The sequence below is a fragment of the Drosophila willistoni genome, assembly GCF_018902025.1.
Source record: "Drosophila willistoni isolate 14030-0811.24 chromosome XR unlocalized genomic scaffold, UCI_dwil_1.1 Seg143, whole genome shotgun sequence".
Taxonomy (NCBI): domain Eukaryota; kingdom Metazoa; phylum Arthropoda; class Insecta; order Diptera; family Drosophilidae; genus Drosophila; species Drosophila willistoni.
This window is the reverse complement of record NW_025814056.1, coordinates 1,414,592-1,486,680: the sequence shown is the minus strand read 5'-3', so window position 1 is coordinate 1,486,680 and position 72,089 is coordinate 1,414,592. Positions and strand designations below refer to the sequence as shown.

The 72,089-nt window shown below is 37.5% G+C and overlaps 1 protein-coding gene across 1 annotated transcript; it reads right to left on the bottom strand.

Annotated features, from left to right (window-relative positions):
- Window positions 1–43,279: 43,279 nt before the first annotated feature.
- Window positions 43,280–44,769, bottom strand: LOC6646508 (odorant receptor 67c). The gene is made up of 4 exons (XM_002069046.3): window positions 43,947–44,769; window positions 43,680–43,878; window positions 43,470–43,625; window positions 43,280–43,415 (listed from the first exon to the last, which is right to left on the bottom strand). The coding sequence occupies exons 1-4, from the start codon at window positions 44,753–44,755 to the stop codon at window positions 43,356–43,358; spliced, it is 1,224 nt and encodes a 407-aa protein (XP_002069082.1). The 5' UTR covers window positions 44,756–44,769; the 3' UTR covers window positions 43,280–43,355.
- Between the last annotated feature and the right edge of the window lie 27,320 nt (window positions 44,770–72,089).

Genomic DNA, 72,089 nt, shown 5'->3' with positions numbered 1-72,089 from the left:
TGATATCGGTGGGTACTTAAGCGAGCACCGTTAAGAAATTACCTCTACTGATCATGAAAGCATAGATTTAAATCATAATTTTGACTTCAACGTTGCGCTTAGAAGTGTTCTGCATTGAGCTTAAATTAAAATGAACAAATGTCCGACAAGTTTTGCTGTATTTTGATACGCATGTGGAAAATTTACGAGCCCTCGCAGTAGACGCAAAATATCTCCTGGAACTTTAGCAATTTATGAGGAGTACTTTAATTTACCATTGATTAGAGACGAAAATTGGGCACCAAGCAATATCTGCACACAATGCAATAACAATTTGCAGAATTCGTCAAAAAGGTTGCGTGCAAAAATGGGTTTCGGCATTCCAATGATTTGGATAGATCCACAAGGTCATCATACGGGTAACTGCTCGCAAAACTAAAGAAGAGTTCTATGCTTTATAAAAGTGGTAAGGCAACTGAAATTGTCGCAAAGGCAAGCAATCTGTTTAGCACATCATTTACGATCCGTTAACATTTTGTCTAAGGATGTGAAAGTGTACGGATATCGGAAGAGACAAGAAGAGCTTTTGGACTTTTTCGAAATAAACGGCAATAATACGTTTGCATACTGCAAAAATATCGTTGGGCTAATGGAACATATGAATTGCGAGTACAAACCAGAGGAATGGCGATTGTTTATTGATGCATCCAAAAATAGTTTGAAGGCAGTACTGCTAAATGTGGATAACACGAAAAATCCAGTTCCCATTGCTTTTAGTTCCAACACGAAGGAAACCAACGATTCAATGAAACTAATTTTGGATTGTGTTCAATATAAAAAGCATCAATGGAAGATATGTGCTGACCTAAAAATTGTTGCTCTACTCACTAGCTTGCAAGCGGGTTATACAAAAAACATGTTCTTCATTTATCATTGGGATACCAGATATCGCGGTAACCAATATGATAAGCGAGATTGGAAGGCTCGGACAGAATACAATATAAATGTTGCAAATGTAATCCATACCCCACTGGTACCACCTAATAAAATTTTACTGCCACCACTGCACATAAATTTGGGAATTGTGAATCGGGATGGTAAAGCGTTTCAAAGCTTGACACAAATAGTTCCAAGATTGAGCGTGGCAAAAATAAAATATGACCAAAAATTTCATTCTAGGTGTATTAAATGGTCCAGCTATAAGAAAGCTAATAAAATATAGTGAATTTTGCGAGCTTCTAAGACCAAAAGAAAAGATGGCGTGGAACTGCGTTAAAGCTGCTTGGGAGTGCGCCGTATTGAAGGCTGGCAAGGGAATGTGGATCAAATGTTAGAGTCCTTTAAAGACATGGGTGTAAATATTCTCCCAAAATTTGTAGCCTTTTCAATTCTAAGAAACTTTGCTAAAGTGTGTAAAAAAAATAAACATTTTAGAAGTTAGGAGCAAATGAAACAAATACCATTTTCAAAAAAATGGCAACTTTGATAAAAAACTTCCGCAAACAATTTTGTATGAAACCATCGTGATAACTTAACAAACTAATGATGCAGTTCGATTTGCAAGACCCAAAATAGAGTAAAACCATCGAATTTTGCCAAGTCTTTTTTTTTTTTTTTTAAACTATCACAGGGTAAGCGTTTATATCGTTTTTATACCATACACCATAGGGTGAAATGGTATATTGAAGTCGCCATACAGTTTGTATATGATCAGCATCAACAGCCGAGTCGATCTAGCCATGTCCGCCTGTTCGTCTGTTCGTATGAACCCGTAGATCTCGGAGACTATAAGAGATAGAGCCACCAAATTTGGTATGTAGACTCGTTTAGTATGTAAAGGGATCAAGTTATTTCAAGCGTTTATCTCAAAAGCTTTTCTAGCTAAAGACACCATATTTGGTATGTATAAAGATTTTGCCACGCCCCTTATTATACCCTTGCAAAAAGGGTATATTAATTTTGGTCAAAAGTGTGCAACGCATAGAAGGAAGCATCTCCGACCATATAAAGTATATATATTCTTGATCAGCACGACGAGACGAGTTCAAATAGCCATGTCCGTCCGTCCGTCCGTCCGTCCGTCCGTCTGGATCAACGCAAACTCCTCCTAGACCGTTGAAGCTACAGAGCTGAAATTTTGCATGTAGGCTTGTATATACTGCAGGCGTTGTATATCTCGGATTCAGCCGGATCGGATCACTATATCATATAGCTCCCATACAAATGGCAAAGTCACGAACAGTGACTTTTCTTAATAACTTCATTATTTTTTGAGCTATTGTCGTGAAATTTAATATTGGTGAGTTAATTTCACATATAAACGACTACGCCAAATTTGATCAAGATCGGGTGACTATATCATATAGCTCCCATAGGAACGATCTTTCGAAAACAGTGACTTTTATCAATAACTTCGTTACTTTTAATGCGATTGCTTTCAAATTAATTGTTTGTCAGTTTAATATATCTGGTAATGACTGTGCCAAATTTGATAAGGATCGGGTAACTATATCATATAGCTCCCATAGGAACAATCGGTGGAAAACAGTGACTTTGATCAATACCTTCGTTATTTCCTATGCTAAGATTGTAGGCCGTTCTTTCGCAAACATTAGCCTTTTTAGCTTAAACGTTTTTTATCACTTTGATGGCTATAGGTAAGGAAAGAGTTACCAAAAATGTTGCAAGGGTATACAAACTTTGACGCGGTCGAAGTTAGCCCCGGCCCTCTGGTTTTTTTTTATACACGTTTTTCCATATGGCCGGAGTTGGCCGTTGGCTGGTGGGGGCGCTAGGGTGCTCGTATGCTTGAGTGAGCGAGATACTAAGATATGCTTGTAAAAAGCATGTGAAAATGCATTTGTTTAATAAATTTGAAATATTTGTGTTACTGGTGCATGGTATACCTAAGTCGGTGAGACGACTTACTAACTTTATTATACATTTGCAGAGGGTATTATAAAATTAATCAGATGTTTGCAACGCACAGAAGGAGATGTTTCTGACCCCATAAAACATATATATTCTTGATCAGCATGAAAAGCTGCGTCCATATAGCCATGTCCGTCTGTCCGCCCGTGCGTATGCGTTTTACTCAGCCATCTTAAGAGCTATCAGGCTGACATTTTTTTCTGTGCTTTTTATTATCTGGAGCAGATCAAGTATGGAAACTATTAGGATCGGACCACTATATCATATGGCTCTAGAGGAAACATTTTCATAAAAATTGGAGTATCCCCATGAAATTATATGACTAATGTGATAGTATTGGATATAAAACATCAGATCCCGAAATTTCAATCCGATCGGATAAATAGAACTCAAGTTAAAGTCAATATAAATCGGTTCAAACGCTGCCGGCAGCGCTGCTTGCTGCCTACAACGTCATCATCAAATCAACAGAGCACATGCATACACACACAGACGCAACGCTACATACGCTGTATGTATGTGTGACGTGCTTTGCTTAGGGAATGATGGAAGAAGAAGAAAAAATTGTAGTTAAAAAAAGAGTGTTTTGTTTATGTATTAATAAATTGAGTTGCAGGGAAAGAAATTTCAAAATGTAAAAATATTGTCAAGGACTGCAAGGGTATATAAACTTCGGCATAGCCGAAGTTAGCTTCTTTGATATTTTTTTTTATGTTAAATTTACTTTAAAAAATACAAAACGAATTTTTTTGTATTTTATGGATTAGCGTTTTGATAATAATCCATTCAGTTTAAAAAAATAGAATTTTGCCAAAGACAGACACAGAATAAAACAAATTCGTTGTTCGAAATTGAAAATATTTCTTCACCTGGTGCATGGTATACCGAAGTCGAACCTTTTTTTTAAGTTGGAAACTCATATATTTTGCAGGGCATGAGTGTGAAAGAAAAAGAATTAGCTTGGCAGTTCGTGCCCTGTACGCCATATACAATATTAAAAGAGAGCAAAAGAGGCAAGAAATAATTTACTCATATGTTATGAATAAGAGTAATATAAAAACGGAATTTTTTTAAATTTAAACTTCAATTTTTGGTTAATCTGTCTTTTTTAAGATGGTTTTCCTTGCCAATTTCTAACCGTCTTCAAATCGTTTGCTGATCTTTTCTCGTGGTAATGTTGAAAACGGTGTTGCAAATGATAAAAAACATGGCACTTTTGAAAATATGCCTCGCCGGAATCCGACAAAAACAAGCGCAATGGACGATAGCATGAGTGGATCCATTTTCAAGTTCATTTCAAATCAGGGCTCAAATAGAGCGGAGTTAGTGTGTCTTCTGGTCTAAGAAGGCGACGTCTGTAGCTACGAATAAAAGTTCAATGTGTTGGATTGATGCAAGGTACACCAAGAAGACGGTAAAACACGGGGACTCTTCCGTTATCGTTTGGGCTGGTTTCACGTCATCTGGAGTAGACCATTTGGTAATAAATACGCCGACAGTTTACCGCTTCCAGCATGATAATGGATCCGAAGCCAATAGAAAATATGTTGGTGATATTTAAGCCAGCAAACAAAAAGAATTTGTCGGAATTCTTTAAGAATGGTGTAAAATCACTCCAAATTAGCGTAGACGTCTTGTGGCCACAATGCCAAAAAGTTACCTCTCTTGATTTTAAAGTAAGTTCTTAAAAGGAAAGAAAAGTTCCGACGAAATATTGATTTTATTTTATTTCATGTTCTGAATTATGTGAGCAGGACATTTATGAAATACTTAAACATTGACACTTTAAAAAAAAATGAAACATGAACGATTAAATGAAAATTATTCATAATATGTTTTCACGTATCGCCCCACTTAATTAAATCACAATTTAACATACTTTAAAATGGCATTAAACACTTCCATCTTTGAAGTTTTTGAAAAAATTGGCCATATCAATTTCGAACTTAAGATTTTAATGCCGACTGAAAAATACTAACTTGATAATCAAAACATACATTTTTCAAATTGTTTATTAAATTCTGGTTAATTTAGTTTTAATGCGAAGCAAATAAAGCCGAAACATTTTCAAAAACTTTGAAAATTGACCATATACTTTTGGGCTCTTAAGGAAAAATCTAAGGTCTACTGAAACTAATTATAAGACATACTTTGGGATTATTAGAGAGAATAATATAATTAGAAGAAGCATATATAAAGACCGGTCACAGTGGCTTCCTAGCTCTGCAACGCTCTCAGTAAATATAAGTTAACTCAAGACCATCTTTCTGATCGGAAACAGAGTCCGACGATCCCAATTCGAGGTGGTATTCTTTTTTATGTTTATTATTTTATAGAACTGTTAAGGACGAAAAACGGTTTGAATGGACTTATGAATAGAGATCTATAAATGAACCTTCAATTAGTGGCCATCACCAGGTAGACACTCAGTTCCTAGCGTCGACGATCTGAACTTATGGAGACAGACTTCAGAGCCAAAGGAAACGTCTTTGGCCGTATTTATATACTCAGTAGATTGTTTACCGTTTTAAAAAAAATGTACAATCATTAATTTACGTTTGCTAGCGAATTCATCCTGGCAATTACGAATTCTGCAATTGGTTCTAACAACTCTATGTATCCAACGATACTGGTAAATCATATGATGCAAAAGAGATGCGTAAAAATTCTCCAATTGGACTGAATCAAAATGGTTCAACTTATTGCAAGAACCCGAAGCGAAGTCAATTTACTTTGATAGTTAAGGAGGAAAAGTCTACCGAAAAACTCCAACGTAATGGCAGGGTACTCTACGCTGCACTAAACCCAAACTGCAAAATGGCCTATCCGGAAGTGTATTGTTATGAAAGTAGGTACATACAGTTACCTCCAGACTCTGAAGTTGATGATGATGAGAGTGACAATAATGAGATCATTCAAAAGCCAAAACCTGGTATCCCTTACAAGGACTATTCTTCCGAAAATCTAGTCCATGAGATTGCCAACAAAACTGGAAAAGAAGAATTTAAGATGACTGCAAAGACTGTAATTGTCGACGATCTGAACTTATGGAGACAGACTTCAGAGCCAAAGGAAACGTCTTTGGCCGTATTTATATACTCAGTACATTGTTTACCGTTTTAAAAAAAATTACAATCATTAGCACTAATGGAAATGAGGAATCTGCAAGCTTGCGCGAAAGCAAAAGAAAATAAAAAGCTCTCACATTTCCAAGACATACTACCATGTTTCTATGTCAATCATATTACCATTTAACATGGGTGCTTGTTAAATAGGTCGTATTTAAAGCGGCTACTTCATTTTAATGCGGAAAAATGATTGAAAATTAAACCACGTGGAAGAGAGATAGATGGGTAGAGGTTATAATTTTCCTATTTTTGTTTGGCGCTTATACCGCAAATAGAAATTAAAATGGTATTTAAAGTGAGAGAATATCATCCTATGAGTGCATGGATTAAAAAGAAGAATTATAATAATTTAGCTGTTGCTCCAACAAGAAAATGTAACTAAATGCGGCAACCGATGAGTCGGCCCTGTATTTATACGATTTTCCAGCAAATTTAGCGATGGGTCTTGATAAGAGTTAACATGGATTTGCTATCGATAACAAATACCCGAATACTATCGCACATATGACATAGCGTCATATGAAGCACATCACTTTAAACTAGCGGCCGGCACACATACAATCACAAATGAGGCTTTTGCATTTGTGTCTGTAGCAACTAGAGATGGGCATGGGCCGGGCCGTGCTTATTTCAAAAAATTACGTGCTGGGTCGGTGAGCCCCTTACGAAAAATTACCGTGTTTTACCGTGCCAAAGTTTAGATGCACGGTAGGTACTAGAGATGGGCGTCGGGATCGGGATTTTCGGGAATCCCGCGGGACCAGACTTTATGGGAATTGGGCGGGATGGGAAAGATTTTCAAAAAACCGGGACGGGATGGGAAAAGATGTCGATCCCGAAATTGCCGCAGGTCCCGGAAAAACTATCGGGACCCAAAAACTCCTCGGGACCCAAAAATAAAATGTTCGATAAAACTTTCAGTATTTATCGATATTACTCACTGACTGCAATTTATTAGTAAGACGAAATATTACTCGTGCAATATTGTGCAATATTGCAATATATCGTCCATTATTGCAAATGCTGGCTAGGCAAACTTTAAATGTCCCGACATCCTCTGCAACTAGCGAAAGAGTTTTTTCTACTTCAAGTAGAATTTTGGATGACAGAAGAACTCGGCTTATTGGAGACAATTTTAAAAAAATATTGTTTTTAAATAAAAATATGGATATATAACATAAGAGTTTATTGGAAAAACAAATATATAAATAAAGTAATATGCAAATATGAAAAAAAAAATTCGGGAAAATGTCGGGACCCGCGGTCGGGACTGAAAATTTTTCGGGATAACCGGGATGGGAAAAGCAAATTTGATTTCGGGACGGGATGGGACGGGAAGCATTTTCTTTCCCGATCCCATCTCTAGTAGGTACGCAAAGCACGGTACAGAAAGAACCAATGTCAAGATTTTCAATTGAAATTTGCCGTCCACTTAGTTGGCTTATTTTTGAATCCCCCTTTAAGGAAAAAGGGAGCAAGTAAGGGCAACAGTAAAAGCCATGATACTACATATACAAAGTAAGCATAGCGTACAGCAGTCTCATGAAAATCAAGCTTTCGCAACAAGTGCTAATGCGTTTTCCACATTTATGCACTTAAATTGTTTAAAAAAAAAAGGTTAAATTTTTTTTGATTAAAAGCCCCGGTGCCGTGTCAGCGCGTGCCGTGCCTCTAAAAAAAATTCCGTCTTGGGCCTCAATTTTTAACAGCCGTGCTTGGGCCGTGCCGTGCCTCAAAATGGAGGCCCATGTCCATCTCTAGTAGCAACACACACAAAGTGTGACTTACACTAAAAAACAGAGTAGCCAAAAGAATTAGTGCGATGTGTTTCAAGCAATTATTAAATGTAATAAAGGTAATATAATGTTATTATGCATTATAACCTGGCTTGAATGAATTTGACAGTAAACAATGCATTGCACATCGCCATCAAAATTTCCAATAATGAAAAATAATGTGGTTTTCACATGTTGAATGATATTTTTTTGTGTTGTTGCCGCACCTAATTCCGCAACGAATCTCGCTTTTTAAAGACCACCGAGGTTTTTTGTTTTCCCTAGGGCAAAGACTCATATCTGCAATGAAAAAAATTTCCGTCGGATTTAGATCCTTTCTCGCTGTCGATGCTGAGCCAGACATCATTTGCCCTTTAGTCCGTAAAATGAAGTTTTATTTTTCAAGTTGGAATAATGTATTTATCTAAAATTTTAAGCACTACATTTTATGTAAATTTTAAGAACAAAGTTTGATTTTTTTAAAAATACAGTTAAATTAATTAAATTTTAAATTTTCATACAGAATTTTTTTTCATCAAAGTTGCCATTTGCAGTTGCAGTTTTTCATCAAAGTTGCCATTTTTTCGAAAATGGTATTTGCTCCTTACTTCTAAAATGTTTATTTTTTTTACACACTTTTTTTAGCAAAGTTTCTTAGAACTGAAAGGGCTACAAATATTGGAATAACATCTAGCCTCTAAATCTGTTCCCGAGCATTGGGAACAATCGAATCTTGACCAAATTTTGTTTACGTTTTCTTTCTTGCATTTTGCTAATATTGAAAATTTTCCATTCGAATCATGATCATAATATGAGAATTTATTATGCTCAATGGCATCAGAAGAGAAACCAGACCTATCTAATTTACGATTTATAATATAACCATTTAATCAAATTGAATTTTTTTCAGATATGTTAACAAAATTAAACAAATTGTATTTGTTTAGTTTTTGAAAAATATTTATACAGTCGGTATCATAACTGCATATTATTTATTTGACAACAATATTAGTCAAGGGCGTAGCCCGGTTTAAGCACAGGGGGTGAGGGAGGCCTGCATTTAAATCAACTTACTTAAAGGTGAATTTGATAAAACTTTTTATAGGTTTTCAAATCAAAATGTATTAAAAAAGTTAAGTTAGGAAAACAAAGTGTTACCCCGCACGAATTAAAATACTGGTTACGCCCTTGATATAATAAATACTTATACCCCATGAGCTTTAACTACTCAAGCCTTTTACCGCTATTCTACTGATATCGGTGGGTACTTAAGCGAGCACCGTTAAGAAATTACCTCTACTGATCATGAAAGCATAGATTTAAATCATAATTTTGACTTCAACGTTGCGCTTAGAAGTGTTCTGCATTGAGCTTAAATTAAAATGAACAAATGTCCGACAAGTTTTGCTGTATTTTGATACGCATGTGGAAAATTTACGAGCCCTCGCAGTAGACGCAAAATATCTCCTGGAACTTTAGCAATTTATGAGGAGTACTTTAATTTACCATTGATTAGAGACGAAAATTGGGCACCAAGCAATATCTGCACACAATGCAATAACAATTTGCAGAATTCGTCAAAAAGGTTGCGTGCAAAAATGGGTTTCGGCATTCCAATGATTTGGATAGATCCACAAGGTCATCATACGGGTAACTGCTCGCAAAACTAAAGAAGAGTTCTATGCTTTATAAAAGTGTTCAATCTGCACAGTTGCCGGTACCTCACTCGGAGAATATTCCAATTCCTAACGTCAAAGCCCAACAGAAAGATATATTCAGCCAGCATTTTTCACCGAACCTGAAGAGCTACTATCAATGTATGAGCCATCGCAAATCGATAAACCTTGCCAACATGTCGAGATATCCCAAGCTCGTTTAATTATGGTAAGGCAACTGAAATTGTCGCAAAGGCAAGCAATCTGTTTAGCACATCATTTACGATCCGTTAACATTTTGTCTAAGGATGTGAAAGTGTACGGATATCGGAAGAGACAAGAAGAGCTTTTGGACTTTTTCGAAATAAACGGCAATAATACGTTTGCATACTGCAAAAATATCGTTGGGCTAATGGAACATATGAATTGCGAGTACAAACCAGAGGAATGGCGATTGTTTATTGATGCATCCAAAAATAGTTTGAAGGCAGTACTGCTAAATGTGGATAACACGAAAAATCCAGTTCCCATTGCTTTTAGTTCCAACACGAAGGAAACCAACGATTCAATGAAACTAATTTTGGATTGTGTTCAATATAAAAAGCATCAATGGAAGATATGTGCTGACCTAAAAATTGTTGCTCTACTCACTAGCTTGCAAGCGGGTTATACAAAAAACATGTTCTTCATTTATCATTGGGATACCAGATATCGCGGTAACCAATATGATAAGCGAGATTGGAAGGCTCGGACAGAATACAATATAAATGTTGCAAATGTAATCCATACCCCACTGGTACCACCTAATAAAATTTTACTGCCACCACTGCACATAAATTTGGGAATTGTGAATCGGGATGGTAAAGCGTTTCAAAGCTTGACACAAATAGTTCCAAGATTGAGCGTGGCAAAAATAAAATATGACCAAAAATTTCATTCTAGGTGTATTAAATGGTCCAGCTATAAGAAAGCTAATAAAATATAGTGAATTTTGCGAGCTTCTAAGACCAAAAGAAAAGATGGCGTGGAACTGCGTTAAAGCTGCTTGGGAGTGCGCCGTATTGAAGGCTGGCAAGGGAATGTGGATCAAATGTTAGAGTCCTTTAAAGACATGGGTGTAAATATTCTCCCAAAATTTGTAGCCTTTTCAATTCTAAGAAACTTTGCTAAAGTGTGTAAAAAAAATAAACATTTTAGAAGTTAGGAGCAAATGAAACAAATACCATTTTCAAAAAAATGGCAACTTTGATGAAAAACTTCCGCAAACAATTTTGTATGAAACCATCGTGATAACTTAACAAACTAATGATGCAGTTCGATTTGCAAGACCCAAAATAGAGTAAAACCATCGAATTTTGCCAAGTCTTTTTTTTTTTTTTTTAAACTATCACAGGGTAAGCGTTTATATCGTTTTTATACCATACACCATAGGGTGAAATGGTATATTGAAGTCGCCATACAGTTTGTATATGATCAGCATCAACAGCCGAGTCGATCTAGCCATGTCCGCCTGTTCGTATGAACCCGTAGATCTCGGAGACTATAAGAGATAGAGCCACCAAATTTGGTATGTAGACTCGTTTAGTATGTTAAGTGATCAAGTTATTTCAAGCGTTTATCTCAAAAGCTATTCTAGCTAAGGACACCATATTTGGTATGTATAATGATTTTGCCACGCCCCTTATTTTTTTTTATACACGTTTTTCCATACGGCCGGAGTTGGCCGTTGGCTGGTGGGGGCGCTAGGGTGCTCGTATGCTTGAGTGAGCGAGATACTAAGATATGCTTGTAAAAAGCATGTGAAAATGCATTTGTTTAATAAATTTGAAATATTTGTGTTACTGGTGCATGGTATACCTAAGTCGGTGAGACGACTTACTAACTTTATTATACATTTGCAGAGGGTATTATAAAATTAATCAGATGTTTGCAACGCACAGAAGGAGATGTTTCTGACCCCATAAAACATATATATTCTTGATCAGCATGAAAAGCTGCGTCCATATAGCCATGTCCGTCTGTCCGCCCGTGCGTATGCGTTTTACTCAGCCATCTTAAGAGCTATCAGGCTGACATTTTTTTCTGTGCTTTTTATTATCTGGAGCAGATCAAGTATGGAAACTATTAGGATCGGACCACTATATCATATGGCTCTAGAGGAAACATTTTCATAAAAATTGGAGTATCCCCATGAAATTATATGACTAATGTGATAGTATTGGATATAAAACATCAGATCCCGAAATTTCAATCCGATCGGATAAATAGAACTCAAGTTAAAGTCAATATAAATCGGTTCAAACGCTGCCGGCAGCGCTGCTTGCTGCCTACAACGTCATCATCAAATCAACAGAGCACATGCATACACACACAGACGCAACGCTACATACGCTGTATGTATGTGTGACGTGCTTTGCTTAGGGAATGATGGAAGAAGAAGAAAAAATTGTAGTTAAAAAAAGAGTGTTTTGTTTATGTATTAATAAATTGAGTTGCAGGGAAAGAAATTTCAAAATGTAAAAATATTATTGCCAAGGACTGCAAGGGTATATAAACTTCGGCATAGCCGAAGTTAGCTTCTTTGATATTTTTTATACCCTTGCAAAAAGGGTATATTAATTTTGGTCAAAAGTGTGCAACGCATAGAAGGAAGCATCTCCGACCATATAAAGTATATATATTCTTGATCAGCACGACGAGACGAGTTCAAATAGACATGTCCGTCCGTCCGTCCGTCCGTCTGGATCAACGCAAACTCCTCCTAGACCGTAAGAGCTACAGAGCTGAAATTTTACATGTAGGCTTGTATATACTGCAGGCGTTGTATATCTCAATAACTTCGTTACTTTTAACGCGATTGCTTTCAAATTAATTATTTGTTAGTTTAATATATCTGTTATTGACTGTGCCAAATTTGATAAGGATCGGGTAACTATATCATATAGCTCCCATAGGAACGATCGGAGGAAAACAGTGACTTTGATCAATATCTTCGTTCTTTCCTATGCTAAGATTGTAGGCCGTTCTTTTGCAATATAAGCCTTTTTAGATAAAACGTTTTTCTACTTTAATGGCTATAGGTAAGGAAAGAGTTACCATAAAAGTAGCAAGGGTATACAAACTTTGACGCGGTCGAAGTTAGCCCCGGCCCTCTGGTTTTATGTTAAATTTACTTTAAAAAGTACAAAACAAATTTTTTTGTATTCTTTGGATTAGCGTTTTGATAATAAACCATTCAGTTAAAAAAAAAATATAATTTTGCAAAGACAGACACAAAAGAAAACAAATTTTTCTTGCAACACTGTATGATGTTCGCAATTGAAAATATTTCTTCACCTGGTGCATGGTATACCGAAGTCGAACCTTTTTTTTAAGTTGGAAACTCATACCTATATTTTGCAAGGCATGAAATTTAAGCTTCAATTTTTGGTTAATCTGTCTTTTTTGAGATGGTATTCTTTGCCAATTTCTAACCGATTAATGTGACATCTTAAGGAGAATGTAGGGTTTTTTTACGAAGCGTTTTACTTTTGTTCAGATGATCCTGGAACCCAGCATTATGCTCACCGTAAACATTTTTTCGCATAAAGCCCTGCCACGATCGAAATAAATTTATATTCATATATTTAAATAGAATTCCAAATTTGACCAATGATACTTCAATTGTCAATAAACAAGATGTAATAGAGTTTACCTCAACAAATTAAAATTAATCATTTTCTTGCTACTAAATACTAATGTTGTTTTTGAAAAAGTATTCTTCAAATCGTCAAATTGCTGAACTTTTCTCGTGGTAATGTTGAAAACGGTGTTGCAAATTATAAAAAACATGGCACTTTTGAAAATATGCCTCGCCGGAATCCGACAAAAACAAGCGCAATGGATGATAGCACGAGTGGATCCGTTTTCAAGTTCATTTCAAATCAGGGCTCAACTAGTGCGGAGTAAGTGTGTCTTCTGGTCTAAGAAGGCGACGTCTGTAGCTACGAATAAAAGTTCAATGTGTTGGATTGATGCAAGGTACACCAAGAAGACGGTAAAACACGGGGACTCTTCCGTTATCGTTTGGGCTGGTTTCACGTCATCTGGAGTAGACCATTTGGTAATAAACACGCCGACAGTTTACCGCTTCCATCATGATAATGGATCCGAAGCCAATAGAAAATATGTTGGTGATATTTAAGCCAGCAAACAAAAAGAATTTGTCGGAATTCTTTAAGAATGGTGTAAAATCACTCCAAATTAGCGTAGACGTCTTGTGGCCACAATGCCAAAAAGTTACCTCTCTTGATTTTAAAGTAAGTTCTTAAAAGGAAAGAAAAGTTCCGACGAAATATTGATTTTATTTTATTTCATGTTCTGAATTATGTGAGCAGGACATTTATGAAATACTTAAACATTGACACTTTAAAAAAAATGAAACATGAACGATTAAATGAAAATTATTCATAATATGTTTTCACGTATCGCCCCACTTAATTAAATCACAATTTAACATACTTTAAAATGGCATTAAACACTTCCATCTTTGAAGTTTTTGAAAAAATTGGCCTTATCAATTTCGAACTTAAGATTTTAATGCCGACTGAAAAATACTAACTTGATAATCAAAACATACATTTTTCAAATTGTTTATTAAATTCTGGTCAATTTAGTTTTAATGCGAAGCAAATAAAGCCGAAACATTTTCAAAAACTTTGAAAATTGACCATATACTTTTGGGCTCTTAAGGAAAAATCTAAGGTCTACTGAAACTAATTATAAGACATACTTTGGGATTATTAGAGAGAATAATATATTTAGAAGAAGCATATATAAAGACCGGTCACAGTGGCTTCCTAGCTCTGCAACGCTCTCAGTAAATATAAGTTAACTCAAGACCATCTTTCTGATCGGAAACAGAGTCCGACGATCCCAATTCGAGGTGGTATTCTTTTTTATGTTTATTATTTTATAGAACTGTTAAGGACGAAAAACGGTTTGAATGGACTTATGAATAGAGATCTATAAATGAACCTTCAATTAGTGGCCATCACCAGGTAGACACTCAGTTCCTAGCGTCGACGATCTGAACTTATGGAGACAGACTTCAGAGCCAAAGGAAACGTCTTTGGCCGTATTTATATACTCAGTAGATTGTTTACCGTTTTAAAAAAAATGTACAATCATTAATTTACGTTTGCTAGCGAATTCATCCTGGCAATTACGAATTCTGCAATTGGTTCTAACAACTCTATGTATCCAACGATACTGGTAAATCATATGATGCAAAAGAGATGCGTAAAAATTCTCCAATTGGACTGAATCAAAATGGTTTAACTTATTTGAAGAACCCGAAGCGAAGTCAATTTACTTTGATAGTTAAGGGGGAAAAGTCTACCGAAAAACTCCAACGTAATGGCAGGGTACTCTACGCTGCACTAAACCCAAACTGCAAAATGGCCTATCCGGAAGTGTATTGTTATGAAAGTAGGTACATACAGTTACCTCCAGACTCTGAAGTTGATGATGATGAGAGTGACAATAATGAGATCATTCAAAAGCCAAAACCTGGTATCCCTTACAAGGACTATTCTTCCGAAAATCTAGTCCATGAGATTGCCAACAAAACTGAATTCTTGGCTGGAAAAGAACAATTTAAGATGACTGCAAAGATCGATTCATTTTCTGGCAGAAGAGCCATTTTTCGCACGCAAGAGATGCAAATTCTTAATTTACGCAAATATCAAACGGAAATAGTCTTTAATAATGGTGATTCTAAATTATACGACAACCCAATGTAATAGTCTTCACACAATTCATACATTTCCAAATTGATCTTCGTAATATTTTCAAAAATTCCAACGAAAAGTCTTTTACTATGTGAATCTGTGTGGAATATTTTTTAGTTTACTTTTTTTTCAACTCTGCACAAGTTGAAGAGCTGACGTCAATTAAATGGCAATAAAGCAGATAACCACTAAAAATGTTCAAATGGACTGCCGATGCCGAGACGCTTACAATCTGTAATTGTCGACGAACTGAACTTATGGAGACAGACTTCAGAGCCAAAGGAAACGTCTTTGGCCGTATTTATATACTCAGTACATTGTTTACCGTTTTAAAAAAAAATTACAATCATTAGCACTAATGGAAATGTAGAATCTGCAATCATATTACCATTTAACATGGATGCTTGTGAAATAGGTCGTATTTAAAGCGGCTACTTCATTTTATTAAAAAATGGTATTTAAAGTGAGAGAATATCATCCTATGAGTGCATGGATTAAAAAGAAGAATTATAATAATTTAGCTGTTGCTCGAACAAGAAAATGTAACTAAATGCGGAAACCGATGAGTCGGCCCTGTATTTATACAATTTTCCAGCAAATTTAGCGATGGGTCTTGACAGAGTTAACATGGATTTGCTATCGATAACAAATACCCGAATACTATCGCACATATGACATAGCGTCATATGAAGCACATCACTTTAAACTAGCGGCCGGCACACATACAATCACGAATGAGGCTTTTGCATTTGTGTCTGTAGCAACTAGAGATGGGCATGGGCCGTGCCGTGCTTATTTCAAAAAATTACGTGCTGGGCCGTTGGGCCCCTTACGAAAAATTACCATGTTTTACCGTGCCAAAGTTTAGATGCACGGTACGCAAAGCACGATACAGAAAGAACCAATGTCAAGATTTTCAATTGAAATTTGCCGTCCACTTAGTTGGCTTATTTTTGAATCCCCCTTTAAGGAAAAAGGGAGCAAGTAAGGGCAACAGTAAAAGCCATGATACTACATATACAAAGTAAGCATAGCGTACAGCAGTCTCATGAAAATCAAGCTTTCGCAACAAGTGCTAATGCGTTTTCCACATTTATGCACTTAAATTGTTTAAAAAAAAAGGTTAAATTTTTTTTGATTAAAAGCCCCGGTGCCGTGTCAGCGCGTGCCGTGCCTCTAAAAAAAATTCCGTCTTGGGCCTCAATTTTTAACAGCCGTGCTTGGGCCGTGCCGTGCCTCAAAATGGAGGCCCATGTCCATCTCTAGTAGCAACACACACAAAGTGCGGAACTTTTTCTTGATTTACACTAAAAAACAGAGTAGCCAAAAGAATTAGTGCGATGTGTTTCAAGCAATTATTAAATGTAATAAAGGTAATATAATGTTATTATGCATTATAACCTGGCTTGAATGAATTTGACAGCAAACAATGCATTGCACATCGCCATCAAAATTTCCAATAATGAAAAATAATGTGGTTTTCACATGTTGAATGATATTTTTTTGTGTTGTTGCCGCACCTAATTCCGCAACGAATCTCGCTTTTTAAAGACCACCGAGGTTTTTTGTTTTCCCTAGGGCAAAGACTCATATCTGCAATGAAAAAAATTTCCGTCGGATTTAGATCCTTTCTCGCTGTCGATGCTGAGCCAGACATCATTTGCCCTTTAGTCCGTAAAATGAAGTTTTATTTTTCAAGTTGGAATAATGTATTTATCTAAAATTTTAAGAACTACATTTTATGTAAATTTTAAGAACAAAGTTTGATTTTTTTAAAAATTCAGGTAAATTTATTGAAATTAATTAAATTTTAAATATTCAAGTGTTTAAATCCATTTTAAAACATGCTAATTTGCGATTTTATTGAGATAGTTTTTCAGCAGTTTTCTGTAACTCAAAACTTTTACATTAAAAAGTGATGTTTTAACTTGCATTAAAAACTCCCGTAAAACTTGTATTTTCTGAATGTTGTTCCTTAGCAGAAAAATAATTATGAAATTTAAATCATTGCAACAGAATGACAGTAGGAAGTGATTAGTTGCTAAGTATCCACATACGAATTTGTTCGCGAAACATTATTGTCAGATAAGCGTTTATATCGTTTTTATACCATACACCATAGGGTGACATGGTATATTAAAGTCGCCATATAGTATGTATATTCTTGATCAGCATGACGAGACGAGTTCATGTAGCCATGTCCGTCCGTCTGTCCGTACGTCTGGATCTCCTTCTAGACCGTAAGAGTTGAAATTGCATGTAGGTTTGTATATACTGTAGGGGTTGTATATCTCGGATTCAGCCGGATCGGACCACTATATCATATAGCTCACATACAAACGCGAAAGTCACGAACAGTAACTTTTCTTAATAATTTCGTTATTAGTGAGTTTATTACACCTATGTATAAACAACTGTGCCGAATTTGATAAAGATCGGGTAACTATATCGCTCCCATAGGAACGATCGGTGGAAGACAGTGACTTTGAACTATATCTTCCTTATTTCCTATTGTAAGATTGTAGGCCGTTCTGTCGCAAACATTAGCCTTTTAAGATAAAGCGTTTTTCCACTTTGATGGCAAAAGGTAAGCAAAGAGTTACCAAAAAAGTTGCAAGGGTATAAAAACTTTGACGCGGTGGAAGTTAGCTCCGGCCCTCAGTTTTTTTTTTTCAATTTTGTCAACAAAGTAGTTCGTTATTTATTTAGTATTTTGTGGTTTCTGTTGTAGCATCAATTACTGCCTGCCTGGGTGGAATTGATTTAAGCTAAGTTCGGGCAAAGTCAATTGTTGGTTTTGACCAAATTACCTTATCTCAACGATGGTTTCGCACGGTTTTGATCTTCATCGATTGCTCTCTTTCTCTTGATGAATGACCAAACATTTTCAATAATATTTATATTATATATTATTATTATATATATAAAAATTTCAAGATATTAAATTTTTTATATCGAAAAGTACATATCAGCGATCCGGTTTAAATTTTTCGGGTGTTATATTGAAGAAAAATCATTTAGTCGATGGTATCGGTAATATCGAATGTTTTTCTTTAAACTATCGTGAATATCGAGTGGGGCCACTATCGATAGTTTTCCATCTCTATTTCGTTTTGAATTCCTTTAAAAGTTCTACGCCTATTTTATAACTTTTTGCTTACCTAAAATATATTGTAACATTAAGAAGTTGGGTCGAAAAAGATTACAACATATATAAAGAAATTATACTCAATCTAAAATGCCACATTCTTTACTTTATTTGAGGTCTTTCTTTTCTATTTTCCTAAATTATTAAGAGTTCTTTTGGTTTTTAAAATATGGAAATATTTATTTGCATACATACATACATATGTATATAAAATCAGTTTTGACGTCAACCCCTTTTTTTTTGGTTAAAAATTGAAAGAATTTTATTTATTTTATGTCGTTAAAAAATAATTGGAAATCGGAGTTCACTTTTTTGAATGCTTTATTTTCAGATTATATTATTTGCAGTTTTTATATTACATGAAAACTTTTTGAAATATTACAAAAATAATTGTAAAGTAAATAAAAAATAAAGTAAACTTTTTTGATTAAGCTGCCATGAAAATGTGCAATATTATCTGCTTATAAACATTGCAAAATACGAGTAAGAACTGACACACACACATATTACACCCATCCCATAACACACACACACACACATACACACACAGAGAGCACAGCCCACATTTTTTTCTAATGCGCAAAATTTCTCTGTGTGCGAGGGTGCGGAGAACCCATAGGAAAAAAATATAAAAAACAGGGAAAAAAATTAAAGGGAGGATGAGGTGGAGACCAGTGAGAGACTGCGAACGATAGTGAGACAGAGAGAGGGAGAGTCTAAAAGAGCGAAAGAGGGCTAGCTAGCGCGCATAAAAAATGGCGGTTTCCGACGCAACAGAAATGGAAAAAAAATAAGCAAACTGTGGGTAGGGCGGGTGACCTGGCCAGGGTGAGCAGGCGAGAGAGAGAGGGAGGCGAAAGCAGCAAAAAAAAAGCGCTCAAAACCAAAAAATAAAAGAAAAAAATGTATATAGAAAAAATTGCGAGAAAAATCCACCCCATAGGCATGGACAGCAAGCAGACGTCACTCACTTACACTCAAACACACACACTGTGGTAATTACCAATACAAATGCAAGAAGCAATGGGGAAATCATCATCATTGCCAACCACCCTCGACCTCCACCCTCTTCTATAGCAACACCCAACCACCCGCTCAGCCAACCCGCAGATTGCTTTGGATTTCCGTTGCGGGCTTGAGGTAGTGTTGGGGCTCTGTTGGTGGTGCTGTTAGGTCTTAGTGGTGGCGGTGGTGGGGCAACAGAAACGAACCCTCGTCGTTAGGGTCTCTGCTTTCTGGGGGAGGCAGCGGACAGGAGGGCAGATGAAGTAGCATTGGCAATGGCCAAAGGAAACAAAATGCTAAAATGAGCGCTTAATGCACCATATAATGCGATATTTATGCATCTGTGTGGGTTATGGAGGTTGCCCGACAGTGGCATAGAGTGGGTGATGCAGCTCTGACTTTAGCACATTCAATTAGTTGGCTTTACCAGTGGATTCGTTCACCACACAAACACACACATACAGAGCAAAAGGCTTTCCATCAAATGCCTCGACCTCGACCCTTTCATTGCCAACAGAGTTTGGCCGCCGGCGCACTCCAAAAATCAGGCAACCGACAAACATAATGCAACGACAAGTTGCATGCATGCGGGCAGACCCCCCAACCTATCCCCCGATGTGGATTGTATTTCAGCCTTGGGTCTTTGTCTATCATTAGCCAACAAGGGAGAGTATTTCATTTAAATTAACATAAAAACTTATAAACGTGTCCAGCAGCTTTTCATTATGCCATATGCTACGCATGAACTTAAGAATTAACAAATTTCTTATGTCTCTTTCCTCACTCACATATAAATATTTATGTATATAGTAAGCCTGTTCTGCTATAATTTCTTTGTCAATCATTTATAGCTAACAGCAGGCCGATGCTTATTTAATTAGAACGCAAATAACCAATGTTTAGTTCTTCTTAAGACAAAGCTAAGCTAATTTACGTATCTTCCCGCCAAAGTAAAATTTCTTGAAATACTTTATATAGGTATATTTGATATTCATTCAAGATCAACTAGTCAAACAGCTAAGATAGTGGTAACCTCTACTTGATATAGGCTTTGAGACAAAATTGCAGCAGTTTTAATTTCACATACGAATATCTCTTTGGTTCTGTTCTGTTAGCTAATCGCAATGTTGATCTAATTTATGTGTTTGTCCCTGAAATAAGGGCACACAAGTAGCCAACCATAAATCAAGAAATTCAAGGCAAGGCAAGGCAAGAATAGAGACAAAGCTGCGTTGGTCGGCAAAACTGATCGATGGATGGATGGATGGAACAAAAAACGAAAAAAAAAACAAAAACAAAAGCAGCTGCTTTCGCAAATGCCTTCGGTCTACTACTTTTAGCCTAAAGATAATAGATTTCAGCCAAATGAGGAAAGTATTTTATGGGCCAGACTAACGAATAAATCAAGAGAAACGATATGAAAAGCTGTTCTAAAATACATTTCTTCAATGGAGTGAGAGAGTTCGTCCTTCATAAAGAAATGTTTCCTAAATGACATTGGATTGTTTGAATCTTTCAGGACAAGTGTTGCAAATAGGCAATATTTTGTATAGACTCATTTTCATTAATTAGGTTCTAAAGCGAATGGTTTTAGTTACCAACGCAAGTTAACATACAATTTTTTATATAATACTTTGTATATAAACTTGAGGGCTTGAATTATATATAGATTTTATATGTCGAGAATGAATTTAATATTAATATAGAATCAATCAGGGCTCCAAGTAAGCAAAAAATACGCAACTAACCAAAGAATACTTACATATAAGAATTCAAACTCAATGCTTAAGAAGTTTCTATTCCGTTTACACACTCAAAATCCTTTTTATCTCCGCTTAGAATTAAAATTTATTCTGCAGTATCATGGAAAGGTCGTCATAAAAAGGTATCAATAACTGACCTAGTACAACTCACTTTACGGACTCGAATAGATCGAATATTGCATTCTCAATAATGATAATCATGGAATGGCCAATTCATCTCCACCAGGGGTCAGCACAATTCCCTCTTTCCGTTAGCAACATCGAGAGCCAAAACCACGGGAAAAAGCACATATTGTGTTGGGTCAGTGTTGCTGCGTGGCGTGAGAAACAATAACACAGATACACACACGCGAAAATGTGTCAATGGAAACGAGGGGGCTGCGGGGTGAAGGGGGACAACTGACCAGACGCATTTCGTTTTTGACCAGCTGTTGACCCCGCTGCTGCATATGGCAAAAATGCAATCACGACGCATTGCAATGTTGTTGAAAATAAATGACAGGAAATGCTGGGGCAGAATCAAACCAACAGAAACAACAACAACGACATCACCAAGCAACAACACATGCAACACAGACAACAGAGACACACACAACGGACTCGCGGCACCTGCACCAAGTTTTAGTGCCTTGACGTGGGTCAGGGATTTTGCGTGTAGCCGGTCACAAAAGGGTGAAAGTGTTTTTGAGCTTAATTACTTAATTACGCTCAAAACGGAGAACCAGACCAGCAGACCACCACTTGGCACTAGCGAGACGATGGCACAAAAAAGGTCAAAGCCAACGAAAAACTGGGTCAGCAAGTCGGGCCAGGCTAAACAAGAGGCAAAAAAAAGGGTTATACACAAATCTTAATGAGTTTTTTTTTTCTCACCCAGGCCTCGTTCCTTATCTCGCCTTAGTCCGTTCCTTTCGTTTTCTAATTAAAAGCACAATGACCCGGACCTGACGACGACCCTTTTTCTCACCCAGAAAGTGGGAGAAGGAGACAGAGAGCACGACTTGGGCTATGGCGCTAATGAGGACGGCACGCACTCTTTGGGTCTGGGGGGTTTCTTTTTTGGGGGGTTTTGTGTTAGGGTTAAAGTTGCCTAGCAATTAATTATCAAGTGTTGAACTTGAACTTTCATTTCGCTTTTAAAGAGCTCTTTTGTCTTTTATTGATTTCCATCAGACAAAAGGGGGAGTTCGGTGAGTGGTGTGGTGGACCTTGTCTGGTAGCCACATGTCATGGCCAAAGGTTTATATCAAATCCGACAGCAGGAGCAGCAATAGCAACAGCGGAACAAAGCACAAAGTTGAATTTTTTTACTTTGCTTCTTTTTTTTTCTTTGTGTGTGTTTGCTTCTTTGCATTCTTTCGTTTGTTCACGGTATACATATGTATGTATGTATGTATATGTATATATACACACACGTATTCGTAACCCCTTCTTCGATGGATGGATGGATGGCTGGCCTTTGTCCTGTCCTGCAACCCTTCTAGTGGACTTTGACAGGATGCTGCTGGTCGCTGCTGCTGCCACACGGTAATTGCTTATTTAAGCGCGCGAGTTCGTCCTTCTACGGGATGCCAAGATACGAATAAACATGAAAAAAAAGAAATCCAAAAACAGAAAACAAAGCAAGGCAAGCTAAAGCAAAGCAAAGCAAATGCCGTGTGTAATTATTCGATGAGAACATGCGAAAACGGCCGAACGGGGCATAGGGGCAAGGGGTGGTGGAAAAATGCCTGGGCGGTAACACGGGCAGCTGTCTAGCCGGCCCCTGACCAGGACCAGGACCAGGACCAGCTCGCAATGAACTGCAAATCAAACAAGGACCAAGGATGCGTGCATATTAAAAAATGTTTTAAAATGGGAATTCGTTTTTTTTTTTTTTTTAGCTGCCTGTCGGGCTGGACGCAAAGGCAGCGGTCGCGGCGGCGGCAAATGGTTAAAGGGTTAAGGGCAGTTTGGCCCGCTCTTGAATTTTGCTATTGCTGCTTTTGTTGTGCAGCCAACTGTGAGGCGCGGTCTCTGAGTGTCCTCGCGGTCGGTCGGTCTGACGCTGGGGCGTGCAGCTGTCGCTATCTCTAGCCGTGGCTATCTTTAACTATCTACTCTAGATAGACAGAGATAGAAAGAGAGAGAAAGAGAGAGTGAGAGAGAGACAAACATGAGCTTAGGCCAAGGGTCAGCTCTAACCAAGCCAGAGTGCGGGGTTGATCGATGAACTCTCTCCAATGGGTTTTCACAGACTATCGCGTTTGGTTTGCCGATAAGCAGCTGCCGCAAACAACAACAACAACAACAACAACTGCAACACTAACACTATACACAGCAATAGCAACAACAACATCAACACGATGTATTAGTTAACAACTCAATAAGCATAGAAGCAATTGCAGAAAAAATAACAAGAACAAAAAGTGAAAAAAAAACTTACCACAAGATTTTGCGGTCATAAATTATAACAACGAGTTGGCTAAGTTGCTTACTTGGCTAGTTCGTTGGCTGGCTGGTTGAATGGCTGGCTGGCTGGCTGGCTAGTTGGCTAGTTGCTTGGTGGGCATGGGCAAACATGCGGCAAAACATGTTGAAACATTTTTCAATTTTAATGACACTAAATGAAGGCAGAAGTAGGAGAACTGACAGAACGAACTTGGCACTTGGCTGGAATGGTGATACAAGAAATAACAGAAATTATTGTCAATTAATTACAATGGTTGGGGTTGGGGCTGGGGCTGGGTCTAGTCTTTGAAGCGTTTGACAGACGGTAGGAGTTGACCGACCATATAAAAACCGTGTGAGAGTTGTAAAGCCTCAGGTGTTGCTGCTCTTGCATTTCGTGTTGACTATGGTGTACATGGAAGTAATTGCCTTCATCAACAGGGGCTTGATAATTACCAAAAAAATAAAAAAGGAGGCAAATAAATACTACACAGTTTCTATAGTTTCCATTATGATATAGTAAATGTTATTTGTATTTCTCTTAAAAATAGTATGGAGAAAGCCAAAATGCTTGCCTTTTTCCAAAAAACACTTTATTGAATCAAACAAATATAAGTATGTATGCTGTATTAGATTTGGCAGATGTCGATACGATTCCCTTTTAGTCTTCAGTTGGTAGAGTCAAAGAAGAATCAGAAATTGCACTTAAGTTTCCATATTCCCGTAACTAACTTTCTTATTTTATTTAACAAAACTAGCAATAATTATTAGACTTAACTTTTAATCGACTTATTAAGTTATCGTTTTTACTATATTTTTAGAACTACAAAAAAAGAAGCTAAATCATCATCCTTATATCAAATTTCTTTGAAAAGGTTGCGTTTCTCAAATAATTTTGTATGTCACGCGATTTATCCATAATATGAGATATTTCTTACTATTCAAAAACTCTCGTATTAGAGATTTTTCGATATTTTTTACACTATGAGAAATTCTGAATAGAATTGACTTAGATCGATGATTTCTTTAACAACTAAATATTATCGTAATCCTAATCAGCGACTTGTAAAATTAGGCGATGATTTGATTTGTAATCCTAATCAGCGACTTGTAAAATTAGGCGATGAACTTGATTTGTACTTACGGACGTGACTATCTCAACTCGGCTTCTCATACAGAAACGTCGTCTCCTTCTTTTTCTTATACCCATCTAATCGATTTTATAATTCCTCTGCAATGAAATCTTACACTTATCGCTGAATGCAATTCTATAATATTTATATCTATAACGATTATGAGTGCAAAGAGCAAATTGCGTCGGGTTGGCTTACGTATCCCAGAAAATATATGGGGGTTTATACATATATACTTGTAATGGTTATTATATTTAATTGAATGTTCTCGATAAAGTATATATATTTTAGATTTCTCTATGTCCAGCAAAAGGTGAGTAGATTATCTGTATTTTAGGAACCACAAATTCTATTCTATATAACGCTAAAACTGGTTAGAAATAACAACTTAATGAAGCGAAAAACGGTTGGGAAAAGCTTACAATAAGAAAGTTCAGCTTTTTAAACATCTTATATTAAAAATAAGGCAGATTAAAAAAAAGTCATTCCCATAGACTAGGGCAAAAAAGTTATGTTGGCACTTTCTACCTAAACTGGCAAAAGATTTTTAATGACAATTTTTAAAAATTAGTCTCCGATTAATCATAAATTTTATCTTTGATTGAAACAGATTAATGGAATAAATGTTTAAGCTCTGAATTGAATGCTTAATGCTACGTAACCCCTTTGTCTATTTGCCGCCTCTGGCATGACACTTGTCTCTGACGTATTTCCATACTATATAGACATACAAATGTGTGCATGTGTGTAGATACATTCGCTGCTTCAAAATGCCTTAAAGCGTTATTTGCATTGAGACAGCAGCTACAACAACAATTGCTGGTAACTGCCGCAGAGGCATGCCAAATACCCGTAATAGTAATAAACGTATGTAATAATAATAACGAATTTTAATAATGTCGCGCATTAACAATTCTTGCATTTTAATTGGCCAACGATTGCAGAGTAACTGACTCTCTGACTCTTTAACAACCCGGCTAACCGACAATCCGAATCTCTGGGTCTCGGTCTCGGTGCTGGGTCTTGGACAATTGCCTGTGTGGGTTTGCATAAATTGCTGTTGATATGATTTAGTGACATGGAACAATGCATTGGAATTTATGACAATGGATTTCTCTCAATGCATTTAAGCGGATTATGTCAGGTTTATTTTTCATTTGGTTTCTATTTTAGTTATAAATAAATATACATATTTCTATAAATGTAAAACTTTAATAATTTATCATTATGATCCAGTGAAAATTTGTCAGCGCCCAAGATAAACATTCATGGTTTTAAATACGAGTTTTGTTTTTTTTTTTTTTTAGAATGTGAAAAATTTAATTAGTCTACAAATGAAACCGACTGAAGGGGCACACACACACACACACAGAGCATATAAAATCAAAAGGGGGCGTTTCTGACAATCGATAAGCGGGAAATACGAAAATGTAGGCGTTACCCATCAACTGATGAGGTAAGGAGAATGCGGGTTAGCAGCGGTAGCAATGAAGTCTGAAGATAGAGTTTGTTTCCATTACAAAATCTCCTCAATCATTGTCAACGATAAACAAATTTGTTTATTGCTCCAATGCCGCATAACCCAACAGAGACTACACTAAGAGAAAAATCGCCTATAACGTACCTACATATAATCTATAAGTAGGATTTCATATAAAATTGGATATAAATAAAGCATGCATTTGTATGTGCTTATACCTTGTGATATAATAAAACGTCCTACTTATGTATATGCCAACTAGTCAGTCAAACTAATCAGTTATTAAGCTACTTGCAAGAAACAAGCTACTTTTTCTATGGGCTAATCGTACTATTACAACTTCTAAATACAATCAACTTATAATTAAAGTTGGCAATAATCTTAACAAGACATGAAAATGATTACAGACACTATAAATCGCTATGTATTTGTATTTCCGTCAAAACTTTCTCAACTTTGTAAATATAGATAGAGGGATTGCGTATAAACAAATGCCATGAAGTGTTCCAAACCTTATGAACCTATCGAGATGAGTAATTTTCCATTATCGTTTGAAAACAAAATATGATTTAGCGGTCAATAATTGATTGATAGATGATATTGTTATTAGGTTTTTCATTTTTAAGTATGTGTTACATATTTTTAAAATTAATTCTTAACCCCATTGATTCTTACTTTCAAAGACCGATTGCCGCGGTTGAGGTAATAGGGTAAATTCCATCCAAACCTAACATTTTATCTATAAAACTAGTCAAATATTCATATCCAGGATCAATTTTGTCTCCAAAATGCCCGAATCTTCTCCCAATGGCCGATTTCTCCGACCAAAATTATGAGCTAGATTTTTAACTTGTGGCATATGAGTCTTGTTCTTCCTGTTTCTCTATTTTTCTCGTAATCTTTCCTTTTTCTCTGTGTGTGGGTTTGTGTGTGGCTCAGAAATCGTCCTCTATTAGAAAAACAGGTTAAAGAAAACGAGTCATCCATAAAGTTAACGAAATTATATGATAACAATTTGCCAAGACAGTCGTAAAAGTTATACCCGTCTCTTTTAAGCAACTGCATCAGATATTATATAATTACTTAAGTCCCACATTCAAGTTGGACATAAGAGTCTTCTTCCATTGAAAGTCTATGTAGGAGTTTCTATAACCATTTTCGATTTCAACCATAAAAATCATTTTTATTGGCGCCGGCGCCTTAGGCGGAATGGGGTGGATCTTCATTAGCGTTTGGAATGGTTTAACTTCAACTTAAATTGTAGTCAGTCCTCAGAGTTATAAGCTGAGGCTACCAGGCTGTGGAGAAAAGATATTCGAATGATTGAAATATGAATGATAGGCCCACTCTGCAGGTAGTAACTCTCTGTCTATCTCTGTCTCTTAGCCAAGTTTTATGGAAAGTCGTAAATAGAATGGTCTATTTGCTTGTAGAGGGCGTGTTGCCAGCAGATGAAAGTGCAGCCATGGCTGAGGCGGCACTGACACAGCTGTCACATGCAATTAGAACAGCGCACCACACACTAATTAACTACAAGGCAGTACCCCACAGCAGAACCACACAACCGCCTTTGGGCGGAGACTTACCTTTTGAAGTAAGCCAAAATGTGGAGGTAGAGAGATGGAGTTTGAGATAGAGGCAAAGGCAGAAGGCTTTAAGCATCCTTACAATGTCGCACAGCACCACTCGAGGGGGGAGACGACGGGGAACGGGAGGAACGGGGATCCGTGGCCGGGTGGCACTATGGCACAGCAGTTTGTCAACAGGAGACACACGAAATGAAAAGAAATTGCCACTGTCTGCCAGGCGTAAAGAGCAAACCAGCAAAAACAACCTAAAGCTCAAACAGAGCAAAGATGGGGAACAAAATAAAAAACAAAAAAACAACGGGAAAAAGGATGAAAAATGCCCGTAAAAAGATGGAAAAAAAAGAAAAGGGAAATCAGAGAACCACCAAGGAAACGCAACCATCTGCACGAATTGTAATTGAAAAGATTTCCCTTGAAGGAATTACATGGAGCGAACGGCGAACGGCGAGCCACAGTTTGAGGATCCGCTGTTCCAAAGGGCCCTGCTAACTTGTGTCTGTGTCGGAAATTTAATAAGGAAACCCCGGCGAGTTTATATTGTACTTTGTGTGAAAAATAATAGTTTTTTAAATAGAGTGTGTGTGTGTGTGTGTGTGTATGGCCAAAGGTTTCCACCTCTCTGATGCTTTCCACTGATGAAATAATTTTATTAACTGGAAAAGCATTTGCTCAAGCAGAAAGTATTTCGGGACGAAAAAAAGGCGAAATGCTATTCAACATATTTAAAGGCATTTTTATTTTGAGATTGCTGTCGAACCCCTTGCCATTAGACTTCTGTGGCATCTTTCAAATATGTGTGTGTGTGTGTTTGTGTGGAAACGGAAAAGCTTGGGGAATTTTTCTAATGAAATAATTACAGCAAGAACAGCAGCAGGAGCAGCAACAGGAGCAGAAGCAGGAGCCAACGGCAGACAGGCAGACATCATGGTAGAGGCAGTAAAATGCAAGCAAGTACAGTTGCTTCAAGCGAAACTAACTGAATGTGACTGACTAGAAATGTTTGGGTTTTTTCTATTTTTTTTTTTTGGGGTTAGCTATACCTTCTTGATGACTGACTGTGCTTTGGGGGATTTCGCCTCCTTTTACTCATTTTCGTTGGTCGTTTCTGCTCTTTTTTCTCGCTGACTGAAACGAACTTCTTCTGGTTGGTTTGGCGTCTGCGGCGTATTCATTTAGCATGGCAAGGGGAAAAAACCATTGCCACACAAAATGCAAAATGCAAAAGAGAAATCAAAAAAAGGGAGCAAAGAAGAGTTGAGTGAAAGAGGCAAAAGAGGACACAAAAATGGAGGCGCCAATGAACTCAGGTGGCAAATTAAAGTATTAAAATAAATTACTAGCACTTGAGGGAATAGAATGAATGAATGAATTCAAAACCAAAGGCCAGACAATGCAATTATGAGCAGCAAATTGAAGTGGTTTATCAACAAAAAACCCCTCCACCCCACCCCCCAAGGATTTGATTGTATTGTAAATATCTACACCTCAAACGCTCCCTCCTTTTAGTTTGCCTAATGAGAGAATCAATAGTCCAATGCCAATACCCAATTCCAATCAATGACAACCGCACAATCGATCGACATCGGTAACAACAACGGCAACCCAAACAGCAAAATGAACATTGATGATGATCGCACTTAGGGCTCGGAAATTGTGCGTACGTGTGTACACAGGATAATGTGGGGTGGTGCCGTCTACCCCTAGCAGCAACCCCTCACAGTTTTTTTCCTTCCTGTTCTGCCTATTGTTACACAGAATGAGAGGCAACAAAAAAAGGTTAATAGGCTTAACTTCGTTTTTCAACTGCTTTTATTTATTGTAAAATTTGCTCAAGCACTTGAGACTGACAATTTTCGCTGTCAGTTTGTTGTTGAGGTTTTGTGACTTTGCTTTATTGACTTGTTGGCATTTTCCCGCTCAAAATCCCATTTGTATGTCAATAAATTTGCAAAAAAAAAAAAATCCATTCAGGGGGGAGGAATAGAGTCTCAGTCTGCCTGTTGCCTGTTAGGGCAAGAGATAGAGAGATGAGTCCTTGATTGATGTGTCACGTCTCGTCATGATGCGGATGACAAATACTCACCAAGATAAATGTGATTTTAAGTTAGTGAAAAGTTTTGATAGATAGCTCAAACAAAAAACAGAAACTTTCATGAAATTGCCCATGTAATTGAGCAAATTATTTTATTTGGATAGCAAAACAAAACTTGTTGACATCATAAAAAGTGTGAAATTTGCTTCGCACTCCATTTGAAGTGGTCTAGCCATTATTTTAATAATTAATTGATGCTGACTATTATTATTACAACTACATATACTTAAAGATAGTCAAAACGATGTTATTCAAAATGTCTTTGTAATCTTTAAATTTTAAAGGCTGTTAAAATAAAGTTCCTGTTTTTTAGTTCTGAAATCAATCCTTTTTATGGAAATAGTGTAATCATAGCAACATAGACTAACATAGACTGATCTAGAATTAAAAAAACCTCATATAAAACTCCCAAAATTTATCAGCATACATAGTTGATCCATGTCTGCTTTGAGAATTATTTTTGGGTTATCTTAAATTCTAAGATCAGTCTATGTTAATCTTTATGAAAGGATATAATCTTTAGTTAGGATATAAGTTTTATGATAATTTTTGTCCTTCACAATGACATTCTATTATATATTTTAAAAAATGCAGACTCTTTTCAAAGGCTTAAATTTTACATTAATAATTGCTATTAATGAAAACATACATACATAGGTATTTTTGTATAAGCTAGTAGGCCTTAATTATAAATATTTTTAAATGTGTAAACTCATTGGAAATTTTTAAAATACTAAAGCTTCTTCAACTTTTGAACTCAACTTAGCTTTTAGAGGTAGTTGCTGTTAATTTCTGTCATCTGTAGTTAATTTAATATAATTCATTAATTGAAATATGGCCACAAAGTATAGTATTTACAAAATTAATTATATTTAAAATTAAATTTTCAAAATAATAATGAAAATACTCGATTTTATCGATAAATTAGTAACTATTATTTTAGGTTTATAAATTTTTCTTATAGGTAGCTTTTTTGTAATTATCCTTATTGGTTGTTACTTTTAACGTTTCTATTACTGCTAAATGACTATAGTCTTCCGATTCATCTGATTCTGACTAGGTTTTATTAACAAAAGCTTTATATATCAATTTCTTCGCCATCAATAACTAAATTAAATAAATTGCATTTTTCAATCTTTTTTACTTATTGATTCAAACTAGAAACTACAGCAATATCTTTTAAGCCATTTATTGAACGATAAAAAAGATCGATTTCTATTATCAAAAGCATTAATTTTTATAGACGCAAAGTATGCTTAAGATCGATCTCTAAATCTTATGATAATAGGAAAATCAATTCTATTCTTCATTCTATTTGCCTTTTGAAATCAATTGATAATTGATCAATAGTCTCTAAATAAACTAAAATCAATTGATACTCTGGTGTTTTAATGATTCCGGTTTATAAGTTTGAGTCCTTTCTCGCTCGGTCCATCCTATATCCCTATATAAATGATGTCCTCTTTCCATTCTCGCATATTTAAATCAGATATTGTCTTTTTTTGCTTCTGCTTTTTTTATTGCTGCTCTCCAGAATAACAAGTCAAAATTTATAACACAAAACGTATCCGACAGCTTGTCAGTGAATGGCTATAAGTAACAATGCGCTTTTAAGCTAACAAGCGTAGAGCAGTGGCAAAAACGACCGTAAAGCCATTTACATTAAAATTTATAGAGCATAAACTGTGCGTTTTTTTTTGTTCTCTTTCATTTGTTTTTTTGTTAAATTTCATTTATTTTGTTCACCCCAAAAAGAGAGAGAAAAAAAACTGTTACAGTTTGACTATAAAATTACAAGGTTTTTTGCTTTTTTTTTAAAAAAAAAAAAAGGTTTCTTCTGTTGAGCAGGAATATGTCAGCATGTGATTTAAAATAAAAATATAAAAAAATGCAGAAAGAAACGAAACAAATTTTAATAAAAAAAAAAAAGGAGAAAAAAGTTGCCGGATATTATTTGCGTGAGGAGGAAGAGCAGAGAGAAAAGGAAACCCGACGAACTTTACGTATATACGCAGCACATATTGCTGGTAATTCAGGGAGACTTTAATACCCTACAGTCTGTAAGGGTACACCAGGCATTAAAAAAAGTAAATAAATTTCGATTTATTATATGTATGAGGGCCTAACAAATATCCATTGATATTGGCAAATGGTCCTTAGTTTAAATTTACTTTAATGGTTTAGTATTTGCCGAAGAAATAAGGCCCACAGAGTAAAACTTTGAAAAATATGTGTGCACGGTGTTGAGAAATAATAAAAATATATATTAAAGTTAATCACAATCTATTCCAGGGTATGACAAATTCGATGCCACATCCCTAAAATATATGAGATTTTTTTTGCATTTTATGTTGTTTTTTTATCCGTTTTTTTCTGTTCTTTTTTCTCTGCCACACTATTTTAATTTTCCGAGTCTCTTTGGCTATTGCGACGAACAATTGAATTATTTTTATACGTGAAATCAGCGAGGGGTGGGCCATTACCACCCCACGATGATGATCATCATCACCAGGGCATCATCCAAAAAAAAAAAAACGAGGCAAAAAATGAGGACAAAAAAAATGGAAATATAGAAAATTTGTAGCAAAAGTTGTATGACGTGTCGTTGTTGCTTTTAGAAATTTTTTTATTATAATTTTTTCCTATTATTTTTTTTTTGTTGGTGTTGTTACAAATTTTTTAGACGGCTTGATTGGAATGTCAGATAAAGTCAAATGGATTTCAGCGTAAATTAAGTTGCCCGTTTTTGGGAGGTCTTTTTGGCGAAATGGGAAAATTTATCCCAGCTGTCAGTGTAAAGTTTCGGTTCTAGATTGGATTTGGGTTAGTTTTGTTTCTTTTGGCGGGAGTCGATAGTACATGGTGGGTGGAGGGAGGAAAGCGTATGGTTTCAAAGAAAGTAAGTAGCAAATAAATTCTGGATAGCTGAACTGAATTCAAACGAATACAACAGATGATTGTGATCATGTCAGAGAAAAGGGTGAAAAAGTAAATTGCTATGGACTGGCTCCGGATCCGGAATTGGGATTGCTAGAGAGCGGAGAAAGATTTGGTTTTTATTTTTTTGGACTAGTTTAACCGGTTTTCATTCATAATATTTTGGTATTTTTTTCAATGAAAAAATATTTCAATAAATATGATGAAAAAAAAACACAAAACGAAATGAAACGGTAATCCTTATGGACCGCAGCTGCAGGCGGCTAAAAAAGTTTTTACCAACAAAATTTCAGGTAAAATTTCAATCAAGCAACATTTTCTGTTTTTTTTTTTTGGGTGGAAAATCATTTCTACAACTATAAAAAGGGTTACGATGGGACAGCAACTAGAACTGGAACGGATGAGAGGGAAAGGATAAAAGTAGGGACAGCAGCGGTAGCTTGAAAAGACGTGCAGCATCCAACCAAACATTCATCCATCCATTTATCCTAGCTAGGCTGATCCTTGCCACATTGTGAGAACACAATCACCCTTTTATGGCGCGTTGACAAAACTGTAGCCCATGAGTGCCACAGTTCTCTTGTTATGTGTCCTGTGTCCTGTGTATGTCCTTGTGTGTGTGTGTGAGTGTGTGTGAAGTGACATTCATCTAATTTGAATATTCGTTCCTTTCGTTTGTTTCCCACGATTTATGCTTTTCTTTCACTATATTCCGTTTGCTGCTATGTGGCTGCTTGCTGTTTGCTCTTAACCCGCGTCAAACCTTGCCGCACTCGAAAATCCTTAACCTTATGCTAATGCAGTTGCCATAATTCTTGTCCTGCCTGCTACAGGTCGACATCGTTTACCTTGCTCTCTTTCTCTGTCTCACTTCGGTATACACTTTTTCTTTAATGTATTCATGGCCATTGTACGGTTATGTAATTGTTGAAAATTATTTACACGTTTTTAATTGGCATTCAAGTGGTTGGCAATCAAAGGATCGAGCTCCAGCTGTTCGCTTAAAGACTTAACTCATTAGCATTATTCAAGAAACTCGGCCAAAAAATGCATTTCAATATGATTTAAAAAACTTTTTTGCAATTTCTATTTTTGGTTATGGTTATTTATTTTATTTCTTTTTTTTTTGAACAAAGAAGAGTATGGCCGCCCATAGACCGCAGAGAGTATCACTTGCAGGAGCACAGGAAAAAAAACGAGGAGGAAAAAAAAGTAATTATGCCGACTAAGAGCTTCATCAGACATCCCATTATGATGCGGCCTGCACTCGACACACACACACACATGCATTTGGAGAAAAACAAAAGCTGGCGGGCTACCTTTGTGTGTGCCCACAGGCCGCCACATCTCTACCAGCTCCAGTTTCAGCTTCTGCTTCTGCTGCTGCTGGAACTCGCGCCTCATCATAAATGTTTGCATATGAAGTGCCGTGGAGGCGGGTCTTTGGGTTTGAATGGGTGTATGAATGGGTGTGCCATGCACTTGAGTTGGGATTAAAAATGCAGCACATTGAATTCGCATACACACACCACTTTCAATCCCAATACCCATTCCCTCAATCCAGATCTCGATCTCCTTTATCCCATCGCCGTGGCACATTTTGCAACAAATAATGATGCACTTGAAAAATGTTTTCGGAGAGTTCTGTATGTGTGGAGAAAAAAATCATTAAAACCAACTCATTCTACATAGATTCTATCCCTCATATTTTTCTCATTCCAAAGAGACAAAAAGAAAGCTTTATTAGAGCCAGAGACTTTAGCTCTCTTTTACTCTCTCTCTCTCTCTCTCTCTCTTTCTCTCTGTCTGTTGCTCCTTGCTGACATCTATGCCATTAATATTTCATTTAACGCTGCAATTGTCCCAAGAGCAATATGCCCCATCCGAGCGCGTGGCATCCACACTTACACCTCCATCGCCCCTAAATAGCCTTAAAATGTTTAATTCATTTTATGCGATTTCATTCAGCGCCAGTTTTAATTATGAGCATGGCGGCATCACCACCACCCGGACCAGGACCAAAGCCAGAAGAAGGAGCAGCTGAAGCAATGCCGCCTCGACTGTACAGTCAGCCGCAGAGGGGGCAGACGGTATACCAAGAAGAGGATGCCAGTCAACTGACTTGTGTAATTTGTGCATAAGTTTCATTTACTTTGGGGGCGACATAATCTTCAGTTGCTTACCCAGCCCAACGGGCTAATGCCGATGTCGCCGCCGCCATCCTCCCAGACTCTAATTCTTTTCTCCAGTTCTGCCCTAGCCTGTCCTGTTCTGCCTGTTGGCCCTGCAGCTGGGTGAAAGCATTGCCATAAGGAGGAAAAAATTAAAATTGTCTCAATGGCCTCGACAGAGCTGTGATTATGCACTTGATGATGTGATGTGCATAGAGCTGAATTTTAATTACGAGTAAATATTTAAACCATTAAGCTCACTGGACAAGTGGGCCGCCGTCTATCCGCCAACAAATGGCGACGACTATACGAGTATCCAATGTATGTATTTGTGACTAAAAAACAAAATAAAAAAAATACCAAAACAAAACACTTTCCCCAAGGGGCATTACGATGTCACAAATAGAAACACAGACTGGCCGAACAAAAGATGATCTTTGGCCCTTTCGATGTCAATTGTTTGTGAATTCTCCTTTAATTACTTCGAATGAAAAAAAGGCAAGTATTCGAAATCGATTCTTGAATCAATAATGAAGACATTGATCGAACTATTTCCTTAAAAAACAAAACGAGCTTGTCAATCGTTAACATGGATGGATTTAGAAAATATTTTCGACGGTGTCCATTAAATTATAATATTACGATATCAGAAAATAAAATATTAATTTCTAGGAATTCTTCTTAAACGATAAATTCTAGGAATTCTTCTTAAACGATAAAGTTTTTGTTAATTCTTGCAGAAGGGCCACTTACCTCATTTAATTCAAAACGTGTGAAAACGAATTTGGTTCAATTGACAATTGAAAACAGACTAAACTTTAGTTTAAATTTAAGTATAAACATCGTTGGATTGTGGATTCGAAAATTTATTTCTATTCCCAGTTGGGAATATCATAAAGAATTATATGCAAGTGCAATATTTTAATAATAATTTAATGCATTTAAAAAAAAACAAATAAATTTACAGACTTTAAATACTGTCTGCTAATTTAAACACTAACGCTAAAAAGAATAGAATTAAAAAGTAACCTGTATTTATCGGACGTTAACAAACTTAACGCCCTTCTAGGCAGGGGCCTCTGGCCTGATGGAAATTAAGCAACTCTTAATTTAATTTTAATTCTTAAACGAAGAAACGTAAGATAATCGGTTTATTAATTACCCTTGCAAAAAGGGTATACTAATTTTGGTCAGAAGTATGCAACGGATAGAAGGAAGCATCTCCGACCATATGAAGTGTATATATTCTTGATCAGCATGACGAGACGAGTTCATAAAGCCATGTCAGTCCGTCCGTTCGTCTGAATCAACACAAACTCCTATTAGACCTTAAGAGCTCCAGAGTTGAAATTTTGCATTTAGGCTTGTATATACTGCACAGTTTGTATATCTCGGATTCAGCCGGATCGGACCACTATATCATATAGCTCCCATACAAACGGCAAAGTCACGATCATAACATCACTCATTCCGCCGAAATCATGTTGACCAGTATGATTGTTACTTGTTTACCCATGACTTTTCTCAATAACTACGGTTTTTTTCTGAGCTATTGTCGTGGAATTTATTATTGGTAAGTTTATTGTCAAATACTGTGACTGTGCCAAATTTGATCAAGCCCATGTGACTATATCATATAGCTCTCATAGGAACAATCGGTGGTAAACAGTGACTTTAATCTATAACTTTTTTTATTTGGTAAGCTAAGATTGCGGGTCGTTTTTGCGCAAACATAAGACTTTTAAAACGTTTTTCCAGGTAGGGACAGAGTAACAAAAAATTTCCAAGGGTATATAAACTTTAACGCGGTCGAAATTAGCCTCGCCGCTTTGGTTTTTCGTAAAGTTTGTCGCGTTTTAAAATTTATGTGTAAGGCAAATGACGTTTACAAGCAACAGCAATTAGAAAAGATATTTAGTAGCACCAAAAGAATGGTTAAGTGGTTAGTCTGTTTATCTTATATAAAGCTTATACATAAGTAGTTGAGCTCGTCTAAAATTTTAAATCCAAGTCACCTTCACCCGTAGGTGAAACGTTTTAAAGGTTTTCATTTGGTATTGATAGATTAGAAATTTCCTTTTTTATGTTCTCTATAGATAAAAGTGAGATAGTCGGTTCTTAAATATGCATTTTATTTTTAAGCCGCAAGCGATTATTTGAGACAGTAAACGATTAACGATTCAGTTAATGGAAATACATTTTTTGCTAGCGTTTCATATGAAAATTGTGCCATCATGTGACACAGGATATAGTTTGAAACGCGGTTTTAAGAAATATATAGAGAATAGTGATATAGTATAAGCCTATATTTATTTCTGATCAACAACAAGAAAAATCCACAGTGTAAGCTTTTTTGTATTTTTCACGATTATCTGACAAAGATGACTATATTATGCTTGGAACATTGAGAAATGAATGCTTTGTCTATTATGAAATAAAATATTTATTTGAGATGCCGATTGTGTAAAAAGTTGTTAGACTGCAGTAGATGTAAAATATTTTGAAGTGCAAATCAAATTAAATGAAAAGTACTAATTAGTCGTGGCAATTTTATCAATTGAATTTGTTTTGCAATTTGTTAATCGTGTTGTTATTGTTATTGTGTTTGTTGTTGCGACTATTGGCAAGCTTAATGTAATTTGTGTTTTTTTTATGTAGTTTTTTTTTTTAATTATCTGATTAATGCCAGAAAACAAAAAGGCTCCACATAATAATATTAATTGCAAAGTTTTTTGGTTCCTGGGCATCAATTAAAAGTTTCAACAACATCCATCAAACCACTTAAACAAGACCAGGAGAGACACAAGGAGAGCGAAGGGGATAGGAGTGTCGATAACAGTCGCTGCGAAAAGTATACCTACATGTGAGTGGGTGTGTGTGTGTGTGTGTGTGTATGCGTTTGTAACAAATAAAGTGGAAAATATATAACAAGTACAAAAAAGAAAACTGAACATAAAAATCAGCAATCGATCGTTATTAATGAATAGGAGCTACACTCACACACACACACACACTTTTGATTGGATTCAAACTTTTCAACAAAGCCATAAAAACAAAATGTCTGAATATATACAAAATGGAAAAAAATAATTTCATTTTTATGTTGCGATTGCTGAATGGGTCGGAGGTGAAGGCGGGTGGAGGTGGAGTTTGGAGTGGGCGGGCTTATGCCAGTGCTTGCTGATTATGTGTATTTGCATGCTAAAGCAGTCGCGGGTCCACCCCCTCACTTGCCATGCCATCGTCCTGCATGTCCTGCGGTCGTTCTGGCTCTCTTGTGCCTCGTGTCTGTGCCTTGTTTTGGAGTGTGTCGCCTCTTGAAAGTAATAGCCAAAACGAAAGCAACTTCACCCATCATCCACTCACGACATGGCACTAAAAATCTCCCATCTCCCATGTCCCATCCTCATGCCCAATAGCAATGCCAATGCCAACACCAAGGACACCCCACAAGGCGCCCCCTGTCTCCACGTTGTTAATGTAATTTCCATAAAACATTTTGTTACTTATTTATCTTAATTAAAATAAATTTACATTTTTCTAATTTAAGAGCGCGAAGGCAGCAGTAGCAACAGCAACGGCAACATAAAACGACGACGACAACGACAACGACGACTAGTCAGTCGTGTCTCCCCATTCCCCTCCCAATCTCTGGTCCCTCATCATGGCTGTCGTCTCACCAGCAGCAAGGAGCAACTTGTCGGGCATTAGAGAGCGACATTTTCTTAACAAGCCAAAAGGACATTTGCTGTACCCCCCTTCCACGTCCCCCACACACACACCCCCATGCAATCCTCTCCAACTAAAGCAATGCCATTGCAAAAGATTCTTTCTCCCAGCACAAAGGTTGAAATGAAATACAACAACAAGGACATTGGGAAAAAAAATGTCAAGAAGAATGAACGAACACAAAAAAGTCCTGAAAGAAAGAAAAAAAACTGTACGTAATGGAAAGTTGCCACCACTCCAACTCTTGGATCTCATTAGCGTTGCCAAGGCGGAACAAATGGAGCATCGGTGGTGGCCGCCACGAGAGTCTTGTCCATCTTTCAAGGCGAAGGCAGCGGCAACGGCAACGGCAACGATGTTGTTTTTGTTCAGTCCTTGCAAGGAGCATGGAGAATGGGACCTGTCCAGTTTGTCTCTGAAGACGGAATACGAAATATAAAAAAAATCCAACCCAACAACAACAGCCATAACCGAGTCGGGTAGCCGACTTTGAGATACCAATTAAGGCGCAAAATGAAAACCAAAGCGTTAATTGGCGACCATCAGTTGGGTTTCCCTCACTTTCATGGCTTCAAAATCCAAAGATACACTTTGTTAATTTCTAATCAATTTATGAAAAGATTGTATATGCCTCGTCTTGTTTTTGTTGGCCATGTTTTAAAGGGTATGCCAAACGCATTAAATTAAAAGCTGATGAGCGAAATTGTTAAACAAAATAAAAAAGATTTCACGTATTTACGTAGTTGTTGCAGAGGGGGAGTTGGAGGTGTATGTATGTGTGTGTGTCTGTATGTGAGTGTGACAGGACGTTACAAGATTTTTCAATATAAGCCAAATGAAAAATGTTTGCCCTGACAAGATGCGACAGGAAATATGAGCAGCCAGCAGGATGGGTCAAAAGGCAGACAGACCAAAAGAGTCCACACGAGAGAGCGAGAGAGAAGGGAGAAGTGTCCTGATAATTGGGCATTGAATCTACATTGTAAAAGAAACATGAAGGCTCATTAATAGCATAAAAAAGGAAGAAATATTAGGTACAGTTGCGACGCCACATAGACACACACACACACACACACACACACACACACAAGATATATGTATATCATCACATTCCATCTATTCCATCATCACATTAGCCTAGACAAATCAAAAATCAATACAACCAACGCCATTTTGTATGCAAAAAAAAGGCGTCAAATGAAACCAATACAAAATCATAAATACATCTGTGTGTGTGCCAATGCCTCTGTATGTGTAGAGCTGACAAGAAATGTTAGAAAAAAATATACATACATGTATGTACGTATGTATGTATGTATGTGTAGAATACCCTCCCGCAACTGCGAAACATTATGCCAAAGAAGTTCAAGCCACAGCAGCGCCAGCCATAAACAGGATGAGGAGCAGTAGCAGGAGCAGGATCAGGAGGAGGAGGAGTCAAGCCAGTCGAGCGTACAGAGAGAAAGGGAGCAAACACAAAAAAATGAAATGGAAAGAGTGTGAGTGCAAGCGAGAGCGGAAAAAAACGTAGAAAAAATAAAAATAAATTCAAAGCAAACGAGACTAAAATTATAAAAATTGCCCTCCTGGTGGTGCCTGACGTAGCCGAGAGTGCGCGCGCTTTGCCCTCCTTTCAGCGTTCTTCCCCTGCTCCTGGCGCGCACTTTGCTCAGCTCAGCTCAACCCAGATGATGGGAGGCAAAACGAGACGAGAACGCGATTCCAATACGGGACATCAGCGTCCATGGGGGTGGCTAACAAGGCACAACACACACACACAGAGTCGGGGGGTGGTGGTACATAATGTGACTGTGGCCCATGCCCTCTTTGCTAACAGTTTGCTTCACTACTCTTCCTACCTCCTCCTTTACCACCTCCTCCCTCACCATTCTCTTTCTCACTCAAGCTTATGCTATATCTCTCTCCATTTCTCTCATTCACTATATACATATGTACATACATATATATATATATATATATATATATATACGTAGAGTTTATGTACATTGAGAAGAACTCCGACTCACTGGGTGTTTTTTTTTTTTTTTCGTTCTTTACATAGCCATGGTCCTGTCATGGCCCGCAGCGTCAATGGACCAAAATAATAACGACTAACGGCCTGTTAAGGGAAAATGCAGCAAGGCATGGATGGCTGGATGGCTGACTGGATGGCTGACTGGATGGATGGTTTGGGTTGCTTTTGCTTTGAGGTGGGTGAATGGGTGGGTAAGTTCTGTGGATGGCCAAGGTTTTTTTTAAGTGGTCGCGCGTGACGTGCCGAGTCTGAGAACGAACGACGGGGTGGGGGGAGAGGAGAAGGATGCTCGTGCTGACGTTGTATTTGCCAGCTACAACTCCGATCGCTTTTGCCACCCAACCACCCATCCACCCACTCATAGCTCTGGCAATTTTTTTCCACTTATTTGTACACAAAACTCTTGTTACTAGCTGCCATTATGATTTTGAAAAGCCATTGCTGGCTGGCTGGCTGGATGGATGGATGGATGAATGTTGCCTGTTGGATGCTGCTGCCATTGCTGTTTTGCCTTTGCTTTTTGCTTTTTCTTTTTGCTTTCCTGTACTAAGGGTATTCATTTTTTTTTTGTTTTTTGCTGCCCGTCGCTCATTGAAAAACTGTAAAATTTTATAATAAGCATTTTTTGTTTTTTGCTTTTTTTCGTTTTATTTTGCCAGATTATTGTCGATGATTGTGATTGCGTTTTATGTTGTTCCTTTTATTACCACCACACCAGCAAAGTTCCAGGTTTCAGGTCCCAGGATTCAAGCTCCCAGGTCGAAATGTGTGGGGAGTGTTGATGTGGCCATTGGGGGTCGTTGATTTTTGTTCTTATTTTTCTTTTGCTTCTTCTTATTGGTGCTGTAATATTCCTTTTGAAAAATTGTTTGCCTTGTGTGTGTGTGTGTGTGTGTGTGTGTGTGTGCTCTACGTTTTTTATGGCTTCTTTCTTTTTGTCGATTTGTTGTTTTTGAATGGCATTTCGTTTGTGCTCGGCCAGGCGCTATTGGTTTCAATTTAAGCTTATTAATTTTTAAATGCGATTTTTAATTAAATATTCTCAAAGCGTGTCGAGGGCATCATTAAGTTTAATGCTTTTGGACTCAACAATTGGTCAGAGTGCAAAAATCCTAAAATGTCCAGTGCAAAGCAAAGAAACAAGCATGTATAATTAGAGTGTTCCATTTATAACAAGAGATGGGCATTAATTCCAGTAGGTAAATTATTTCCCAAGATTGTAGTTCCTATTGATTAACATCTGACTGACAATATTTAGTCGAAAATCGTGTCGAAAAATGTCTGAAGTCAGAAAGAAATCACGGCCTTTTTTTCTTATTTTTACATTTATTTGTCAGCTGATTTTAAAAGTTCAAATATTAAATATTATTGCAATCGGATAATAATAAAGCGTGTCGACCTAACTTAAAAGTTGAAACATTATATTTATATGAAAGCGACATGAAGATTGCAGAGTATATTCTTACCTAATATAATAGGTACATACGAGCGTATAAAATCAAATATATATATTTTAAGCAAAAATCGCAGTAATCAGTTAATTTCATTTTCAAATGTATCTTTGAAATGTTTGTTTAAAATTATTTTAATCCAATTGAAAGAAATTAAGATGCTATGCAGTTAAAAATGCTATTTAAATTTTTTTAGGCAATCTAATGTAAAGAGAAAAAGAGAAAGAAAGGCATAAATGATTTATACGATTAAGAAATTGTAAATTCAAACATTCAAATAATTCTAAAATCTTACGAGAAGCTTAAGTAAATTGTTTCCTGCGAGTTTGATACGTATTCTCGAAAAAAAATCTGAACTTGTAAATTAAAAAATCTGAACTTGTAAAGGACGAAAGATTAGGGCAACAACTTGACGAGTGATTGTTCGGTCAAAAATAAGGTAAAATTGAAATCCAAAATTATTACATAACGTTGCTAAAATGAAAAAAAAATTTCCCAGTTTTGTCTTTTTGTATTTTGTTTTTGTTTAATTCCTGGAGCTGTTGGATATTAGATCTTTATGTCATACACAGTGGCTACCAAAACACTAAGACATCGATTTTTCGTTCTTAAATTCAGATATTAAGCGATTTTTTAATATTTTTAGTAAGGCGACTTAGTTGGTTAATTTATACCCTTGAGTTAGTCACTCTATTAAAGTAATGTACCATAAATTTTGTGGACATTTATTTAAATGTTCTTCAAAATTTGGACTTTAGATAAAGTGCTTAAAACTGTTTCTCAAGGATCGGATCCAATTTCATAACCACAAAAATAGATTTGAGTTCAATACAATTTTCTAACATCAAAGGAATAATTAGCAAAATATCGCAGGTTAATATAAAAATATATTAACCTCTTTTGTTTAAAGTTTCGAAACTGTTGAATCCTAATTGGAGTGAACATGTAATAATTAAGTATAAGAAAACATCCTCGTAAAGTATTTTGAAAAATTTTGTTTGCAGTTTTAAACTAATCTAAGATTGCAGTTCTATCACTAAAATCCAATATCCAATATTTTTTTTAGTATTACTTCGGGTAATTAAGATTTCGGCACTAACATAAGGGCAAGCAACTTGACGAGTTCATCTTGGGTCATCACAGATTAGGAAACTCAGTTATCCTTGTAGGTGGTTCGGAGCAAGGCAAAGAACTGATACGACATACTTATCACCTGGAAATTTAGTTAAATAATTAATTAATCACTATGCTATTAGCTCTTGCTTACCTTCATGTAGGTAACCAGAGAAATTGGTGGAAATGTGGGTGGCTTTATGGCAGCGGGTCTCTGGCTACGCATAATCAATAACTTCAACATTTTGCAATAGGTTTTGCTGCATTGAAACCATTTTTGATTATACGCTGAATCGCCCACTCGCAGGCTCTGCGAGAAAAAGAAAAATGACAACCAGCTGAGAAAAAGGTGACATAGTCTTACCGCTGCTATCAATTCATCTCCGTAATAGCAAACCAAAAACACCTGAACCATTGAAGTCATCAAAAAGATGCAATAGATAAGAATCACTTCCAGTGTAGATTCAGTCACTTGAAAGGCAATGAAACAAATCTGCATGGAGGCCATTAGAAAGTTTAGAAGTAACGAGAAGCTATATAGACTATTAACATGTTCACAGAGACTACAAAGAGAGAAAGAGAAAGAGGGATACATACTGCATGTCGTATTCGAAGCTTAAAAAAAACTCACTTAAGACACTTTGTGTGATAGCGTATCATTTGTATTAGGAATTCAATATTCTCCTTGTCCGCCTCTTTACCATCTCGCTTGCAGGGATGTGATTCCAAGCGCATCGATATATAATTGAAATGCATACAAAGTTGCGTTATTACCACAACCAGAAGTAAATCGGCACACAGAAAGGCAATGCCAGCTAAATATGCCCCATGGGCAATATCCCAATAGGTTATCCAATAGATGAGATTATTTCTCGTCGCATCGAATGGAAACCAAATGAGAAAACCAAAATTCCTATCAAATATTTCATAGCCCAAGAAATTGTATTTAACCGCCGCCTTAATGGCCGGATAAAATGAAAATGTTGTCGTATAGGCCAAACAGAGGAATGTAAAAATATTGATCACCCGCTTCATGGTTCGTTCAAATTGATCCATTTTGTAGTCACGTTGTTTTTCCAGCGTCTTTGGATGCATATCCTCCAGTTCGTTGAGCAGTTCTATTAGCAATTTCCTATGCATTACCATGGCTGCCTGCTTGAAATCCGCCACCAGAGAGAAACCAATGCAAGGAGCCACAGCAATGGCCAGACGAATTGTCTCAAAGTCCTGCAGTGACTTGTAGAAGAAGACCAGTTCACCAATCACCAGGAGATTGAAATTAATAAAGCCCGCATATAAGTAAATTCTCAAGAAAAGCGATTTCAATGGATTTCTTGAACGATGGGCATAGATGTCCTCGCCAATGCTTCGATAGAAGAGAACTGGCATACGCATCATGTCCTCGAAGGTGCGTGGTGTGTCAACCAAAGACTTGCTCATGTTTAACAGTTAAATAAACTACTGGATCACCCCAGAACATTTGACTTTTATAGTCATCCAACAATACAATTAAAGGAGAATGGGGGCGAAATTAATTTAGTAGGCGTGCCTGTCAAGTTTTTCTGTCTCATCACGAAAGTGTTGATAATTGTGCGTAAACTTTTTGAAAAACTTCTTTTTCACCGTGAAAGTGACGGACTGTCAATATAATTAGCTGTTAGAGCTGTAAAGTTTCTCACCTGCCTTCTCGAAATCTGCAGCTGTAAATCTTCTCATAGAATCATTGGGTGCCGCCTCTGTCGACCTTCACTGACCGCTAATCAACATGAATTGCAAAAAAAAACAAAATGGCAGAGAAATAATGCCAAATGTCACAGTGAAACGTGACTAATGGAGAATGGGAGCAGCAGGCAAGCTCGAGTGCCAATGAGTGGATTCCACAGACCAGACCAAAAACCATTCAGAATGGACTCCACCAACTACCTCCATCTCCACCTCCTTCTTCACCACCTTCACATCGACATCGACATCGACATCGACATCGACATCCAGTTGTTGTCGATGATTCTTTTCTTTCATTATGAATGTGTTGAATGAAATGAAAATAATTTTTCTTGTTATCCTGCCTCTTCGGGCACAAATTGAGCAGAAAATAACTAATAAAGTCGGACGTGGACTTTGCTTGGCATGAAATGAAATGCAAAAAACAAAAAAATAAAGACGGCAAAGGCTGTTGGCCAGATTACGTGGACCTGAAGCTGGAAATGGAGCTTAGGGTGTGGAGGTGAAGTGAAGTGAAGCGGAGTGAAGTTAAGTCACGGCCCATTAGCAAAGCACAAGGAGAAAGCCAGCCAGCAAGCATAGCATCTCGGGGCACGTGCAAAATGGCAGCTCAAATTGAAATGCTGCTGCCACAATGGGTAATTTTCATTTCAATTTTCACAGTTCACAGGGAGGCGTCGGATGGGCCCCCAACTTTCACTTCCCTTTGGCCCCTGCCCTGCTCTTCTCTCTATACGGACAATTTTTTACTCATTTGCAGTTTGCATTTGGGAATTGAACTTGTGCCTGAAGCACAGGATAAGGATAAGGACTATAACGTTGATTTTTTTCATTTTGAAATGTGTGTGTGCGTGTGTTTTCCGTAGAACTTTTTCCAGCAGCTGCGTGTGGCAAGTAAAAGTTTTCAATGTAGAAAATGTTTTGCAACATATTGAAATCTCCTGCCATTCTTGCAAAATAAAATGAGATGATCTATTGATGATAATGGCTTGATACTTTGCCATTAACTCCTTAAACATCATCATCATCAACATCGTTGGCAACAATCATTCTATTATCTATTCTGTAGAGTGTGTGTGTGTGTCATGTGTGTGTGTCGCTGCAACAATTTTGCAACATTTAATTTTCCATACCAATTTTTTTGTTTTTTTTTTTTCAAATGCAAGTTTCGATTAATTAGCACAGCTGCCAACAAAAACAAAAAGGAACCCCATCAAACAAAGGCACACTCTCGTATACAAATATGCAGGAGTCCTTTGGCTTATGTACACAGGGATGAGAGTGGCTCACCCCCTTACACTCTCTCGCCCACTCACCCTCAAACACTCAATCTCTTTCTCACTCGCTCTCCTCTTTTTATTTAACTCACTCACTTAGAGCAATTTTCGCTCCTGCGATGTTTTATGGGTTTCCCCTCATTAGTTAGGGGCAATAATTGAGTTTGAGTTTGAGTTAGAGTCATGTTTGAGTGAAACTCATTGGGCGATGTTGTTGTGAGTGAAATCATTTTACTCTGCAATCCGTTCTATGTTTATCTCTCTGTGTTGGCGGCGCCACCGTGCATTAGTTTTTAAGGTTTGCGTTCTATTTGATGAGGACGCCACAGGACTAGATCTGGGAACAGTTTCCACCAAGGAGCAAAAGCTTTTTATCATTGATTTCTTTTTCAAATGGATGAAAATGAGCTTTCCGACTTCCCACAATGAATCCTCTCCTGCCGATAGGAGGAGTTAGAGTACAAGCACAGCATGGTGAAAATCTATGATTTTATCAAAGAAACAAAAATTTTGAATTATTAAGTTTTCTTTAATAATTATGCTCATAATTTTAATTCCAAAGGGGGGATGATGAAGTCTAATACCTTAACCTGTAATGTCTATGTTTCTCACTTTTATACTTTTAATCAATCAATCAATGAAAACAAATTGAACCTGATCGTATAAATATTTCCATTTTTAGTTTCTAGTTTTCTTATTAGCTTAGCCGAATCTTCTTTTATATATTTTGTTCTATTTTTGTTAATCTACAATATCTAAATTCAATTTAAATCATTCAATACAAATTTTGAATTGCATTTTCCAGTGGCTTTAAGTAGATGGATGGAAATTTAATGACATGTGCATTTAAGTGCATATGTGTATTGTATCACCGTATCCATCGTCTGGTTGCTTTTAATTTCAAAGTATAAAGCTCGACAATAAACTATTTATGTGCCTTCTCTCCATTTTCCGTATTCTTCGTGTTTTTTCCCATTTTTTCTTGTTGTTTTGTTGCATTTTGAAGAGCTGCACTTAAGCGTAGATTTTAATTACTTTCCGGCCGACTGGAATCGGAAGGCGACACACACCCAAACACACACAGCAAAAGAGACTGTTAGAGAAAGTAGGAGAGCGAGAGGGAGATAGAGACCGGGTCTTGAATCCTTTGGCAACATTTATAGAATGGAATGCATTTATCTGACGGACAAGAATCTCAGAGCCTGCTATTTGAATTAGCCGCTGCTTTTGTCACATGCCACACATGGAGTGAGATACAAGCGAGAAAGGCAAAAAGAAACGAAAAACAAAAACGAGATTGTAGACGACGTTCGCCTCAAGTGCAGGGCATTATGTATTCATGGCGAAAGCTAAAAAGAAAAGCTACACACTCACACACACACACACACACACACACAAATACCCAAACTCATATGTATATGGAATAGAGGGTGAGCAAAAAAAAACGCAGAAAAAAAATAAAAATGGATGGGAAAGCAAGAGAAATGCTGGGCAAGTGCACTTAGCAGCTTGTAGACGCCCCAGTTGACATTGCCAACAAACACACACACACACACACTCACACATGGATACATTAATGTATGGGTGAGTGTGTGTGTGTGTGTGCCACTTGGGGGTTGTTTTCTTTTAGCCATAAAAAAAAATTCGCACATGAGCATACGAGACAATGGCGTGGCATGCATTAAGAGGCAGCAGCAGCAACAAAAACAACAAAAGCAACAAGAACAACAACTCGAAGTGGTTGCTGCTCTCGCACCCCGGCTGCAATTTTCAAATGGCCTAAACGCTCAAGGCGCTACCGCTACTACCACTGTCATTCATCCATACCCTTTGCAATTATACAACAACAACAAGAACAAGAACAAGAACAGCAAAAGCAACAGCAACGTTGATGATGACTACCAACGACAACATGTCCATGTCCTGGACGGTCCTTTGTTATACACCCCACCTAGATGGGCCTCCCCTCATTCCCCTCTCTGTGTATACATTTCTCTTTTTTGTCCTCTCCTGTTGTAATCACAAACATGTAACAAAAGCCAAGCCAGGCTCAAGTTAATGACTTGGCAACATGTTGAGGAAACGAAAGGAAAAAGAGAACTTGGCCTAACATTTGATGCAGATGCACCTGCACAAGTCAAAGCCAGTTGACTGCGTTTTATTGCATCCTGTCGCTGCAGCAGCAGCAGCAGCAGCAGCAGCAATAGCAATTGCAACAACAGTTGTTATGTGACCAGACAATGCAGCTTTTGTCTAGGTTTGTCTATGCATCAGGCATAGCAGCTGTTGTATCCCCCTCCACTGACCTCACCCTGCTATGCGCCTCTTTCTTCAATTCTTGTTGCAGCAACTTGGCTAATTGAGAGAAGGTAGCAAATGGCAACAACAAGAAATTTGTCAAACATTCATTGTTTCAAGCGGCAATAAGGAACATTTTACCATATGCAATATTGACAACATCTTTTTCGGCCAATTCGCTTCTTACTCTTTGCATCCCATTGCATCTCATCGCATCGCATCGCATCCCATCTCATCTGAGACTCCTTCCAGTGAGGTGGCCTGTCACGCATGCGCCGTTGTTGTCACCCGTCCGGGCCATGTCAACACTTTGGCTGTCGCGTCCAAACCATTTTTGGGCAAATCGCTTGCTCAAAAGAAATCACAAAAAATCCCGTTACAAAGCACGCGGCCTAAAGAGTTGTCATGTGGTGGACGGAGTTGTCCATTGCCGGACCACCGTTGGTGTATTCCGTCTGCGGCGTGTTGTCGTCTGCAAATTGTTCGCGTCGCTATTATCCAGGGGCATCAATCTCCAAGCAATTGACAGGCCAGCTACCCAGTGCCCCTATCATCCAGTAGGCCCACTCCCCCGTCCAAAAAGTGAACATGGAGTCGTTGTCGTTGTCTTTGGCAGCCTTTTTATGGCAAGACGAAATTATTTACTCAGTTGATGTTGCTGCTGTTGCTATTGGTGCTGCCGCTACCACCACCGCAATGCAATTGTCAACGCGGGAATTGGCTAACAGCAGCAGCGCCTCTTCTCGGCTCCCTCCACGATTTTATAGCAATTTGATTTGTTGGCAGTTTTTCTGTAAATTGCAGCAAGTCCGCCTTTTGTCTTGCCTGCTGCTGCTTAATTTAATTTGTATTTCGGCCTCTCTAAATTTATGGCTAGTTGGCAGTTTTTTTTTGTTTTTTTGGTTTGGTTTGTGAGTGGGTTTTCTTTTTGTTTCTTACCCTGATTGACGGCAAAACTGTTTGGCAGTTGTCTCTGCCAGTTTGGTCAAACCAATTTTGGAGATGGGGGAGTCAGAGTCCGAGTCCATGTCTTGACTTTTTTTTTTTTTTTTTGGTTTTTTCGTCAATTATTTATGGAGTCTCAGAAATGACAGGACAAACGAAAATCCCACAAGTAAATGATGTTGAAAAACGCGACAACTCTCAGGTGATTAAAATGAAATCTTATTCTTTAGTTAAAGCAGTACAAATGTTGTTATCAAATGGGATTGAAACTGATTTTAGCTTTAAGCCAAACCAGCCACCAGAAAATCATATCTTGCCATATATCTTGGGGTTGCAACAAAAAAACTTTTTACTTTACCAATTGGACAAATTTATTTATTTACCTCTTACTAAAGTGTTTCTGAAGGAAATATTTCAGAATTGAGTCAAATATTCTAAATTTTATTTATTATATAGACGAAATGGCAAACCCCTTTAGATAAACAGACAGTTGGGTTGAGATAAAAAAGGGCTGGACTTGGATTGCTCTAGCTTTTGACGCGGTTTTCCCCCAACCTCTTTGAAATGTACATTTTTTTCCTTTTGTTTCGTTACTCATATTTGGCATCGCCACAAAAAGCGTAGAAATAAAAGAAAAAGAAGGAAAGGCAAAAACTTTTGGCATTTTTAATTACAACTCTGAAAAGCGGAGAAATAAAAAATCGCAGTTTGCATTAATTACCGCACAAGAGATCGGGTAAGAGGAGAGAGCAAGGCTAAAAGGCAAATGGGGGGAAAATGTGGGTGTGAAGAAGAGTTTTTTTTTTTTTTTGTTCTATGTTTTTCTGTTGGCGCTGATGAGGCGCGCACTTTGATGAAAGAATTGCAACGGTGATGAGGACGACGCAATTATGCCAACATGAAAATGTAAAGAAAAGGCAAAAAAAATAATACTCTTAGTGCAATCCTCAGTACTTGGTACTCAGTACTCAGTACCGCGTACTTCAAGGTACGCCAACAACAACAACAGCAACTCCATTTTTACCACTGCCCCTCGAGCTCTTGGTTGGTTGCTCGGCAAGTGGAAATGCATTGAAGCATGCCACGGCTACATACAACAATATAAACAAACAACAACAACAACAACAGCTTGCTGCACTTTAACTTGGCAGTAAAAACACCCGCACACACACATATACTATATTTGTATGTACATTTATATATATATTTGCATGGCCGCTGACACGCCCTTTCCGCACTAGCCAAATGAAATGTTTTCTTTAATTTTGCCGCATATGAAATAAAGAAAAAAACACAAAGAAGTGAACTTTGTCTATGCCGAAGATTATACACTCTTGCAGACAGCGTTGCATCAGTATGTGTGTGTGTGCCGTTTTCTTATTATGCTCCGCTCATTTTGGGCAATGACGTAATAAGCTGATATCTGCAGCGCCTAAGCATAAGAGAATTTGTATTGACTATAACTTATATTCTATTAAGCCGATCATAGTGAAGTTTGGAGAATTAATGGTACACGTCAAAGACTATCTCAATACTTAATTTCATAGAGATACTCCAACACATTACCAAATTTTCGTATATCACGAATACTATATACATAGGTCCGATCCAAGAAATTTTCATCCTCTGTCCTAAAAAACTTATATAAAGATAAGACATTAACTTTCATCATAATGGCTTTTAAATTGACGGCGTAAAGTCGATTAAGATAGACGAACATGGCTTTATCGACTCAACTTTGCAATATAAATACTTTATGAGGTAGGAAACGACTCCTTCTCTGCGTAACAAAATATCTTACCAATTTCATAATACCCTCTGCAAGAGTATAAAAACGCGCGCGGTTTTAATTAAAAGATGGCCGGGTAAATAAAGCAAACCGAAAGCCCAATGCCAAGCGATAGATATACAAAAACAGATACATATAGATACGATAGACGTAGAGATAGAAGTATATACATACATTCATGGATAGATGACTAGACATTCATCATCATCTTGGCCCATAAGTCCGGAGGGGGATACCTCATAATTATGCTGACAAGATTTTTATTTTCCATTGCTGCCAAATGCAATGGAAATGTCATTAATATTGCGCCCATTAAAATCGACGCCAAGCGGAAATATCCCAGTGGGACTATGGCTGGCGAGGAAATCTTCATCTCCAGCTTCAGTTGAGAAATATATATGAACATATATCGGTACATACAGTGGCGGATCTAGCTTCTAATATTGGTGGGGGGAATCGGTATCTTTGGAGGCGAAATTATTCTTGATATCAAATCATGACCAGTTTCATAGCTAAAATCTCTGTTTATTTTTTTAGGGATTTTCATGAACCCCTTCCAAGGATCCGACACTGTCGGTTAATGTATACATACATATGTATATATATATACATAAAATCCATTGCATTTTCAATGGGCTTCATTAGTGTGGTTTATGTTACTGTTGTTGCTGCTGTTGTTGACTGGCATAGTAGAATGCATTGATACAATTACAAGTGGATTGAGATCTCTTATAGATATTGACTCTTTGTGAGGATACAATTGGAAAAAATTAGTAACCAAGTTGCCACTGAAGTGGTATCCCATTGAAAATAGAAAAAGAGAAATAGACTCAGCCACAATACGCTTATAGATTCATGATGATAATGATGATGATAATTGCCAACTGAAGTGGCCAGAATAGTTGGAGAAGCCATTGAGGATTGAAAGCAGCCGAAAGAGTTGGTAAAAATTAGATTTATATGATTTATTGATTAACATTTTTTTTTTAATTTTAGCCTATGTCTTTTACCTTTGATTGAGCCCAAATTAAAGTATGTTTAATGTTTAAAAAAATTGTTTGTTTAATTATTAAAAAAAAACAGGATTTTTTTTTTTACACATGGAAATTCTCAGATCATTAATTTCTTTCATTTCATTGAGGTTTAAATCGAAATCAGTGACTTTTCTATTACATAATATATTTCTTTCTTTAATGAGCAAACATAATTTAAACGATAGAATGTTAGAGCGAAATTATAGAATTCACTCTGAGGAATGACACAAAGGAAAACCAATAAATGTATTTCCTTAATGAATTCCTTTCATTTCAATGTAGGCTTCTTATGGACCTTATTACATGTTTTTGTGCCAATGACTCTTTGGTCAAAACAAAACCAAAAATATTGTTTGCATCGCCTAACTTTCGTCGCTTTTGCACTGAAAATTTTTGTAGTTCTCATATATCCTGACAGACATGAGTGTAAAAGAAATAGAGAAAGGGTAGTTGACAACTTTGATAGTTTTTGAACATATTTTATACCAAAATTACTTTGAAACTCATGTTCATTTCATTAGGAAAATTAACAGCACCGCCAACAAATCGGATAGTTACGAATACATATATAGAGTAATGGAAACCTATATAAGCTACACTGTATCCACATGGATCTCGAACAGTCCAAATAACAGAAATATAAAGTCCTGGCATCCATATGAGTTTACACTAGAAATGGACATACTTAGGATTAAGTTATGGCCTACATTTTAATGTAAATTTACCATGATTTAATTTTCATCATGAGATATTGCCCATGAGCTCGTTCCAGTTAATTAAAATTTTCTTTTCTTTAGCTCGCTTCATTATCATGCAATTGAACTCATTTCGTTTTACTAGTTAGATGTGCACTAGAAATAGATCTGTTAGCTTTTTTTGGGTGAGAATATATCTATATGGACTTGGTAAATGTATCTGATACTCGTCCCAAGTTTCATTTGATGTTACCCTCCATATTTTTTTTTTGCCTGCTTTTTGCTCAGAATTTCAATTAACATTTCCATGGTTTTTTTTTATATGCGTTCCTTTCGTGGTACTTGCACTTATCGGCAGCACTTTCAAATTTTAATGAGCTCACATCAATTTTAATTACCGTCAAGTTCCGGGTCGGTCCTGCCTTACTCCTCCCTCTTAGCTTTGCCATTTTTTTTGTATTTTTGTTTTTTATTTATATTTTTTTTTTGCGTTTTTTATACGGCTGCCTTGTTACGCCCCCTTGAATTATCTTGGCCATCATTTGCAGCAACAGAAGCAGCATGCGTTGAAATAATTTGCGTTAACAAGTGAAGGTTTTGCAAAAGAAAAAAAAATGAAAAAAATTGGGTCTTCAAATCGTTTGTCAGAGTTAGGGTTGGATGTGGCGCCTGCAAGGGGCAATTAATCATACGCCCTAATAAACTTGCTACCAAAAAATATATCTCTTCTTTTTAGTTTGTTTTTTTTTGTATTTTTTTTTTGTTTTTTTTTTTGGCAAATACTTTTAAGGAACCTTGCTTGTCTGTTGCAGCAGACAAATGGTTGGCGAAATGGCCAATGGGCAATGGGCGTCTGCCAACTACAAGAGATCGTCCTGTCTCCTGTTTTTCTTCTTTTTTTTTTGCATGCCCTAACAAGAGATAGGTATACTCATTTTTGTGCCCGATGTACTTAGGGGCGGGGCACAGATCCTGTCTATTTTAATGAGTATGAAGTCAAAGTGGAAATAATTTTGTCAGTTTTTGGGTTTAAGGTGAGGATTAAGCCTCACTTTATAAACAAAAAAAAAAAACAAATACTGTTTTGAATATGTTTAATTCTTTTTCAATGTTCAAATGTTTTCAGCAAACAGAGATAATTTTTACTTTTTTAATAACAATTTTGGGGCTTAACGAACTTGATATATTGTTTATAGAATTTGGTAGAATGAATGCAATCCCTTCCAAATGAATGAAATCCCTTTAGAACTCAATTCAGTAAGGGTACACAAAATCGGCGGTATGACCAAACGAATTTCTCTTGCATTCATGTGATTGTTGTGCCTGTCCAAGTTTCCGTCTTTGTTGTGCGTTTTTCGGGGGCAACAAATGTGAAATTAAGTTTGTGGGTAGTAGCAGAAACATTTTTTGACATGGCCGACTGCCGAAATTTATGGGCCAACTACTGGGGATTGCTGGCTGCAACTTGCAACTATGGCTGCATATAAATTGAACTTACCCCGGGCTAATGGTTGCAATTTTGCAACCAGAACGAACGATGGCCAAATTGAAGTTGTTTTTAGTATCAAATTGTTGTTCTTCTTTCCATTTTTGTTTTGTTCGTTTGTGCTTGGTTGATCACTTGGCAAATACCTTTAGCCAAAAGCTAGTTAACAAAATGGCAAACTAAAACAGAAAAAAACAAAACAAAAAAAATGTAACGCGCCTTTAAATATGCAAATTTACTCATTATGCTGTCTTTTTTTATCTTTGGTTTATGACTGCGACTTAATTAGGCAGGCTAATTGCAAGGCGCTACCGTTTTGGCATTCGAGCCAGTTAATGGTGTGTTAATTGAGCCAGTCAATGAGTTTCTTTTTATTTTTTGTTTTTGAGCCTCAAGTTTATGATGCTTGAAATTGATTTGAGTGCACAGGTGCTCAAGCGATGGAGGGAGAGAGAGAGAGAGAGGAAAGTAGCAAAAGGGGTGGAGTGATTTACCACAAACTCTTTCGAATCGATTTGATTGTCTTTGCTGTCACTCGACCAGAGTTCATTTTACAGTAAAGAGAAGAGAAAGTTTTAACGCTTGCAAGTTGTTTTAGCCACTGCAAATCAGCGAAACAAACCGGCCAAATGATTCGCAAAAACTTTTTACAGTGGGCAGAAGGGGAATGAAGAATGGATAGTTGTCACCCCTAGTTGTTCACTTAGTTCAAGTTTTCGATTCATCCTTCCCGCGCACACACACACATACATACATACATATATAAGAATATAGCGAAACCAAGTTGCATAGTTCGTATTTGTTTTTGTTTCCTTTATTGTTTTTAGCATGAAAAACTTTGCGTTAAGGAAAATGAAAGGAAAAACTTTTGCCCCGTGGCCTGTCAATGCAATTGTTAAATATTTATAGACTCCAGGCTCACAAAACACAAAAAGAAGTCGTAGAAGATGTCGAAGCAAGGACAATATCGAAATGAACAGTGAGAAGGAACCAGAAACAGTAGCAGCAGCTGTCTTGATGATATTTTCACACGCTGACATGAAATTTGCATACAAGTATTTCGACATGAAAATTATTTCAAAATGTATCACTCTCTCTCTCGCTCTTTTCTTCAAAAACTGTGTGACAGAGAATTATATGCAAATTATGCAAATGCACGCGACAAAAACATTTGCCCATCACCCAAAAAGGGTGCAAGGCATAAACAGCATCAACAGCAGCATCATATCAATAGAGGTTCAATACAGGGGCACAGTAAGAGTTAGGGTATCAGTGGCAGTCTAACACAAGGGTACAAGGGCAAGGGGCAAGCAGCTATCGTTATCCCTATACATATCTAATAACACATGAAATACTTCTCAAATACTCTTCAAAACTACGGGCGGCAAATTCATTTTGAATGCATTTAAATGTTTATACGAATCAACTTTGTCAAATTCCTATGAAAGACTCATATTAATTTGCTTTAATTGAATTTTTTTGGTGGATTAAGTTATACCTCCAAGTATTACTAATATTGTTCTAAAAGTGGTTTGAAATCCGACATATGTTTTTGAAACGATGTTATAGTTTCCATACAAAAGGTTTTTTAAATAAACCCTAAAACCCCCTAAAAAGTAATATTTTTATATAATGAAGTAGACTTCCGTATACCCTAGATTAAATGAAAAACTGTTTTAAATTAATGTATTCAGTTTTGCTTGCTCTAGTATTAGTAAGATAAATTAGATAATATCTCTCTCTCTCTCTTTCTCTCTCACTCTCTCTCTCTGTGTGTTGAGCCAGAGTTTGTCAATCTTAATATACAATTTAACTTTTTAATCAGATATATGTATAATTATTAAATTCAATTGTCAGAAACTGCAAGTAAAGTCAGTGGCGATTTTTTTCTCATAAATCTTTAGCCAACAATTTGTATTCCATTTTTAATTGATCTAAGTAACATGAAAACAAGAAATTAATTTTTAAAAATGTAGCCTTGAGAAAATTGTAAAAAAAATATTTGTTGAAAACATCATTAAATCTTTTGAAAATAACTAAAACATGGAAAGTCTAGTGTTACTACAATTAGTGAAGTCAACGTCATGCAAAGCGAATGCTAGAGTAAATAAAGATTATCAATCAATATTAAAGAAGCTGAATATTCCTGGAAAAACAATGTAAGTTCTACATGCTAAAAAGAATTATTGCCAATAACGATTCGCTTGTTGTTCATTCTGTTTAAAATAAATACAAATATTTCGTATTAATCCCTGCGATTGGGATCATCGGGAAAACCCCCTTTTGGTGTCGCCACTGAATTGACAGAGTCTCTGACTCTGTAAGTGGGAGACAGAGTCAGAGAGGTGAAGAGGGTAGAGTCATCTAGTCCGCTTAATTGCAACATGCAAGGGCACATTGCATGCTTGAATTTCTGTGACATCCTTTTGTTATTGAACAACTGCAAGTGGCACAATGAGAGGAACAACATTAACATCAATAACAATAAAAGCAGCAGCACCAACATCAACAACATCGACATCAGGACAATGACTTTGTTTGTTTTGTGTAAGCGGCTTTTGTCTATTTGTCGACCCGCCCCTTTTATATTTTATATTTGTCGACCTTGCAATTGATATTTTTGCCATCTGAATGCCAAAATTGATTGGCAATTGGCAATAATCAATGGAATAAGTGCTAATTTGCATTGTCAGTTTGTCAGCTTAGTCCGTTTGTAAGGGGAGGGTTTTGCGACAGTTTTCTCTACTTTAATTGTGGTAGCACTCAGAGTGGCATTCTGTTTAAAAGGCAGAGGATAAGCCATTAATAGTTATCCTTTTGCACGGTTAACCTCAAATTCTATTTTCCAGTGGAAAAACTATTTTTGCTACCATTTTGCTGGTCTCCCAGTTCATTTTTGGCTCCCAATTCACACCTACAACTTTTGAGTGCCATTAACTGGGGCAAGGACATTTCCAGAAAACTTTTCGTTTTCCTCTCATTCTTTCAAAAGTTAATTAAAAACTTTTACGCTCTCATTCTCTTTCTGTCGCTGCCTGAGCGCCTATTACAAGTGCCAGACAATTGTGTAAAATAGAGAGAGAGAGAGAGAGAGAGAGAAAGAGAAAGAGAGAGTGTGTGTGTGTGCGATAGAGAGAGCGCGCAAAGAGAGCGTGTTAATTACATTAGCGCCACTTGCTGCGTACTTTGACCTCTCCACAGCTTCCTGGGTCACATTTTTTCTTGGTCCTGCGGTCTGCGGCATTGTCAACACTTTCGTAACGAGGTCATATACAAAATAATAACAACAACTGCCGCCACCTGGCCAAAACCGGGGAGTTTCCCTGACATTCCCTTCTCTTTCCCCCACTCGTACCCCCATTGCGTACATATTTTGCTTTCTCCTTTTCCGCGTTTTCCCAACGCGTTAATAACTTTTTTTTTTGCGTTTGCCTCTTCCTAGCTTTTTTTTCCACACTTTTTCCGTGTTAAATACAAAAGCGACCCCGCGGTCTTTTGCTGGCCACTTTACCGTCTTTTGGGTCATTCTTTTGGGCCTTCTGTCTGGGTACTGGGAAAATGATAGCAACTGCGGCTAATTAGGTTTTGGCTGGGGTTTCCGACATTTCTCTGCCCTTGTGACGTCATCGTTGCCTTGCCTAGGGATCGAAGGAAGGAAAAGGGAAGGAAAACGAAGATGACCTGCCTCTTTTCGGTGTAATTTGGTATGAAATGAAATTAGACTGAAGCGACCGTTCTAAGGATAAGGTAGGTTGGTGGTGGTGGCGTTTGTGGAAGTGTCCTCGCTTTATAATGAGTTTTTGTTTTTATTTTGCTCGTTTCTGGGCTCAACTAATTTGCATTTGAAGTATTTTGGTCAAGGCCATTGCCAACATAAATTGACGATAGCGGTCGGGGTCGATGCGGGGGTCTCAGGTTCAGTTTCAGGTTCAGGGTCATGTTTAGATCCTTGAAAAAGGAAAACAAAAAGTTCACTTCAAGTTTTACATTAATAATGAATATATTGTTAAGGGTTTAAAAAACGAAAAAAATATCACAAACAGTAATTTAATATATACAAGTTGACTTGCATTAACAAGTATCGTTCATTGATTGCCTAATTTAATTTAAATAATTTAAATTTGTTGACACTTAATAGGCAATTAGGCTTGTTCCCGTTTCCAAGTCGTTTTCAAACCTAAATCAATAGCAATTCCTGAATGAATTTTATTTATACACAATTTACAATTTGGGACATCTATATCACATCGAATTTATTTCTCAGGCCAATTCCGAACAATTCGACTGCTGTCATAACTTGTTCACATTCAGTTTGGTTGCCTGCTAAGAATAATTCTTGTAAATTAATGTTAAAATTGTGAATATATTTTATAAATTAATAGAAAAATATTTTAAAGCTTTCGCTTTCACGAATTTATTAGAACTTTAAACTACTTTTAATTTCGCTAACTTAAAGTGAAACGATTAAAATAGAATAATTTGAGACCTGTTCTCGCTTCCGAAAACGAGAACAGCCCTGAAGATTCCTATTTATTTTGACCAGAATTGCAAAGTGGTAAGAGCTTGCAATAAATTTACTGATATTAAAGTACCTTAATAGTTTTCCTTTTCCCAATGTATCTATAACTATCAATTCTTACCAGATCTTACCTCTTTTTTTGCATGAGATTTAAAAGATAATAGAATGATTACATTAGCAGATTTTATTGTTGTGGCTTAGATTTATCAATTACATGCCATTTGCTTTTTATTTTTGAATTAGCTGAGATCTTGGAAATCATTTATTTGAATATTTTTGTGGATTATTTTATGATCCTCGAAAACTTTATCGAAAAGCTAAACTTCCTCTGTCATCGACCACAGGAAAGAGACAGTACTGAAAAAAAGGAAAATCTCATACAATATGCGCACAAGTCACCGCCCATCATCATCATTTTCCATTTTCCTATTTGAACAATTCAGTTGCTTGCCAGAGCAGCAGGGTGATGGGTGGGTGGGGTTAGCGCTGGCAATGGGGTTCTCGGCTCTGTTGTTGTCGTCAAATCCTTCTTACTCCCCTCTACCATCTAGCTACCATCTCATTCGCCATTCTTGCTGTACTTTTCGCAAATCAACGGCAGACAAAAATCTTTTATTCAAATTTTATTTGATTGCTTTGCGATTTTCGCTGTTGTTCCGAGAGTGAATGAAAAGGGGAGACACACCGACGAGCACACACAGTTAGGCAGAGTGGGTGAGTGAGTGAGTGAGTGAGCGAGCGGGCGAGTGAGATGAGAGGAAAACACATTTTGTATTTGTATGGACAATTTTCTGCATTGGAAAGTACAGAAAATATTATTTCGACGACGACAACTTAGGGTTATTGTTCAATTTAAGCACGAAGACAGCCATGGAAAATGCAAAAAAAGGAAAGGAAAACGCCTGGCTGGACAGCGAAAAAAAATCAACAATAACAAGAGCAGGTAACCCAATGAGAGCGACGACATTTATATACCCTGTTCAAAAGAAAAATCATGTATCCAAAAACTTTACTTTATTTAAAGAATATTGATCCAAATGATTCTGGAAAGAATTATTTATTTTTGGTTAGAGGAAAGAGACTAAGAAATTTTGTATTATTTTCAAATATTTTCGTGATTATTAGACTTTAGACCCATTGCTCACTTAAACTTTTGATACACCCGGACGTTAAAATGTAAGCGTGGTATGCAATGTTCAGCAACATCAGCAGGACATTTTAGGCAACAAGGACGAGAGGCAGTCACTTGCAGTCATAGACAAATTTGGCGAGTAAATACTTGATGGAAACACTTTAAGACAGATGAATGGTTTAGTTTGGGAGTTCGTCGCGGTGGGGGCAAGTGCATTGGCCAGTTGCCTTAAGGCAATTTCCATTAGATTGCATTAAACTCTTTAACCGACCAGCCGCCTCGTAATACTTTATTATTAAATTTCGCACATTAACGTGAGCGTTGGAAAAACGGAATTGCTGGTATAGAATGGGTGAAAATGAAGGTTGGATAGAATGGGCCATAACAAAATCTAGATAAATATGGCATGCAGATATATGTAAAAGGGGGAAGATGATGGGCGGTAAAAGAAGTTGGCAGGATGGCAACGCAGTCGAGCGCAAGGTTCAATTTTGAGGCAAACATTTTGCATGGACTTGGATACATAAGCAAGTCAGCCACCCAGCTAGATAGCCAGTCAGCCAGTCAGTCGTCTATAAATTATATCCGTTCCAAATTGAAATGCGCGTTAAAATGCAGTTAACTTGGTCGTTTCAAGTCGTAGTAGTCGGTGCTGCTGTTGGTCCTGGTTCTGGTTCTTCTTCTGGCCATGTTGTTATGGCCACCGCTGCAAAACTGCCTTTTTATAACGATTTTCCCATCTCTCCCACTGTTTTTTTTCTTCACTGTGTGTCCCATTCTCTGCCTTCTTGACGCTTTATTTTTACAGTTTGTGCGCACATAAAAATAGAAAATGGCTTTGAACGCTTCCAGGGGCCTAGACACGAGCACATTAGATGCTAGTCTCAAACGACGACAATGTCTACTACCTGATGGTTGGCCCAAATGTTGACCAAAATGAATGAGGAAACAAAAAAAACCAAAAAAAAAAAAAAAGAAATAGAAAAGGGTAAGATAATATCATTGGCAGCAGCAACCAAAGTGAGTTCTTTTAGTGAAATGTCGAGATGCAGATATATATTCTATATATGCACGTATTTTCTTTAGAGTATACAAAATCTATCTGTCAATTTCTAGTAAGTGCATTGAACCCATTTTCAGAACCAATATCTGTAATGCCCTTCAAACTCCCGTTGGGGGCATTTTAGTCCTGGTCCTGGTGCTGGTCCTTGTGCTGGTCCTGCTACTGCGTGTGCACCGTTCAAGTGTTAAGCTTATGTCATCATTGAGGCATGAATGAACTTTGGACACGCTGCCTGATTAAACACACACATGCCTTTAGCTTCTGCTTTAGCCATGTGGCATTTAAAGATTTAAGTTAAATTGTAACTGGATGTTAGTTAGAACAAATTTGCTTAAAAGCAAATACCACATAAAACGCCAAAAACTATGCAACGCTTCAGTGGCTCAAGTCAAAGCCGTTGTATGTACATACATATATAGCTAAAAGCAGAAGAAAACTGAATGCCACGCAATTTGGTAAAATGCGTTAAAAGTTTTTGAGGTTACAAACGAACAAACAAACATGGCGTCCAATGGCGTGGTCCTGAGGATAACTTGGCCTGGCCTGAGTTTTAGCTGAATGTGTCTTGTAAATACATTTGCACAATTTGCTGTATGTGAAAATTAGAAAAAGCCCAGAAAAGCACATTTCATATGAGCCCAAAAAACTAACAAAAGACCCATGGATGGCCACATAAAGAAAATTTTCTCTCTCCCCCCCTCACAATTTATATGGAAAATACGCACGTAGAGAAAACATGGAGAGATTGAGGGAGTGGGTAAAGAAAAACACACGGATGAACCACCACCACCAACATCACACTACCCACTACACACATACACATGTGCATGTGTATTGCTTTAATAGAAAATTGCAAAAGTTTTGCAAAAGAAAATGCCTCAGCCAACCCAAACGAGGCAACTCCGCACGGCGCCGCCGTCGAAATTGAAAAGAATGTGCAAAAGTAGCAAGCCAGCGAACAGAAAAAGAGTGGCCTGGCTAAGGTGGTTAAGGGAGTGAGAGAGATAGAGAGAGGTGAGAGGCAGGCATGGCAGATCTGGGCTTAGCAATAAGAACTTGAAGGCACATAAACTGGGTTGGGGCTGGGGGCAAGAAAGCCAAAGTAAGCATGAAATAAACCCTCATAGTCGACGTTGTCTGCTAGGGAAAACAAGTAGAAAGCTATCAAAATAACCAAAAACGAATATGAAATACTCTACAGAATGGCTTCAACCTCAATGGGAGAAACTCAGTAGGAAAAACTCAGAAAAATCAATTAAACAAACAGTTTTTCAGAAATTATAAATTGGAAATATTAACAAAATTCCACATCTGACGCTTTGCAATACCATTGAGGCTATAATCTTTTAAAGGCATCTAATTAGTTTATACAAATTAGGAAACATTTTTGTCAACAATAAGAATTGGCCATTAAAGTTTGGCCAAGTGGTTTTCAAATTCTTTTGTTGAGCTGTTATGAAAGCCATTTCCAATAAAATTTTCAACCAGTTGGGAATTACAAATGCATAAAATTAAAAAGAAATCTTATGCCTTTTTTGTTTGAGATATTTTATAAAGCTGAATACGATTGGTCTTCATTGTATTTCGATCTTCGAAGGGACAAAGTTTCTTATCAATCAAAAAGGTCGGCAGAAAACAATAAACTTATACATATATATTAATAGTTCTTTCTCTGAAATATAAAGCCAGTTACCCAATAAAAGATTTTAAAGTTTTGTTTATAATATTGTGATATATTATTTTTCGCCACGGTAACTTAAAGAGTCTTGACATCTATAGCGTAATGTTAGGGTATTGAAAACCAACGTGGGGCAATACATACGCAGCAAACTCTACGAAGATTTACCGGTTTTAACGTTGCCAGTCAGCAGTTGCCCTCGGCCCCATGGGTGAGCATACATATATGTGTCTGTGTTTCTGTGTGTGTCTTTTTGGGGGAGGCCTGTGGGTCGCGTCTGGCATTATAATGCCCGTCGCATGTTGCGTCGTAGCCATTGCCAGTCGTTTGGCCCATGCTCAGTTTCCTGTGCGCCTTACCATGTCGTCATGCTATCAGAAGCGATGTCAGAGAAATGGCTGAGGTGAGAGTAATGCGAGTGATGGGGGCGCCAATGCCTCATGCAAAACGCATATCGATTTGTTGTAGTCAAGTCAGTAAATAGACTGCAGGTTGAGAAATTGTTTCCCCAAGTATTCACCACATGTTGAGTTTAAAAAAAATTTCTTTAACAAAATTGTTTATGCCAAGAAAACTAAAAAGAAAAAAACAAATACACAAAAATATTCAATTTATCCGATCGTAGAAAACAATGTGCTAATTGCTGGCATTGCAAAATGGTGGGGAGAGGAGGGCTAAAGAGGATTTTCATGATTTCGGCTCATATATCTTGTTGAAATTGCATTCGGGTGCATATTTGATGGCTGATTTGCCAGCGATAGTCCACCCATAATTAGGCATTACCTAGAGCTGGCTGCGAAACCCATGTGAGTGGCATGCAACATTGTTGCCGGTGCTCTTGCTGCCCATGCCAAATATCAAAACTAGATACCAACATGCTTTTCATACAAGTGCAGAAGGGCCAAAAGGGCTTATCAACCGGTGTATATCTATCTACTATCTACTATGGGGCCCCCAGTGCGTGCGATTTGGCCATAAACAATGCCAACTGTATTTAAACTTTATTTCGAACATTCTACTGAACTGCAGTTCACTTCACCTCTATAGGGCAACAAAAAATAATTAAGTTAATGTAAAATGCATTTTCAAATTGTATGCCAGGGCATAATTATAAGCCTGCTAAACCTGTTTGGAATTTGTAAGTATTTGCAAATTAAATACAAAATCTATCATTTTTAATGTAAAGCAAATGTTAGGCTCGGGGTTTTGGTTGGACTCTTCCGTTCATTCAATTAGCGTAAGCTGAAATTAATTTTACAATTTCTAAACTAATCCTTATTCATATTGAAAGCGATTAAAATAAATTTTGAACTGGTTTTACTTTGGCATTATCTGTTTTTTACCTCACATACTTTTCGATCCTTTCATCGAACTTGCTAGAGATAAATCTATATCTACCCCAAAATATCTCGTTGCCTTTTGCGGCAGTTCATTAATTTCATTAAAAATGCATAAAACAAAATTTTGTATAGCAAAGTCGAGTGGAGTAATTTGCTTGTAATCCATCAACATGTCGCCATTGCATGACACCCAAAGGCTGTTTTCTGTTACTTTCACAAGGACTTACCCAAGTCAGTCGAGTTAAGTATACTGATGCAGCAATCGTGGTCAGTATAAATTACAATGTGGCCCTTAACATGTTAATAAGATGGAATAAGTATGTGAATTATATCGCATATATATATATATATATATATATATATTTATATACTACATAGATAGTTACCGGCAAATTCAATTAAAGCCAGCTTGTGCGATAAGTGGCCGCTACAAAAGGCAGAACTAAAAAAACCCATGAGAGCTAGGCAAAAGCTTAAACCTTATCCTTGTCTGATCTCTTGCGGTCAGTCATTCAATGGCAAGTGGCAAGTTGCAGCTGTCTTATAAGAGGATGAGTAGGAGATTTGCATTTGCAATACGTGTGAGAAACGAGCTGAATGCGTAATTTAATAATAATAAAACAAAAAAAAAAAAAAAAACAAAAACAAAAACATATACACACAATACGCAGGACATGGCGAAATATACGCCTGCAAGCCCATTAAGTGGAATGCAAAACTAGTTCAGGATTAAAAGTCAACTTTCTGTAATAAAAATTTCAACTTAATTGTTAATTAAAAGTCACAGGGGGCAAACAGCCAACCATCGGAGACCTTAAACATGTGTGGGGACACAGTAGAGACAGGATCCTGTTGCCTTCGGGATACCGGTCGCGTCACGATGTTGCTGCTACATTGCCATGGCAGCTGCCCCATGCCACAGACGGAGACGGAGACGGAGACGCAGCCACTAGAGTCACGTCTATCAAAATAATGACACTCAACTTACACGAAAATGATCTTTTCGGGAGCCTGAAAGTGTGGAAATTATAATAAATTTTGACTTTGGCCCGCAGTTTTTTTCTCGGTTGCTTGGCAATTATGCAGACACCTTGCATTTGCTTGCCTGCCAGCTAGTCTTGGTCTTGATCAGTAAAATATATACGTATTATATGTGCATATTGCCATATTGACAGCTTGATTGATGTTTGACTGCTACGAACCTACCGCTTGCCCCCTACCATATATCTCTCTCTCTTGCTCATTCTGTGTTTAGCATTTTTACACTGAATTGAAATCGATTGAAACAAACATTTTTGCATAAGTTTAGCATCGCCTCACTTGCCACGGGTGGTCGCTCCCCTAAGGCTGATTGAGCCCCAGCTTCAGCCTTAGCTAAAGTTGCAGTTCCAGTTTTCAAGTTCCACTTGCCAGTTAAGATTCATCCAGTTGACTACAATTCGACGACGACAACGACGACGACGACCACGATGACTACCGTTCCGTTGTTCATTTAAGACAATAAATTTCATAAATGACTTTTTGCATAAAAATGCCTTTGGTTTTGCTTATGGAGCAGCAGCGGCTAACAGTCTTACAGATCGCTTGATTCGGGACTAAGAAAGAAGAAAAACTCCCGCTGCGTTGATATTAATTGGACGACATAATTGCGGAGCCACGTTGCCCATAATAATGCTTTGAAAAAATACTCAAACTAACCGAAAGGTAGTTCCCAAATGGGGACCCATTCATTGGCCACTGGCCAAAGTAATTGTTGTGTTGCTCTGCCAAACACGTTTTAAAGGGGGGCAATCTTCATAAAAACCAAAAAAAAAAAAAAAAAAAAAAACAAAAATTCAACAAAAATGAGTGAACTCAACTCCGGTAGTCGCTGGCTGGATGGCTGTCTGGCTGGCTGGTTGGTTGGTCTTTGGGTTAGACATTGCCAGGAATTCGGCAAAAACCAAGAGAAAGAGAGAGAGAGACGTTGTGGAATTGGATCGGCATGGGTGGAGGAGGGTCAACAGCAAAACAATAATTATGGGTTATACTACTTGATGCATATTACTTTTTGGCGCTGCCGCAGCATGTGTGCCAATTATCGGTGTGTGTGTCCAGGACTAATTTATTGTCTTTGGCTCTTGTTGTTGTTGCCTGTTGCCCTAAATCCAATTGTAATACAATACGCCGCATTTATCATATTTAAGTACCGAGTCCCAACAAAAACAAAAACAAAAACCAAAAAGCATATCCTGTATTTATGGCCTGCTAATACACGGTTTATGTTTAATGAGTGCAAAGGGTCGTCTCGACTCTCGAGAGTGAAAAGTGACGTAGTGTTGAGCATTGTCCATCACACACACACACACCATGGGAAATGAAGTTTATTCCTTTCTCTCTGTGTTTGCTCATCATCAGCAAGCAATAGCGAAGCAAGTCCCTTACCAAAACCTTACCTTACCTCCTGGGAGGTGGATTCAGTGGCAAGGACATTGTTTTGATTATAAATATTTATATTGTCCTCTGCTGTTGTTGTTGGTTTTTGTTCTCTTGTTTTTTTGATTATTTCTTGTTTATTGTACAAATCGGTTAAATGGACTGTAATGTTTATTTTTCTTTATGTCGCGACAGTCGCTTAATAAGCCTCATGAATAATAGCTAAGGCTTCCGACGCGGGGCAAAGCTCGTCAAACTGTTGAAAGGACAGTAAGACAGTTCCGACTTTAATCGGAACTATTAAATATCTTCGATTCGTATATGAGAGAGTTACCACAAATATTACAAGTGTTAAGCAAAATGGACTACAATTGGCCATATGAGAAGCAAGCTAGAGAGACAAAGACAGAAGGAAATGCCTGAGTCAGCAAGGAAAATCTATATATGGTTGGTATACAAAAGAAAGACCAGGAAAGGACGAGACCAAAACTACGCCACAGAAATTGCGCACAATTACGACGGAGGCAAAAGAATATATGTGTATCTGCTGCCACACCTCCTCCTCCCCCCTACCATTCGCCACTACTAACTCCCCAAAACCCTGTGTACCTTATCCAAGCGGAAAAGAATTATTACGTTGAATTTTTGTTTTTTTTTCTTGTTTGATTTTATTTTTTTTTGAAGAAGAAGAAAACAAAAAAGAATTCTCATTTTTTGATAGCAAGCAAGGACTATGCCGCAAGGAGATTTCGCCCAGGACACCACGTCGACGTCGTCTCACGTGCATATGACAGTGGAGTAAACAATTTTATTTCGCTCAGTAGAACCAAAAAAAAAAAAAAAAAAAAGAAAAAAAAAAATCCACACACAGAGATAACTGCTACAAACGAGTCGCAAGATGCTGCAGCAAGGACAACAACGGACCACCGCGACGGCAACGGCAACGGCAACGAGGACGGCAACGGCGGCACTTGAGTTGTGTTTTTTTTCGGGCAGCAACCCCCAACAGGGGCAGGAACAAAAAAAAAAGAACCAAGCATAAGAAGTTGCGTAAATATATTGTCCTGTCGCTTATTCAGAAGAAGTGGGCTGCTGCTGTTGCTGGTGGGGTGCAAGGGACAAGAACTGCGGTCGACTGGGCTGGGCCGGGGCCGGCCGGGACACTCAGTTTCAGGACTCTTTGGTCCTTTTGGTGCTTCTCCGCTCGACGCTGTGGCCCGCCGTGGGCGTTGGACGCAGTTAGTCGAGCGTGCCTGGTGGATTTTAATGCGTGCCTCTATAAATTTTGCACGCCTTTTGTAAATGTGGGCAAAGCGGTGGACTAGATGGAGGCATCGGGCGAGGGGAGCCATGGGGGCGTGGGCAGCTGTACACGTGGCCAGAAATTATTTTTTTTGTTTTTTTTTGTATATATTTTGAAACTGTCAAATTGTTGTTACTCTTCTTTCTTTCCTTCTGTGCGCGCGTGTATGTGTGTGCATGTTGTCTGCTTTTCCTTGGCGGGTTTCCTTTTTTTTCTTGGTTCTCTTATTTTATTTTCCTCATTTCTCATATTAATATTTATCTATAATGCATTCAAAATTCGTACTGTTTGATATTTTTTACCAACTACATGACACTAAATTTTCACTGGATTTTTTCGTTTTTTTATTCGATTTTCATCTTCTTCGGATTCGGTATCTGTGCCTGTACTTGAGTCTGAACCCGTATCCGATCCAGAGTTAGAACCTGTCTCCGAGTCGGTACATGATCCAGAATCTGATTCAGAATCTGAATCAGAATCTGATTCAGAATCTGATCCAGAATCTGATTCAGAGTCTGATTCAGAGTCTGATCCAGAATCTGATGCGGAGTCTGATCCAGAGTCTGATCCAGAGTCTGATCCAGAGTCTGATCCAGAATTTGATCCAGAATCTGATCCAGAATCTGATCCAGAATCTGATCCAGAATCTGATCCAGAGTCTGATCCAGAGTCTGATCCAGAATCTGATCCAGAATCTGATCCAGAATCTGATGCAGAATCTGATCCTGAATCTGATTCTATCTTTTTTTTCTTTCCTTTCTTTTTCTTAGTCTCGGTCTTTTTAGCTCTGTAAAAGTCATCATTCCCCTCAATACAAGCCTTCGTCTTGATCAAGTCCAAGAAATCAAACCATTCCAACATTTGCTCTTCTCGTGAGTCTTCTTCTTCCTTTTTTTTTACATTCCGTCCAAATGTATTAATGCAAAATGCCAGCAAAAGATTCCGTCGTGACATTTTAACTGCATAGATAGGAGTATCTTTACTTCGATATGAGCTAACCAAGTAATCATCCTCAGTCAAATCAACATTTGTTTTGTCTGCATCCACTTGGGCAAGTTCTAACTTTTTGGGTGTATTATCTCTTATCAGAAATTCCAAATCCCAGATGGACATTCGGCAATCTTGTCCTCCAGCGGCAAATAGATTACCATCAATAGAAACTGCAATGCTATTAATCCGATCCGTGTGATGAGTGAGAACTCTTAGTAATTTTTCTGTAACCGTATCCCAAAGAATAATCAACTTGTCATCGCCTCCTGAAATCAGGTAATGTCCACATGGAGTATACGCTAAAGCATTAACGCTGCCATGATGGCCAATAAACATACGCACTTGAACAGCCTTTATAATATCCCAAATGCGTATTGTGGTATCATGGGATCCGGTTGCCAAATAACGCTGATTCTGATGAAATATACAGACACTGACTGCGGCTAGATGACCGGTGAAAACGCGAGTGGGCACAAGACTGTCTTGGGCCCACAGGCGAGCCGTGGAGTCACCAGAACCCGAGATAAAATAAAAACCCCTTGGCGCATATGTCACACTGTAAACGGGTGCCACATGACCACGATAGATCACCAAGCAGCTCCAGGTTAGTAAGCACCATAGACGCAGAGTACGATCCTGCGAACAGCTGACCAGAAACATATCATCTGGCGCAAAACAGCAATCAAATATTGCATCTTTGTGGCCGTATAATGAACGTTTTGTTAATTTTCTATACGCTTCAAATGTTGGCTTGCCACCTTCGCTTGATTCCGAATCGTCGTCGTCCACAATTGGACCTGGCCGTAAATACGGCAACCTGGGTCCTTTTAGAGAAAAGACATGTACAACAGAGGTTTCAGTGCCAAGTGCCATCAGGGATACGCCCTCCGAAAAAGTGCCACAGGTAACGACCTCATCGCAGGCCGGAGCCGTATACAAATAGCTAGATGGAAGATTCTCACGGTTTAATTCAACGCGGTTACTCTCATCGGCTCTTCGACGTAACACTTCTGAGCGACTTGGTAGCGGTAGAAATAATTGTTCCTCCGGTGGCACATTAGGATTTGGTGGAGGTTCGGTTTTTTTTTTAGCCTTCTCCTCCTTCTCCTCCTTCTCCTTCTTTTCTTCTTCAAGTTCCATTTTATGCACTGGCTCCGGTGGAGTCCACATAATGGTCGAAAGCGGAACACCGGTATAGCGTGGACGATCTTGCGGTATATCGTTTTCCTCATAGCAATTAAAAAAGAAAAGTGACAGAACCATTCGTTGCTGCTCAATGGGCCAGTCTTCAATGTACAGAAGACTCTGTTTATATGCCGGCAAAGATATACGAATTTCAATTTTCTCCCATCCACTTAATATACTTTTGGCCTTCTTCGGCACACTGTCAGCATTCTTGATCTTTAGCAATTTCTCAATGCGACCCATTTCCGATTCATTAAAGTACATTTGATTACGCTTAATAAACGTCAATGCCTCTGTCGATTTATTACTTGCGATCATCAATAGATAACATAAACCAAATATGGGAAATAACATTGTTGAGAATTGATATCGAAAACGACTTGTAGCCTCTAAAGTAAGTTTATAAATGGCCAGAACGGTGGCCTCATAAAGCTTGTACACACGGTTATCGGTGATTGGCTTAAAATCCATCGGATCATAGTAATCATCTAAATTGCTATCCTCGTAGAAGTCCAGGCCGTTTTCACGCATTAATTTCAACTCATCCACCACTTCATCATCTTCATCGTCATCGGAGGCCTTACTGTGATTGTCCAAGGATTCAGTTTCCTTTTCAGCTTCATCTATTTGTTGTTTCTCTTGAATATCAGCCAAAATGTCTTCATTATTGCAATTGTCACCTTTATCAATGGGTAATCCAGACATTTCCTGCCAATAGGTCCGCGGTATTGGTTTGCCTTTATCATCATTATCTTTTACCACAGTTTCATCTTTATCATTTGTTTCATTTGCATTATCATTCTCAATATCATTTTCATTATCAGAAATGCTGGTGGGACTGCTGCAACTGCTGCTGCTAGAGCTACTTTTGATGTTATTTTCCTCATGTTCGTTTCGACACTCGGAAACACTCTCTTCTATGACCTCAGCCAGGGAAATCTCTTGGTCCAATGCATTCGTTTCGTGACTCTTTTTCAGCGTGCTGAATTCGTCATTATATTGCAGCATATTCATTTCAACATGCGTATCCAGTTCATTCATTTTGACCTCCTGGTTATTAAAATCGCCATCTGCCAGCAGCTCATTTATATTGAAATCCTTCTCTAGCGCATTCATTTTGATATCCTTTTCCAGTGTGTATGTTTTCTCAACCTTTTCCAGTTCATTCACTTCGATATCTGCGTTTTTTTTATCGACATCCTTTTCCCCTGCATTCCTTGGGACATCCTTTTCTGGTGTATTGATTTTGATATCCTTTTCCAGTGGGTTAATTTCTTCATCCATGTCCAGTTCATTCGTTTCGACATCCTTTACCACTGCATTAATTTTGATTTCTGTTTCTAACGTGTTAATTGCGTCAACCTTTTGCAGTTCATTCGCTTCGATATCTAGGTTCTTCGTTTTGTCATCCTTTTCCACTGCATTTCTGGAGACATCCTCTTTTAGCGTATTTATTTCGATAACCTTTTTCAGCGTGGTCATTTCGAGAATTTTTTCGAGCTGATTAGTTTCAATATCCATCTGAAGTGTATTCAGTTCGATATCCGTTTTCAGCGTATTCTTCCCGACACTATTTTCCAGCGTATTCAGTTCGACATTCGTCTCCAGTTCCGTCTCAACTTCAAAGTTATTCTTGTCAACATCCCTTTCTAGTTCATCCATTTGTACATCCTGTACCAATACATTCGTAGCAAGATCCCTATTTGACATGTATATTTTGACATCATTTTCCAATTCCAATTTACCACCATCCTTTAATAATCCATTCTTTGCATGATGCTTTTCTGGCGTATGTATTTTGATATCCTCCTCCAAGGTGTTTAGTTCAACATCCTTCACTATGGCATTCCTTGCAAGGTCCCTATCTGATGTATGTTCATTCTCCAAGGTGTTCAAGTTGACA

What these genes read in the sequence shown, in the direction of transcription:
- LOC6646508 (XM_002069046.3), bottom strand. Translation starts at nt 44,755, where the DNA reads ATGAGCAAGTCTTTGGTTGACACACCACGCACCTTCGAGGACATGATG. An exon ending in GAGATGAATTGATAGCAGCG is followed by an intron (nt 43,626 to 43,679) that starts GTAAGACTATGT and finishes TTTTTCTCGCAG; the next exon opens with AGCCTGCGAGTGGGCGATTC. An exon ending in CTCTGGTTACCTACATGAAG is followed by an intron (nt 43,416 to 43,469) that starts GTAAGCAAGAGC and finishes CTAAATTTCCAG; the next exon opens with GTGATAAGTATGTCGTATCA.